This window comes from Pristis pectinata, chromosome 37 (assembly GCF_009764475.1).
Source record: "Pristis pectinata isolate sPriPec2 chromosome 37, sPriPec2.1.pri, whole genome shotgun sequence".
In the NCBI taxonomy this organism is placed as follows: Eukaryota; Metazoa; Chordata; class Chondrichthyes; order Rhinopristiformes; family Pristidae; genus Pristis; species Pristis pectinata.
Genome location: NC_067440.1, coordinates 11622808 through 11685035, shown reverse-complemented (window position 1 = coordinate 11685035; position 62228 = coordinate 11622808). Strand labels below are relative to the sequence as shown.

Here is a 62228-nt window from a genome sequence, read left to right as displayed (position 1 = left end):
CACAGGAACAGGCCCTTCGGCCCACAACGTCTGTGCCGAACACAATGTCAAATTAAGTGAAATCCCTCCTGCCTGCACATGGTCCATATCCCTCTGTAACTGCAGAGACTGCAGAGTTGTGGACACAGCTCAGCACATCACGGACTCTGTCTACACTTCCTACTGCCTCTGTAAAGCAGCCATTATCAAAGGCCCCACCCACCCCATTCTCTCTTCTCCCCCCTCCCATCGGGCAGAAGCAGCAAAATCCTGGAAGCACGTACCACCAGGCTCAAGGACAACTTCTATCCCGCTGTTATGACTATTGAACGGTTCCTTAGTACGATAAGATGGACTCTTGACCTCACAATCTACCTCGTCGTGGCCCTTGCACCTCATCGTCTGCCTGCACTGCACCCTCTCTGTAGCTGTAACACTTCCATTCTGCATTGCTTTACCTCGTACTACCTCAGTGCACTGCGTAATGATCCGTATGAACAGTGCAAGTGACAATAATAAACCAATTCTAATTCAATATTCATCTAAATGCCTCTTCAAAGCCACAAACTTATCTGCTCCCACCACTACCCCTGGCAGCCTGTTCCAAGCACCTGTGTAAAAAAACCTTCCCCCTCTCACCTTAAATGCGTGCCCTCTGCTACTTGATGTTCCTACCCTGGGGAAACGATTCTGTCTAGGAACTTGGATAGGCAAGGACAGGGTTACAGATCTGATGCAGGCGCGTGGGATTGGGTAGCATGCGTGAGGTGAGTGGCGAGGGGCCGTGTCTCTGCTGTACAATCCTATGAATGACACTGTTTCTGTCAGAACAACACCCCACTAATGGGGCTAAAAATTCAACCAGGCTGATTGACAGAAAAAGTACCCAATCACCTTCATCCTGGGTGGCACCAGCGGGGTGAAAAGTTGGCTGGTTCCCTCTGGAAAATATAAAGCAGCAACAGGCCACAAACGCTGCCACTGATTACATACTGCATGTACTTTTATTGGCAACTTACAAAACTGTACAAAAAACGGTTTAACTCGTATGAACATTCCCTGGCAATAAACATCTACCATTAAGATGCTGAGAGTGTTCCTGGGTCAATCAGTCCAGGGAAGAGGCAGGTCAGACGGAGGGTCGAACCCTGCAGCACACTCCCCAGGGCGCACGACTCACCCCCACCACCCTCACCCCACAGCCACACCACCTTCGCTCTGTACCACCCCCACCACTGTCACCTGCACCCCCCTCACTGCACCCTTCTCAGCCACACCCCACCCTCTTCACCCGCACCCCCCCACCCGCACCACCCCCCTCACCCACACAACCCCTGAACCCCCCTCACCCCCACCACCCTCAGCCCCTCACCCTGCAGCCACTGCAGGGGAGAATCCTTTGAGGCTGGTATCACGCAGCCCCTGTGAAGACAAGAGTGCCCCATCTGCAATCAATTAACGCCTCGGCTTTTCTCTGCAGCCGCATTTGCTTTAGGCACGTGGTTGTGGTGGGGGGGCGGGGGGATTGTCGGTTCTCCTCCCGCCCCCAGAAAGAACTAATCTAGAGTCCGGTGAGGAACGGGGGGGTTAAGGAGACCCACCGCTGTCAGAGGGACACCTCACTCCGTGCAGGCGCCAACCCTGCACCACAGAACCCTGCAGCAGCGAACATAAACAGAAGGAAAGTCTGTAAAGTTTACTTAAACTTCTGGCGCCCTGCAATGTTTTGGTGAATAGGCCATTTGTGAAACAAACTACTTTGTGCAGCCGCGTACAAATGAGGGGGTGACGGAGGCCATTCAAAGTTTGGAGGGGTTTTGATCGGGGATTTGCGGGGGGGGGGGGGTAATCTCTCGCTGCAATAAATCCTGATTCACTCAGAGTGGGGAAGGATGTGGAGCTCCCTCAGAGAGGAGTGGAGGGAATAAAGGATACGGCAGATGCTGGAACCTGGAGAAACACGAGATGCTGGAGGGACTCAGCGGGTCGGGCAGCGTCTGTGGGGACAGAGGTCAGATGATGGGTCTTGACACCAAACGTCAACGGCCCACTTCTCTCCACAGACGCTGTCCGACCCGCCGAGTTCCTCCAGTGTTGTGTGTGTCGAAGGGTACGAAGTGGAACAGTGCCGGTATAGACCAGAAACACCAGCGAGGGGGGCACATGGCCCATGACATCCCACTCACTCCAAAGTGAAGTGCTACCCTGTTTAAAAATCCTCAGCCTGATTGTTTTCTGCATGAGCAGGGGAGGCCAGGAAGGAAGATAAAGGGCTGGTTCTGTGCCGCGGGGCAGTGGGGAGAGCTGCTGGCTCCCAGCTCCAGAGGCGCGGGTTCAATCCCCACCTCCGGTGATGTGTGAATGTGTGCAGTTCACACACTGTTCCGTGGGCTGATTGTTTCCTTCGTGTGTGGATGAGGGGTAGGATAGGGGGAGAGAGTTAGGGGTAGGATGGGGGGGAGAGTTAGGGGTAGGATGGGGGGGAGAGAGTTAGGGGTAGGATGGGGGGGAGAGAGTTAGGGGTAGGATGGGGGGAGAGTTAGGGGTAGGATGGGGGGGAGAGTTAGGGGTAGGATGGGAGGAGAGAGTGTTAGGGGTAGGATGGGGGGGAGAGTTAGGGGTAGGATGGAGGGGAGAGTTAGGGGTAGGATGGGGGGAGAGTTAGGGGTAGGATGGGGGGAGAGTTAGGGGTAGGATGGGGGGGAGAGTTAGGGGTAGGATGGGGGGGAGAGTTAGGGGTAGGATGGGGGGGGAGAGTTGGGGTAGGATGGGGGGGAGAGTTAGGGGTAGGATGGGGGGGAGAGTTAGGGGTAGGATGGGGGGGAGAGTTAGGGGTAGGATGGGGGGGAGAGTTAGGGGTAGGATGGGGGGGGAGAGTTAGGGGTAGGATGGGGGGGGAGAGTTAGGGGTAGGATGGGGGGGAGAGTTAGGGGTAGGATGGGGGGGAGAGTTGACGGGCGTGATTGGGGGGGAGAGTTGAGGGGGAGTTGATGGCAGTGTGGGGAGGATGGGTTACAGGGAGAATCAGCAGGGGAATGGGGCCGGATCGATCCAGTGTGCTAAAGTACAAATACAAGATGAAGGAAGTCTCCGAGGGATCCAGATCGTGTAAGAAAACATGAACTAGGTTTCCGGTGGGGAACAAAGTAGGAAGAATTCAGATGGTTTGGAAATATAAAGTAACTGATGGTTTCCAGAGTGGCTGGGATCCAGAAGGCAGCTGACTGACGGAGCTGATCTCAGAGAATGGTACAACACAGGACGAGGCTGGGTCTGCCCACACTGCCGCCCATCAGGGCAGGTCAGTGCATCTCCAACACGGAGCTGTCGGGGTGCAGGCGGCTCCCTGCTGTGGCCGAACACAGCCACAGCTTCACCGAGTTCTCGGCCCGGGTGTTGCGGTGGGTCATCAGGATGCCGGTGCCCTCATCCTCGCTCTCCGCCGGCTCCGGGAACTTGCGCTGGCCTGAGGTCGTGGCCAACACAGGCAGGTAAGGGTGCAGGCTGTGGGGTCAAGGGGGGGTCTGGTCAGCTGAACGGCACAATCATCACGTGCATTTATGTGGTGCCTATATTGTCCCCAAAACACCTGGCAGCAGAGTCGTCGATGTTTGGCATAGTCGGGAGATGCAGGGAGGGGACTCCAGAGCTCGGGGACCCAGACACCAAGAGGGTTGAACTGTGGGAATCAGAAACTGGCGAGAGGGCAGAATTGCAGAGCTGGAGGGGGTTACAGAGAGAGGGATGGGGGGGGGGTGTTAGAGGGGGAGAGGTGCGGGGCCGGAGGGGGTCACAGAGACAGGGAGGGGTGTAGGGGCCGCGGGGGGGGGGGGGGGGGGGTTACAGACAGGGAGGGGTGTAGGGGCTGGAGGGGGTTACACAGGGAGAGGTGTAGGGGCCGGAGGGGGTGGACGTTACAGAGACAGGGAGGGGTGTAGGGGCCGGGGGTGGGGGGGGGGTGGGCGTTACAAGAGACAGGGAGGGGTGTAGGGGCCAGAGGGGTGGGCGTTACAGAGACAGGGAGGGGTGCAGGGGCTGGGGGGGGGGTTACAGAGACAGGGAGGGGTGTAGGGACTGGAGGGGGTTACACAGGGAGGGGTGTAGGGGCCGGGGGGGGGGGCGGGGGATATCACAGAGACAGGGAGGGGTGTAGAGGCCGGAGGGGATTACAGAGATGAGGGGAAATCTGAAAAGCCAGACTTTTTTTTTACATCTACATCCGGTGGTCGGTGATGAGTCAGATGGGGGGGGGGGGGGGGGGGGGGGTGGTGGGCAGAGCCATGCAAACTATCCGAACCTCTGCAGTCAGGAGCCTGAAGCAGCCACACCAGCCTTTCCTTCAGCGTCACTGGACATCCTATCCCCGTCCACTTCCATCACACTGATGGGTCCGCGATACTGTCAGCCCCTCCACCTCCACAACCCCTCTTCCCCCATGATCCACCTCTCCCCCCCACCCACCATTTCCCCATTCCGCCTCACTCCCCCCATTCCCCTAATCTGTCTCCCTCCCTCCCACCCCAAAGTCTCTACCCCACCCCCAATTCTGTCTCCCCCCCCATTCCGCCCATCTGTCTCCCTCCCATCCCCCAGTTCTCACAATCCATTCTCCCCCCACCTTTGGTGATCCCCTCCGCCCTCCCCACCCGCCCTGCCCCCGGGGCTGCACCGCCCTCCCCCTACTCCCAGTGCCAGCGCCCGACTCACCTAACCCCGTTCACACAGTCCTGCTGAGTGTGGAACTGCAGGAGCGGCTCCAGCAGGGAGTCGGGTCCTCCGTCTGGCGGCAGGGTGGTGTCCCACACCGAAACCGTTCCCTCCGTGTTCCCACTGATGACATAGCGGCCGGAACTGCGGAGAGACCAGGACCTGTTCAGGCAGCGGCTGGGACCCCCCTTTTGCTGCAGCAACCACCGCACAGGAGTGAGTGACTTAATGCAGTGACCTACCGCTCCTGGGCAGGGGGTGGCTGCAGTCACACACGGACTCTGAGCTGCTGCCTGGTTACAAACCAGCTGGGAACTCACTGAATCGTGGAACAGACGAGGGGCTGAAAGGCCTCCTGTTCCTAAAATGCAAATTACATTCATAATCTGTATTATATCACTGTCCTCCACTCACTGAGTCTGCTCAAGGAATAGCCTCCCTGTTAACGGTAGGGCCCTGGGGAGTGTCATGGAACAGAGAGACTGAGGGGTACAGGTGCATAGTTCCCTGAAGGTGGAGATGCAGGTAGACAGGATGGTGAAGGCGGTGTTTGGCACGCTGGCCTTTGTCGGTCAGGGCTCTGAGTACAGTTGGGACATCATGTTGCAACTGTGCAAGTCGTTAGCAAGACGGCACTTGGAGTACTGCGTGCAGTTCTGGTCGCCCAGTGTGTTATTAAGCTGGAAAGGGGGCAGGAAAGATTCACGAGGATGTTGCTGGGACTGGAGGGCTTGAGTTGTAAGGAGAGGCTGGACAGGCTTGGAGCACTGTGTACAGTTTTGGTTACTCTGTCTATTGGGAAAGACGGGATTAAACTGGAAAGAGTACAAAGCAGATTTACAAGGATGTTATCAAGACTCGAGGGCCTGACTTACAGGAAGAGTTTGAGCAGGCGAGGACTTTATTCCTTGCAGCGTAGGAGGCTGAGGGGTGACCTTAGGGAGGTTTATAAAATCATGAGGGGCAGAGATAAGGTGAATGGCCACAGTCTTTTCCCCAGAGTAGGGAAGCCTAAAATTAGAGGGCAGGAGGTTTAAGTTGAGAGGGGAAGCATTTAAAGGGGACCTGAGGGGCAAGGTTTTCCACACAGAGGTTGGTGGGTGTATGGAAAGACCAGAGGAAGTGGGTACAATTACAACATTTGAAAGACCTTTAGACAGGGACATGGTTAGGAAAGGTTTAGAGGGATATGCGCCAACACAGGTAAATGGGATTAGCTGGGACAGACATCTTGGTCGGCATGGACGAGTTGGGCCAAAGGGTCTGTTTCCATGCTAGAGAACTCTGTGACTGAGTTGTTGACTGGAGTTATTTGCTGTTCACGAAGATGCTGCTTTACAATACACTGTTTGATCATCATACGTCTAACAGACACAGGTGGAGAGGGGAAATAATAGTCATCACCTGACCTACTGAGCAGGAAAGAGTTAAAAGAATACTCACAGCTCCAGGTCAAAATACATTCGCTGATTGGTGGTTGCTGAGCGTAACATGGAGAACAACACCTTCCCGGGCTGTCGAAGATCCCAGCACAGGACTTCTGGATCCTTGGGGAAACAGGAGGTTAGGCAGAATAAGCTGTGGGAAAAGGTGGACGATGGGCAGCCAAGGTTTTCACTTGGCAAGGCTCTGGGGAGTTAGCAGGCCAGTGGAGGAAGACACAGGAGACCACAGGCTGGAATCTGGAGCAACACATAAAGCGCTGGAGGAACACAACAGGTAAGGCAGCATCTGTGGAGGGTAGTGGACAGTCGATGTTGTACTCTCCAGATGAAGGGTCTCAACCTGTGACATCGACTGTCCACTACCCTCCACAGATGCTGCCTGACCCGCTGAGTTCCTCCAGCTCTGTGTGTTGGGCCAGTAAAGGAATCTGCCTTGGGTTACAGCTGTCCATTAAACTGCTTAATGGAGTACAGTCCATACAGTTAGGAGGAGGCAGTTCTGCCCATTGTCCCAATGGTGGATCTTTGAGAAACGTGTTCATTCTATTCTCCTGATTCTTTTTTCAAGCCTTAATCCAATTCCCCTTTGAAGTTTCCTCATGAGCCTGCTTCACTGTCCTCTCAGGCAGAATAGACACCACAGAGCAGTTCCCATCTCCTCTCCGGTTGTTTTACCAATTAACTTCAATCTGTCCTCTTTGGTCCCCAGCCCTGTGATAATGGGAAAAGTTTTGACCTGTGTATTTAGCCCAAATTCTCCCTGATTTTGAACAGTTCCATTTAATCTCCCTTTAACCTTCTCTGCCCCAAGCATAACAATTCTTTGGCCTCTCTAAGGCTTTGATGTCCTTCCTGAAGTGCGGAAGGCAGAATTGGCCACAATACTTCAGACACCACGGCCAAGAAAGCTCACCAGTGCCTCTACTTCCTCAGGAGGTAGAGAAACTTGGCATGTCCCTCACCAATTTTTACAGATGCACCATAGAAAGCATCCTATCTGGATGCATCACGGTTTGGTAGGGTAACAGCTCTGCCTTTGACCACAAGAAACTGCAGAGAGTTGTGGACACAGCCCGGCACAGAAACCAGCCTCCCTTCCATGGACTCTGTCTACATTTCCCGCTGCCTCAGTAAAGCAGCCAGCATAATCAAAGACCCCACCCATCCTGGACATTCTCTCTTCTCTCCCCTCCCATTGGGCAGAAGATACAAAAGCTTGAGAGCACGTACCACCAGGCTCAAGGACAGCTTCTATCCCGCTGGTGTAAGACTATTGATAAGATGGACTCTTGACCTCACAATCTATCTTGTTATGGCCTTGCACTGTATTGTCTGCCTGCACTGCACTTTCTCTGTAGCTGTTAAAACTTTATTCTGCATTCTGTTATTGTTTTCCCTTCTACTACCTTGATGTACTGATGTGATGAAATGATCTGTATGGATGGCATGCAAAACAAAGTTTTTCACTGTACCTTGGTACGTGACAATAATAAACCAATTACCAATGCAGTTTAACCAGCGACACACAGAAATTCCTGCACGAACTCTGACCAGACACTCGTTCCTTGCTCACCTTCCGACCCCCGCTGTACAGCAGGTTCCCATCGGGTGAAAACACCACGTGCGTCACCCCTCCCTGGTGACCCTGCAGGATGCTCAGCACAGTCCCCTCGTCCCGGGTGTACAGTCCCACTGTCTTTGAGTAGGAGGCACAGGCATACAGATCCTGCTCGGGGCTGAAGGCGATGCACGAGATGATCCCGGTTTGGCCCTGCTTCTTTGCTGCAAGGGAAAGCTGGTGTTGAAGAGCTGCTGCAAGTGGCTGCCATTGAGTTCAGGCAAGCAGTTTACTGAACCGAACTATGCTGCACTCACTGCATCCCACTGGAGAAATAACCCTGCTTTTGTTCGGAGGCTTTGCTGCGGTTACAGTCACGAGCTGAGCATCCCTGCTCATGTCACACAGAGAAGCTGACTCCAACGCACAGGAACGCAAGAGGCTACAGAGAGCAGTGGGACTCAGCCAGTTCCATCACGGGTACAGCTCTCCCCACTGTGGAGGACGTCTACAAGAGGCAAAGTCTCAAGAAGGTGACATCCATTATCAGGGACCACCACCATCCGGGCCGTGCCCTCTTCTCCATGCTGCCATCAGGCAGGAGGTACAGGAGCCTGAAGACCCACACCTCAGGGTTCAACAACAGTTTCTTCCCCAACCAACTTGAAAAACCCGAACACTATCTTGGACCTTATTTTTTCTTTCTCTCAACACTTAGATCCCTCTGAACTTCACTCATTTGCGGTCTCTCTCGTGATTGAGAGTTTATTTAGGCTTTTAGAAATGAGGCCTTTGTTTAACGCGTCATCCAAAAGTCAGCCCCTCCAACAGAGTGCTCCTACAATACAGCACGGGGAACACTGCTTTAGACTTTGTGCTCAAGTTGACTTTATAGAGGTGTATAAAATCACGAGGAGCATAGACAGGGTGAATGCACTCGTCTTTTTCCCAGGGAGAGGGAATCAAGAACTAGAGGGCATAGGTTTAAGGTGAGAGGGGAGAAATTTAGTAGGATCCTGAGTGGTAACTTCTTTACCCAGAGAATGGTCTATACCTGGAACGAGCTGCCAGAGGAAGTGGTTGAGGCAGGTACAATAACAACTTTCAAATACATTTGGATAGTAAAGGTTTAGAGGGATATGGGCCAAACGCGGGCAAATGGGACAAGTTTATATGGGAATCTTGGTCGGCATGGATGAGTTGGGCTGAAGGGCCTGATTCTGTGCTGTATGACTCCAAGTCTCCAGAGACGGACTTGGCCACTAACTTCCAACTGAGAAGTGGACAAACTGGGCCTGAGGGTTAACCCAAGTGTGTTAGATACTGATGGCATCTAAAACAGATCAACAATATAGTTTTATACGGTGCAGGGGTTGAGGAAGATGTTCGCATTCAGAACTGAAGCACAAGCAGCTTTTTATCAAATTGAGCCCCGTTCACACTCCCAAGTGTGGGAATCCCAAGAACGTACCCATCGTTGGCCTCTTCTCACACTCCCGGCCCGGGCGAGAGGTCTCGAACACCCTCACCATCTTGTCGAAGCCGCAGTAGAGCTGGGACCCGTCGGGTGTGAAGCAGAGGGAGTGAGCAGACGTCAGCTCGTCCTGCAAACAGCAAACGCACGCTGAACCGACACCTGGTGACGTGGGTGGGGGGATCAGGTCAATGACCGACACCCTGCAGTGGACAGGTTATCAGGTACACTCCACCGTGGCTGGTCAGCTCCCTGGACAGTGAAGACAGGGCTCACCTGCCCAGCACTGCCACTGCTCTGTGACACAACTGGCTCCCCATCTTTCCAAGCCACGCTTCTAAGATGGTTGTGCTTGTTTTCCCTCCATTGCCTTTGCCCTCCCTACTTCTAAACTCCAGCCCTACAACCCTCCGACCCTTCACTCCCCTGTAACCTCCTCCATCCCTACAACTCTCCAAGCTCTCCGCCCTCCCTCCTCTGTAACCATCCCTACAACCCTCCGAGCCCTCCACCCTCCCTCCCCGTAACCTCCTCCATCCCTACAACCCTCTGAGCCCTCCACCCTCCCTCCCCGTAACCTCCTCCATCCCTACAACCCTCCGAGCCCTCCACCCTCCCTCCCTGTAACGTCCTCCATCCCTACAACCCTCCAAGCTCTCCGCCCTCCCTCCCCTGTAACCTCCTCCATCCCTACAACCCTCCGAGCCCTCCACCCTCCCTCCCCGTAACCTCCTCCGTCCCTACAACCCTCTGAGCCCTCCACCCTCCCTCCCCGTAACCTCCTCCAGCCCTACAACCCTCCGAGCCCTCCACCCTCCCTCCCCTGTAACCTCCTCCAGCCCTACAACCGAGCTCTCCCCCTTCCCTCCCCTGTAACCTCCTCCAGCCCTACAACCCTCCGAGCCCTCCACCCTCCCTCCCCGTAACCTCCTCCAGCCCTACAACCCTCCGAGCCCTCCACCCTCCCTCTCCTGTAACAACCTCCAGCCCTACAACCCTCCGAGCCCTCCGCCCTCCCTCCCCGTAACAACCTCCAGCCCTACAACCCTCCGAGCCCTCCACCTTCCCTCCCCGTAACCTCCTCCAGCCCTACAACCCTCCGAGCCCTCCACCCTCCCTCCCCGTAACCTCCTCCATCCCTACAACCCTCCGAGCCCTCCTTCGATTGCAGCTTACTGGCTGTACACAACTTAATGTCACTCTGTTGTGGGTGACCACTCCAGCAGAGAGCTGGCCGACTTTCCCCTCCTGCGCCCAGACTCCCCCACTCTCCCTTGGAGAGGTCGATGTCATAGAGAGATCCCTTTGGCCCACTCAGTCCATGCCGACCAGTCCATCACCTACACACCAGGGCAAACTTACAGCGGCCAATTAACCCGTGGGAGGAAACCAGAGCACTCGGGGAGGGGAACCCCATTTGGTCACAAGGAGAATGTGCAAACTCCACATACAGACAGCGCTGGAGGTGGGGATCGAGCCCCATCTCTGGTGTGTCTCTGCCACCTGAGCCAAAGGCGCAACTACCTACTATTCCTCTGCAGGGGCTTCACAGCCGAGTGTTGACAGACAACCAGCAACGGTGACCCCAGGCAGCTTGCCTGCACTCCCCAGCCCCAATTCCCGTCCTTGCCCAGAATGGAGGCACTGCCCCAGAGAGGCTGACACCAGCTTGCAGGGAAACGCAGGCTGGCAACTCTGCTGGGTAAACCCACGGGGTGGTGGGGACTTACCAAGTGGTTGTAGGGCCTGAAGGTTGCCCGCAGGTCTCCGTAGAAGGCGTCCCAGATGTGAATGGGATTGTCGCGGCTACTGCTGGCCAGGCTGTGAAGGGAACAGTGACGCGACAGTGTTTAAAGACCAAGCCCTGAGCCTATCAGTGCAGCACACACCTCAGTGGGTCGGGGTTAGTGACCGCGCCGGTTCGGGAGAATAAGCAACATTGAAAACCCACAAGACAAACGGGCAGATGAAGTGCTTAAGGCAAATGTGTGATACTGTCTTTCGCTGCCCAAGGATGTTAGCTTTCATAAGTCATGGGATCAAGTTTAAGAGCTGCGAGGTAATGATGCAGCTCTACAAAACTCTGGTTAGACCACACTTGGAGTACCGTGTCCAGTTCTGGTCACCTCATTATAGGAAGGATGTGGAAGCGTTGGAAAGGGTACAGAGGAGATCTACCAGGATGCTACCTGGTTTAGAGAGTATGCATTATGAGGAGAGACTAAGGGAGCTAGGGCTTTACTCTTTGGAGAGAAGGAGGATGAGAGGAGACATGATAGAGGTGTACAAAATATTAAGAGGAATAAATGGAGTGGACAGCCAGCGCCTCTTTCCCAGGGCACCAATGCTCAATACAAGAGGGCATGGCCTTGAAGTAATAGGTGGGAAGCTCAAGGGAGATATCAGAGGCAGGTTTTTTACCCATGGAATGTGCCGCCTGGGGTGGTGGTGGAGGCAGGTACATTGGTCAAATTCAAGAGATTACTAGATAAGCATATGGAGGAATTTAAAATAGGGGGATATGTGGGAGGAAGGGGTTAAATAGTCTTAGGCGAGGTTTAAAGGTTGGCACAACATTGTGGGCCGAAGGGCCTATATTGTGCTGGACTGTTCTATGATTCTAAGGCATAAAATGCAGAAGCAGGAATTTTCTGCTCAGTTTGTACAACACACCAGCACAGTTCTGGTCACCACAATACAGTAAGGACGTGATAGCAGAGGAGGCTTACGAGGATGTTTAATTATTGGGACGTTATGTTGCGGTTGGTGAGACTGCACATGGAGCACTGTGTACAGTTTTGGTCACACTGCTGTAGAAAAGACGTCATTAAACTGGAAAGAGCGCAGAGAAGATTTATGAGGATCTTGCCGGCCCGAGTTATAGGGAGAGGTTGGGCAGGCTAGAACTTTATTCCTTGGAACGTAGGAGATTGAAGGGTGACGTTATAGAGGTGTATAAAATCATTAGGAGTACAGATAGGGTGAATGCACACAGCAAAGGGGAACTAAGAATTAGAGGGCATGGGTTCAAGGTGAGAGGTGAAAGATTTAAGAGAGATCTGAGGGGCAACTTCTTCACGCAGAGGGTGGTGGGTACACGGAACGAGCTGCCAGAGGAAGTGGTTGAGGCAGGTAGAATAACAATATTTAAAGGACATTTGGATAAGTATATGGATAGGAGGGGTTTAGGGGGCCATGGGTAAATGTGGGCAGATGGGCCCAGCTTGGTGCGCACCACGGTCAGCACGGACAAGTTGGGCTGAAGGGCGTTTCCATGGTGTATTACTGTGACTCTATGAGGAGAGACCATCTAGGCAGGGCTGTTTGGAACAAGGACAAGAGAGGGGAGATTTAACTGAGAGGGATCTGTTTCTATCAGCAGAGAGACTGATAGTTAGGGGATATGGATTTAAGGTAATTGGTTTATTATTGTACCAACATACAGTGAAACATTTTTGTTTGCATGCCATCCAGACAGATCATTCCTTACGCAAGTACAGGGAGGTAGTACGAAGGGAGAACAATAACAAAATGCAGGAATATAGTGTTACAGAGAAAGTGCAGTGCAGGTAGACAATAAGGTGCAAGGGCCACAACGAGGTAGATTGTGAGTTCATCTTTATCGTACAAGAGGTCTGTTCGAGAGTCTGACAACAGCAGGATAGAAGCTGTGTTAGAGGAAAATAATTTTTACCCAGAGGACAATGGTGACGCGGAGCTTTCTCCCCGAAGGGACTCTTGTTAGATATGAGAAATACCTGGAAGAGCCATGACCTGCAGGGTCAGGGACAGATAACAGGGAAGTGGGAGTGACCTAAATAGCTCTCTGTGAGCTGTCGTAGATATGATGGGCCAAATGGCCGCCATGATTCCAAGGTCGTGGGCAACACAGGAAAAACCTTGTAATGTCCCTCGCACATACAGGAAGTACAATGGTAAAGGCAGGGATAAATCCACAAATAAACACAACAGGTTCAACAACATTCAAAACTTACAAGCAAGTTTCGGGAGCCATGGAGGACATAAGTGGGTACCAGCAATAGTCGTATATAGTATCCCCCTCGGACATCCGCAGTACAGGACTCTGCAAAGACAGGTGGTAAGATCAAAGACCATGAACTTGAAGCACAACAGTGATGTTTCCTCCCTGTTCTCAAAGCCTCAAGTTGTTGCTATCTGGAAAGCTGACTGAAATACAGAAGTGCAAAGGGACCCTCGTGCAGGATACCCAAAGGTTAACCACCAGGTCGGATCGACGGTAAAAAAAAAGCGAGTGCTATGTTGGTATTCATTTTGAGAGGTATAACGTATAAAAGTAAGGAAGTGTTGATAAAGTAAGGAAGTCTATGGGGCACTAGTGAGGCCTCATTTGGAATACTGTGTGCAGTTTTGGGCCCCTTATCTTAGGAAGGATGTACTGATGTTGGAGAGGATTCAGAGAAGATTTACGAGGATGATTCCCAGAATGAAAGGGCTTACATACTATGAGCATTTGTCGGCTCTTGGACTGTACTCACTGGAGTACACTCACCTGAGAAGGATGAGAGAGGACCTCATAGAAACATTTCGAATGTTGAAAGGACTGGACGGAGTAGATGTGGCTAAACTGTTTCCCCTGGTGGGTGAGTCCAGGACTAGAGGGCACAATCTTAGAATTAGAGGGTACTCGTTTAAAACAGAAATGAAGAGAAATTTCTTTAGACAGAGGGTAGTGAATTTATGGAATTCTTTGCCACATACAGCTATGGAGGCCCAATCATTGGGGGCGTTTAAGGAGGAAATTGATAGGTATCTAATTAGTCAGGGTATCAAGGGATATGGGGATAAGGCCGGAAATTGGGGCGAGATAGGAATAGTTCTAGTTTAGCTCATGGGCAGACTCGATGGGCTGAATGGCCTACTTCTGCTCCTTTGTCTTGTGATCTAGTGAAATGAGGGTGGGAACAGATAATTTGCAAAAATTAGTTTATTTACTGGGCTCGTGAGTAGGGGTTGGTGGAACCACTCAGATGGCTCTTTCAAAGAGCCATCACAGGCCTGATGGGCTGAACAAGCTGGATTTGCATCTTGCAGCAGTTTTTGCAGAGTGAAATGTCCCAAGGCACGGGAAAGTGATCAGACCAAATTTCCCACTGAGGCCCGTAAGGAGTTATAAGGACGCGCAGTCAAACAGGCAAATCTCGAGGAGGGAGAGGTTTTGGGAGGGAGGTCTGGAGCTCGACCATCGATGGGCTGACTCAGGAGCAAGAGAAAGGGAAACACGCACCATTTCTGGCAGAACGCTCCACCTCATTTCGTATAGCTCAGAGGGGAGGTTAAAGATTCTCAGCATGTTGTCAGCACTGTTGGTCAGAATACAAGAACCATCAGGGGCCCTAGGGCAAGAAAAGACAGTCAGTGACAGAAACCTCCACTTAACCCTATTCAGCATAACAGCCCCACAACACACTGTAGGAATTTAACAAGCGCAGTCACAGGGGTAAAATTGCACCGAGAAATCTGTTTTATCAACAACAGTGACCGTACAGAAAATAAAACAGAAAATGATGGAGATATTCAGGTCAGGCAGCAACTGAGGAAAGAGCATCTATGACATAGCAACATAGAAAAACTACAGCACAATTCAGGCCTTCAGCCCACAAAGCTGTGCTGAACATGTCCCTACCCTAGAAATTAATAGTCTTACCCATAGCCCTCTATTTTTCTCAGCTCCATGTACCTATCCAACAGTCTCTTAAAAGACCCTATTATATCCGCCTCCACCACCGTTTCCGGCAGCCCATTCCCCGCACTCACCACTCTCTGAGTAATAAACTTACCCGACATCTCCTCTATACCTAATCCCCAGCACCTTAAACCTATGTCTTCTTGTGGCCACCATTTCAGCCCTGGGGAAAAGCCTCTGACTATCTACCCGAACAATACCTCTCGTCATCTTATATACCTCTATCGGGTCCCCCCCATCCTCCATTGCTCCAAGGAGAAAAGGCCGAGATCCCCCTGCTTTCATAAGGCACGCTCCGCATTCCAGGCAGCATCCTTGTAAATCTCCTCTGCACCCTTTCTATGGCTTCCACATCCTTCCTGTAGTGAGGCGACCAGAACTGAGCACAGTACTCCAAGTGGGGTACTGTAGACCTTTCATGAAACACAGGGGTGCATTTAATTTAGAAGGTTAAAGGAAAATTTAATCAAAATATTAAAAGGCGGGGGGAATTATATATGATTGGGGAAGGCTAAGGGGTGGAATCCAAAAATTAGAGCCAGGCCTTTTAGGAGTGAAGTTTGGAAACTCTGCTTCATTCAGAGGGTGCTGGAAGTTTGGAACTTTCCATCATTAATGTTGGCTCAGCCCAGGACTGACAGACTTCTGTTATCTAAAGGTATTAAGGGAAAAGGTGAGCTCCATTCCTGATCAGCCACAATCTCACTAGATGGCAGAAGAGGCTCCCTCTTTATCCCATGTTTCTCCTGTCTGTTGGAGTTAAACGACCTACAGTCTACCCAAAGCTGCCCTCACAGATAACGCCCAGACTAATCACCGTTATCAGAGTGAACTCCAAACACTAGAACATTGAAGGGGGTAGGAAGTGGGGCACAGTGATGGGGACAAGAACAACAAATGACTGAAATGAAGTAGACAGGATACTGGAACACGAAAGCTGCACTTTCTCTGTAACAGCAACACTACATTCTGCATTCTGTTTTCTTTTTACTACCTCGATGTAATTCTGTCTGCATGGCACGCAAAGCAAAATTGTTTCACTGTATCTTGGTACACGTGACAATAATAAACCAATACCGAGTGATTCCCAAGCCATTTATAAACCACTGGTTAGACCTTGAATGTCTAATTTTAGGTACCACATTTCAGGAACGATGTGAAGTGTTTAGAGAGGGGGCAGAGCAGATTTATCAGGAACTGTACCAGGGTGGAGGGACTTGCATTACGTGCAGTCATTCTCCAGAAAAGGTTGAAGGGCGAATTAATGGGGAGGGCTGGTAATTACAGACACCAGGAACCAGAGGTGATAGGAGGAGAAATGCTTAACTATGACAAATGATTATTTTCTGGGAAGTTGTGCTTGAAAGTATCGTTGAGTGCAGTAGTGACTTCTACATGGGAGCTGGATAAATAAATGTACTAAGGAAAAAAGAATTGGCAGGGCAGGGAATGCACAGAGGGAATGGGACCAATCTGTTGTAAAGAGACTGCACAGGCACAATGGGATCAGCAGCTTTGCATCTGGGAGGGTGCATGGAATGGAAAGAGGGCAGTAGACAGACAGAGCAAAGCTTCCACCTCCAAGATGAACGTGACTGAGAAGCTTCCAAGCCGATCTCTGGTGCAGAGCTGTGGGCCTTCGAGCAAGGGAAGTCAAGTCAAGTCAAGTCAAAACGGGAGCTAGATTTTTTTGGAAATAACTTGTTTTTGTACAGCTTCTTCAACACAACCAAAGCTCCCCAAGCTACTTAACATGGGGTTCTCACAAAGTATAATTCTGGGACACAATTAGGGTGGGTGTCCAAACACTTAGAGAGATAGGTTTAGGGAAAGGAATTTTAGAGATTAGAGTCCTGGTAGCTGAAAGCATCATTACCCGACCTCCTCCCTGCTTCTGATGAAGGGCTCTGGACCCAAAATATTTACTGTCTCTCCACAGATGCTGCCCGACCTGTTGAGTGTTTCCAGCATCTGCAGTTATTTGATTTTCACCACTCCCCACTTCAGTGGTAGAATGGTTACAATCAGGGACCCACTGGAGGTCAGAACTGGAGATCTTGTGAGGATTACAGAGCTGGAGGAGGTTACAGAGAAAAGACAGGGTGAGGAAAGAGGATGTATGTTTTAAAATTGAGGACAGGGTGATGAGTGGTTGGGATTTGGTGTACATCCTTGAGTCAGACACAAGAAAAATGATGGCTAATTTTGTGAATGATGATAAACCAAGGGTCAAGACACTGGAGGAATGGGGGAGAGGGAATGGGGGGAAACACTGCCCAGGCATAAGGAGACTTGCGCCTCTCTACTGACCGCAGACTGCCAGACAGCTGAGAGCTCACAGGTATAGAGTACTTGCCGACACCGGTAAGGGCCAGGGTACTTGTCAAGGGCCAAAAGTATTGTAGAATTCCGTAATGATTTCTAAATGGGAGTTGGATAAATATTTAATAAGGAAAAAAATAACTCGGCAGGGCAGGGAATGGTGACGAGCAGACTTCCTGAACCGCTGCAGTCCTGATGGAGGTGCTTCACGAGAAGGACAGCAGTGGATCAAGAAGGCTGCTCATCACCTTCCTTAAGGGCAGTTAGGAATGGGCAATAGATGTTGGCTTTGCAAACTACATCTGAATCCTGAGAGATGAATAAGACCATAACATTTCATTTGTACCACCTTACCTGCTCCTGTCCCTCCCAAAACACTTTGCCCCAGTTCTCCAGAATCGACCCCCAATGCTGCTCTCTGTGTGGATATCAAATCGTGGTCAGATCAGGCGTTTTATCTGTGAAACTATGTGACCATTTCATAGTCCCTGACGTCAGTGTACAGTTTAGAGAGCTGGGCTGGATGTGGGGGGGGGGGGGGGGGACATATTGGGTGGGGATTCCTCTCGGCCACTTACCACTTACATCCTTTCAGGAAGTTTTCTGCCATGCCAGTGTACTCCTCCCAGGCACCCACCAGGAACTGGGGCTCTTGGCTGAAGTCGTACTCAACCTGGCTGCGTACAGCAGAAACAACACGCAGTTACACTCTGCTTGGTGAGGTGATCATCAGTGCACCCAGAACAACGCCGTGCACCTTCAGGTAACCCCCAACCTGCTGGATACCAGCTCTGTGGCCACAGGGGTGTCTGTGTGAAGTCCAGCCATTGTATAAATCACCCAGTACTACAGCTCTGCCCTGCCAAACCAGGGACGGTGTCTGAAGAGAACACTGCAGAGAATTATTGACATTGGCAAGACAGGCAGCAGACTCAGCCGAATTAGATGGTGTGGGTTCAACTCCCACTCTAGTGGCTGGAGCGCGCAAATACAGAAAATGCTCATTGGGTCAGGCAGCACCTATGGAGAGAGAAACAAATTTAATGTGTCAGGTTGATGATATCTGGTTCTCTCTCCACAGACACTGCCCGAGCTGCTGAGCATTTTGCACATGTTCTGTTTTCATTTTTGATTTCAAATTACTCCAGGTCAATGTTACGGGTGCCATCGTGGTGGGATGCTGTACCACCGGAGGCGTTTTTTGGTGGGGGAGGTTCGTCTGCTTTCGTGAGCTGATGTAAAAGACCCCACGGTACGTTTTCCAAGGGAAGCGGGAGAAGCTCTCCAACCTGTTATCCTGGGACAACATTCCACCCCTTAACCAACTGAAACACACAACCTGAAAGTGGTGTCTGTGGGAGCTTGCTACGTGGCTGCCACACATATCCAATGTTTCGATAATGACTACGCATCAAAATTTGCTGTACAACACTTTGGAACTCCCATGTTAATTAAGGATGATATAAAGTGGCCAGTCTGCCTCTTCCCATCCAACCAGAAACAAATTAAAGTTCTAGCTTTTCCTTTAGGCCCACAGTGCCAGTTAAACTAAAAATAAAACCAGACATGCTTTGGCAGCTCGACCACTCCTGATCTTGCTACCCTTTTCATTCCCAGCTCACGCACACGGAAGGGAAGCAGACAACAGACAGCATTCTAGAAACAATTACTTGTTGGGTCTCAGCTAGAGCACCACGTCCAATTGTGAGCACTTCAGGAAGGAGGCCAAGGCCGAGGAGAGGATATTCACCCAGAATGGCCCCTAGGATGAGTGACTGGATGAACGGAGAGACAGCAAAAGTGGCAGCTGCTCTCCTTACAGCTGAGGAGAGTTGAAGGGACATGATAATGGGCCAAATTGCCCTTCCTGTGCTTTGTATGTATTGCAACAATCTGCCAATTCAGGGGCGAGTTTCAAGGTCTAACTGGAGAGTTTAGTTGAATAACAACCTCCAGTTGAGGGTCACTGAAATGTCACACCAACAAAGCCTGCATGTCTCTGCAGTGACCTTGGGGTGCCAGCTGGTGGATAAACAGAAGTGTGCTTTCTTTGCAAGGCTCACTGGAGGGACCTGTCAGAGCTTGTCGGGTGGGAAATCGCGTGAACTTTCACCCCAAAGATCAGGATCCACCCTCTGGTCTGAAGGGCTGACAACTTGTGTTAAAGTCGCAGAGCACAGAAACAGGCCCTTTGGCCCATCTAGTCCATGTTGATCATCAAACATCCATTTGCACTAATCCTATTTAATTTCCCCTACACTGCCATCAACTCCCCCTGATCTAACACTCACCTACACACCTGGGGCAATTAACCCACCGACCTGACTGTCTTTGAGATGTAGGAGGAAACTGGAGCACATGTAGCAAGATCCACAAGATCACACAACAAAGGAGCAGAAGTAGGCCATTCAGCCCATCGAGTCTGCTCCACTACCTCACCATGAGCTAAACTATTCCCATCTAGCCCCAATCTCTGGCCTTTTCCCCATATCCCTTGATACCCTGACTAATTAGACACGTATCAATCTCCTCCTTAAACACCCCCAATGATCAGGCCTCCACAGCTGTATGTGGCAACGAATTCCGTAAATCCACGATCCTCTGGCTAAAGAAATTTCTCCTCATTTCTGTCCTAAATTCTAAAACTGTGCCCTCTAGTCCTGGACTCACCCACCAAGGGAGACAGCTTAGCCACATCTACTCTGTCCAATCCTTTCAACATTCGAAATGTTGATCCATAGCATCACGGGGGTGAACATACCAACTCCACACAGACAGCGCCGGAGGTTGGGATCAAATCCGGGTCTCTGGAGCCGTGAGGCAGCGGCTCTCCCCGCTGCACCACTGAGCAACCCACATAGAAATTGGTTAGAGTGTGTTCTGTGTGCGTAATGCTAGTTTTCTTGGAAGCTGCACAACTGAATTTAGACCATAACATATAGGAGAAGAATTAGGCCATTTGGCCCATCGAGTCTGCTCCACTGTTCCATCATGGCTGATTTTTTTCAACCCCATTCTCCCTGTAACCTTTAACCCCATTACCAATCAAGCAGCAATCAATCTCTGCCTTAAATGCACCCAATGTATTTCTAGGACATGTACCAACTGACCACAACACCTTGCACTTCTACATCACTTTTTATATTGCACTGAAGTCTTCCAGAGGAGCATTATCAGACAAGCATTAACACAGGAGAAACGAATTTCATGTTTCCTTACACGATCTGGCTCCCAGCGACTGTTTCCCTTGGAGAAACCTATCGCATTTCATCTTATGTTTTGTATTTCCTTGGGATATAGAGGGCTATTCGGCCCACTGAGTCCATGCTGGTTCCCATTCTGCCCACTAATTCTCTCTGTAACCCATCCTCCCCCCATCCCCATCAACTTTCTGCCAGATTCTACCCCTCACCCACACATTAAGGGGGCAATTAGCCCACTGACCCCGCACGTCATTGGGATTGGGATGTGGGAGGGAACCAGAGCACCCGGGGGGGGGGTGGTGGGGAACCCACGCAGTCACAGGGAGAATGTGCAAACTCCACACACACACACACACACACACAGTGCCGGAGGTAGGGATCGAACCCGGGTCCCTGGGGCTGTGAGGCAGCGGCTCTACCCGCTGCACCACTGCATATTTTGCGACCATTTCCTCATTCTACGAGGGGTGAATTGTCACGGCGAGTTACTCACTAGTAAACGCTCCCCTCCATGCACTGTTCTGCATCACCTGCAGGCATCGTCTCTCCTTCACACTTGCCACTTCCATCCACCCACTGGGACTCCGGAAAGTCGGGAAGATCCTGGACCCCGTCCGCCCCTTCCTCCGTCACAGACATCTGTGCGCCTCCGTCTCCCGAGGGATCGCCCGGCTCGGAGGTCAGCACCGCCTCGGGGTCAGAGGCTGCTGGGAGGTCGGAGGGGGACGGGGCACCCGGAGGCTCCCCGGACTCAGGGGTCAGAGTGGGATTGCCTTCCCCAGCCGGAGACGGGGGTGCGTCGCCGCATCCCAGCCTGGCGACCTTTGCCAGGGGCTCCCCCTCGCCGGTCTGGCTTCCGGCCGCAGCGAGCGGTTCTGGCGGCTCGGAGCCACGGTTGTCCTCGCTGGCGGGCTCGGGGTCAGGCTCCCCGCAGGTGTCGGTGGCCATGCTCCCGCTGCCGTCAGATCCCTTCAGTGCTACAAGGGTAGCGCTTTTTAAAGTTTTTGGATCGCTTTCTGGAGGCCGTATGCTGGTAGACTGTGGAGACCTTGTGCCGGGGCACCGTATTCATCACAACAGGCGATGGGGGCTCAACCGTCACGGCACTGGACTGAGGCAGCAGACAGCTGGGGACGAGAGAACACATTTGGTCAGTGCACGCTTTATGGCCCCGGAATGGTCTTCATCAGACATAGAAAGTGCAGCGCAGGCAGACAAATAAAGTGCAAGGGCTATTGAACAGTTCCCTTATGAGATGGACTATGACCTCACGATCTACCTTGTTGTGACTTTGCACCTTATTGCACTGCACTTTCTCTGTAGCTGTGACACTTTACTCTGTATTGTTATTGTTTTTACCTGCACTACCTCAATGCACTCTGTACTAACTCTATATAACTGCACTGTGTAATGAATTAACCCGTACAAGACAAGTTTTTCCACTGTACCTCAGTACAAGTGACAATAATAAACCAATACCAAGGTAGACTGGGAGATCAAGAGTTCACCTTTTCTCGTGAGAAGTCCGTTCAAGGGTCTGATAACAGTGGGATAATTGAAATGTTATTGTCGCTTATACCGATACAGTGAAAAACATTTGTTTGTGTGCCATTTAGACAGACCATTCCATACACAAGTACATCGAGGTAGTACAAAAAGGAAAAGCAAAACAGAATATAGAATATAGTGTTATAGTTACAGAGAAACGTAAATGCAGGGAGACAAGTGCAAGGGCCACACCAAGGGAGATTGAGAGATCAAGACTTCATTTTTGTTGTATAGGAGGTCCATTCAAGAGTCTTATAACAGTGGGATGGAAGCTGTCCTTGAGCCTGGTGGTACGTGTTTTCAAGTTTTTATATATTCTGCCTGATGGAAGGGGGGAGAAGAAAGAATGACTGGGGTGGGTGGGGGCTTTGATTATGTTGGGTGCTTTACCAAGGCAGTGGCAAGTGTATACAGAGTCCATGGAGGGGAGGCTGGTGTGCGTGATGGACTGGGCTGTGTTCGCAACGCTCTGCAGTTTCTTGCGGTCTTGAGCAGGGCAGTTGCCGTACCAAGCTGTGATGCATCCGGATAGGATGCTTTCTATGGTGCATCTGTAAAAATCCATACCAAAGACATGCAGGTCAGTGGGTTAATTGGCCGCTGTAAATTGCCCCTGGGACGTAGGTGAGTGGTAGAATCCAGAGAGGGAGAGGCGATGGGAAAATGGGATTAGCATAGGATTAATATAAAATGGGTGCTTGACAGCCAGCGTGGATTCAGTGGGGTGAAGGGCCCAATTCCGTGCTGTATCCATGACTCTAATGCTTACAAAAGGATTCAAAAGGTTAATGATTTGGATTCAAACATAGGGGCCACGATTAAGGAATCTGCTGCATGGATCTCCCTACACTGAGGGAGTAGCCTTGACAGAAGATATGCACCACTTTAAGTGGGCAGCTCACCACCAGCACCTTCTTAAGGGCCAATTCAGGACAGGCAACAAATACTGCTCTTGCCCAGATCCAAAGACAAATGACCACAATTAGCAGCAAGGAAGAAAATTTAGACTGCAGGAATCTACGAATTGACTGGTTAGGTGGACACAAATGAAATTCAAACCAGAGGAGAAGGTAACACTGGGGAGATAAAACCAGGGAACACGTGTTAATTAGTAGGATTCTAAGTAGTGAAGGGGAATCCATTAATCCCCAAAGGCAGCAGGACAAGTAGATATGGTGGCTAAGAAAACATAGCAGCAGAGACTCTGAGGAACAGATCAGAAGGCAGATTTTGGAAGGATGCAAAAATAAAAGGGTTGCTGTCATGGATGATTTCAGCTTCCCTAACATTGATTGGCACCTCCTTAGTGCAAAAGGTCTGGATGGGGTGGAATTTGTTAGGTGTGTCCAGGAAGGATTTCTGACAGGCCGACTAGAGAGGCCTTTCTGGATCCGGTACTAGGCAATAAACCTGGTCAGGTGCCAGACCTCTTGGTGGGTGAGCATTTCAGAGACAGTGACCACAGGTCCATGACCTTTACCATAGCCTTGGAGAGGGATAGGAGCAGACAATATGGGAAAGTATTTAGTTGGGGGAGGGGGAACGATGATGCTATTAGGCAGGAACTTGGGAGTATAAATTAAGAGATGTACTCAGGGAAATGCACAATGGAAATGTGGAGGTTGTTTAGAGATTACTTGCAGGGGGTTCTGGATAGGTTTGTCCCATTAAGGCAGGAAAAGGATGATAGGGTGACGGTACCATGGTTGCCAAGAAATGTGGAATATCTAGTGAAGAGGAAGAAAGAAGCTTACTTAAGGTTTAGGAAGCAGGGATCAGACAGGGCTCTGGAGAGTTACAAGGTAGCCAGGAGGGAGCTTAAGAATGGACTTAGGAGAGCTGGAAGGGGGCATGAGAAGGCCTTGGCGAGAAGGATTAAGGAAAACCCCAAAGCATTCTACTCGTATGTGAAGAACAGGAGGATGACCAGAGTGAAGGTAGGGCCGATTAGGGATATAGGAGGAAACATGTGCCTGGAGTCGGAGGAGGTCCTTAATGAATACTTTACTTCAGTATTCACCTGACGTTTGTGAGGATGGTGTAAAACAGCTGATAAGCTGGAACATGTTGATGTTAAGGAGGAAGATGTGTTGGAACTTTTGAAAAACATTACGATAGATAAGTCCTCGGGGCTGGACGGGATATATCCTCAGTCAGACAGGAAAAGAGGTGGAACTGCAAACTGGCCTGCCCTCTGTAACCCAGACAACAACACAAGAACAGGAGTAGGCCACTCGACCCCTCGAGCCTGCTTTGCCATTCAATATGATCATGGCTGATCTACCCCTGGCCTCAGTTCTGCCGATGTGCCAGATCCCCAGAGCCTGCAATCCCTGAACTTTCAAAAATTATTTTTCTCCCCTCCGTGGACTCTGTCTGCACTTCTCGCTGCCTCGGTAAAGCAGCCAGTGTAATCAAAGACCCCTCCCACCCCCAACATTCTCTCTTCTCCCCCCTCCCATCAGGCAGAAGATACAAAAGCCTGAAAGCACATACCAACAGGCTCAAGGACAGCTTCTATCCTGGTGTTATAAGACTATTGAACGGTCCCCTAGTACGATAAGATCGACTCTTGACCTCACAATCTGCCTCATCGTGGCCCTTGCGCGTTATTGTCTGCCTGCACTGCACTCCCTCTGTAACTGTAAAACTTCATTTTGCGTTCCGTTATTGCTTTTCCCTTGTACTACCTCGATGTACTGATGTGATGAAATGATCTGTATGGATGGCACGCAAAACAAAGTTTTTCACTGTACCTTAGTACATGTGACAATAATAAACCAATTACCAATTTTAATATTTCCAGCAAGCCCACTTCCACTACTCCCTGGGATAGAGAACTCCAGAGGTTCACCACTCTGTGGGAAGAAATGTCTGCATACCTTGGTCTTATATGATTAGCCCCTTATTGTGTAACAATGTCCCCTCATTCGAGATTCTCCCTCTAGTGAACACATTGCGACATCTACCCCATCATGCCTCCTTATCTATTTCAGTAAGGTCACCCATCATTCTTCTAAACTCCAAAGAATACAGACCCAACTTGTCGAGCATCTCTTGCAAGAGCAATCCTCTAATCTCAGGAATTAGCCTGGTGAATTTCCTTTGGACTACTTCCAATGTTACTGTATCCTTTCTTTGGTACAGGAACTAAAACTTGCACCATATTCCAGGTGTTGTCATACCAATGCCCAGTACAGTACAAGTGTGACAAAACTTTCCCATTTTTTTAAACTCCAACCCCCTTACAATCAAGGCCAAGACAAGCACTTACCCCGTGTGCTGAGCACAACTGCAACGGCAAGAATGAGGAGAATCAGTCTGAGGGGCCCTTGTCTTCTTCAGGCAGCAAGACAAATGCATAGAGCGCGAGAAATGATGATTCAATGCCAATGATTAGCTGCCACCAGCCATTTACACAGGCAGGATCATCCAGCAAAGCAGTGCATTCATATCCTCTTATCTTGGTGCCTTAAAGAAAAGAAATTGACCTTAAGAAATATATTTTTTTTGGGACAGCAGTGTAAAGGTTTAGAGTAAGATGCAACGTGTCAAATTCTTCAAGGGACAGATGGAGTAGACTGCTTCCTTCGAGAGGGTTGTAAAACTTCTGAATTCTCCACTGGTAACATGCAGGTATTGAGCCTGCCACAAGTCTGAATCACACCACAGCAGCTGGGCAAGGTAAAGTCGAGTAATTAACTGTGGGATAAAATTCTAGTATCCCAATCATATGAAAATACCGGGTCATTGTAAAAGCCTATGAGAAGGAAACCTTCCAACTCACTAATGTGAAGGAGCTCTGATGTGGTCTAGCAGGGAGAAATGATGAACACTGGCCTTCTACACCCCATGAATAGAGCAAAAAAAGAAAACCACCAGCCAGAAGGAGCCAGGAGATAGAAAGGGCATGAAGGGAATCGAAGGATTCAAACTCATTCTGCCCCTCAAAGAATCTGACACAATGTGCTCACTCTTCTAAACGTAATGACCAGGAAAGGGAAGCTGAGACAGATCAGTAATGGTCTCGTGGAAAGGCAGTGTAGGCTCGAGGGGCAATAAGGCATAACCCCAATCTTCCTCATTTTCTCACACTTTTACAATAAAGGGAAGTTTCATAATACTGTAAGCAGACAAGACTCTGTTTAGACTACATAGGTGCAGGCGGGTCCCTCTAATTCCGGACAGTTCTTAGCAACTTAAAACTACTACTGCCCAAAAGCATTACAGGCAGATCAAGCAGAACGTTACCAAAGGATTATGTTATGAGATTACTAAATTAGCCTTCTATCCCGAGAAATGGCACGATTCAGAGGGTTATGAGAGTAACTGGGAGGGTATGGAGAGAGAAATTTAGAAACATAAAAGAAAGCAGGTGCTGCCATTCAATAACCGGGGCCGATCCCTCGCACTCCCCATGCCCCTCAATGTCTTCTGTGTCTAGAAATCTATCCAACTTTTTCTACATCTTCAGTGAGTTGGCCTCCACAACCTTCTACGGTAGAAAATCTCACAGGTTCACTACCCTCTGAACAAAAGAATTTCTCCTCATCTCAGTCTTGAGTGTTTTACCCCTTATTCCAAGACTGTGAAGCCCTCGTTCCAGACCCTACAGGTAGGGAAAGCATCCTCCCTGCCTCCAGCCCTATCTGACTTCGGTACATTTCAATGACATTTCTTCTCATTATTCTATTCCTGAATTCACCAGAATTGCAGAGAGGTTGGGTTGACTTAAACGACAGCCTGCCACTTCAGAAATCAGTCTGATGAATTTTTGTTGGGCTTTCTCTATGGAAATTACGTTCTTTCTTAGGCAAGGAGATCGAAACTACACCTAATACTCCAGCTCCGTCTCACCAAGGCAGTAAGTCATCCGTACTCCTGTAATGAAGGCCAACATACCACTTGCCTTCTGAACAGTTTGCTGTTCCTGGATTTTTTCCCTCCCAGGGACTGGTGTACAAGGACACCAGATCTCTCCTGCACCAACATTCCTCAATATTTCTACTGGGAATGGCCACCTTCTCTGATTCTCAGATAGGGGGTGGCAGGGGGTCCCTCTCCCTCTGACCCTCCAGGTGGTGGAGGGGTCGGGTGGGATGAAGAGGGGAGACTCCATGTCCCTTCCACATTGGGCAGGCCGGCTCCGTGTCCGAGTCACCAGATTGGAGTTTGAGCTCAGTTTACCCCTAATATTAGGGATCCGACTCCTTTTCTCTCTGATTTCGGATTGGGGGCAGGCCCCTCTCCCTCAGATCAAGGACTGACCAGCTCAGCCTCCTATTCCCAGATCTGGTGAGGCTCCCTCTCCTGATCCCTACACTGGATGCAGAATCCTTTCCCTTCTGATCCCTACACTGGAGGCAGGCTCCCTCTCCCTCTGATCCCAGGCTGGGTGAGGGGGAGAGGCAGGCTCCCTCTCTGACCCCACAGATTAGGGAGGGAAGGGGCAGCTTCATCTCCCTCTGACCCCCAGGTTGAGAGGGAGAGGAGCTCCTTCTGACCCCCAGGTTGGGGAAGGGGAGGGGGGTTAGGGAAGGGGGAGGAGGTGGGGGGAGGGAAAGAGGGAGGTGGAGGGAGGGGGAGATAGGAGGGTGGGAAGGTGGGGGGAGATACAGGGAGGGGGAGATGGGGGAGAGGATGAGATGGGGAAATGGGGGAGAGGGAGATGAGATGGGGAAATGGGAGGGCGAGATGGGGGAAATGGGGGAGGGGGAGAAAGGAAGAAGGGGGAGATGAGGGAGGGGGAGATGGGGGAGGGGAGATGGGGGAGGGGACAGGGGGAAGATGAGGGAAGGGAGATGGGGGGAGATGGGGGAGGGGGAGATGGGGGAGGGGACAGGGGGAAGATGAGGGAAGGGAGATGGGGGGGAGATGGGGGAGGGGGAGATGGGGGAGGGGGAGATGGGGAGGGGACAGGGGGAAGATGAGGGAAGGGAGATGGGGGGAGATGGGGGAGGGGGAGATGGGGGAGGGGGAGATGGGGAGGGGACAGGGGGAAGATGAGGGAAGGGAGATGGGGGGAGATGGGGGAGGGGGAGATGGGGAGGGGACAGGGGGAAGATGAGGGAAGGGAGATGGGGGGAGATGGGGGAGGGGAGATGGGGGAGGGGACAGGGGGAAGATGAGGGAAGGGAGATGGGGGGGAGATGGGGGAGGGGGAGATGGGGGAGGGGGAGATGGGGAGGGGACAGGGGGGAGATGGGGAGGGGACAGGGGGAAGATGAGGGAAGGGAGATGGGGGGAGATGGGGGAGGGGGAGATGGGGAGGGGGAGATGGGGAGGGGGAGATGGGGAGGGGGAGATGGGGAGGGGACAGGGGGAAGATGAGGGAAGGGAGATGGGGGGGGGGAGGGCTCCCTCTCTCCCCCTCCCGACCCCAAGGTTGGAGGCCGGCCCCACGCTCTATAATCCTCAGACTGACTCCCAGTCGAGGCGGGGGCTTCCTCCCGCCTCGCTCCCTCCCTCCCCTCCGAGGCCGCCACCTGCCTCTGTCTGTTGGTACTGGGGCCGAAGCGGACTCTCTCCCTCCTCACACTCCCGCCGCCATACCGCAGCGCCAGGCCTGCGAGATCTGAGCGGCCTCGCGAGAACACGCCTTGGCAACCGCTCCGGGCTTCCGCCAATCAGCGCTTCACATCTCCAGCCCGCCCGGCGTCGGTGCTGCAGGTGAAATCTACCCAGCAACAGAGGGGGACAGGTGAAATCTACCCAGCAACAGAGGGAACAGGTAAAATCTACCCAGCAACAGAGGGGGACAGGTGAAATCTACCCAGCAACAGAGGGGGACAGGTGAAATCTACCCAGCAACAGAGGGGGACAGGTAAAATCTACCCAGCAACAGAGGGGGACAGGTGAAATCTACCCAGCAACAGAGGGGGACAGGTGAAATCTACCCAGCAATAGACAGGTGAAATCTACCCAGCAACAGAGGGAACAGGTAAAATCTACCCAGCAATAGACAGGTGAAATCTACCCAGCAACAGAGGGGGACAGGTGAAATCTACCTGGCAACAGAGGGGGACAGGTGAAATCTACCCAGCAATAGACAGGTGAAATCTACCCAGCAACAGAGGGGACAGGTGAAATCTACCCAGCAATAGACAGGTGAAATCTACCCGGCAACAGAGGGGGACAGGTGAAATCTACCCAGCAATAGACAGGTGAAATCTACCCAGCAACAGAGGGGGACAGGTGAAATCTACCCAGCAACAGAGGGAACAGGTAAAATCTACCCAGCAACAGAGGGGGACAGGTGAAATCTACCCAACAACAGAGGGGGACAGGTGAAATCTACCTAGCAATAGACAGGTGAAATCTACCTGGCAACAGGGAGGGACAGGTGAAATTTACTGAGCAACAGAGGGGGACAGGTGAAATCTACCCAGCAACAGAGGGGGACAGGTGAAATCTACCTAGTAATAGACAGGTGAAATCTACCTGGCAACAGGGAGGGACAGGTGAAATCTACCGAGCAACAGAGGGGGACAGGTGAAATCTTACATAATGCCCATAAAATGTTGGGGAAGGAATCAGCGAATGGTGTTTATAAGAGTTGTACAGTATGGAAACATGCCCACCGTGTCCCTGCTGGCCATGGAAAACCCATCTAATCCCATTTACCAGTAATTGGTTCACTGCCTCCTATGCCTTGGTGATACAAGGGCTCCTCTAGATGTTTCTTAAATGTGCATCTCTGCCTCCACCACCCCCTCAGTGTGTTCCAAACTCCAACCGCCCTCTGGATGAAAAAGCTCTTCCTCAAATCCCCTCTGAAGCTCGTACCTCTTATCTCTTGTCGTGGGTACCCCTGATAAAGGGAAAAAATTATTTCTCTCCTACCTGTGCTGCTCATAATTTTTTATACCTCAGTCAGGTCCCCCCTCCAAAGGAAATGAACCCAGCCTGTCCAACCTCTCCTCTACCCCAGGCAATATTCTGGTGGATCTCCTCTGCACTGTCCCTCCTTCCTTTAGGTTGGTAAGCAGAACTCCCACAGTACTCCAACTGTGTTCTAGCTATAGTTGTACCTTAACCTCCTTGCTCATGTTCTGAGCTCTGGCTAATGAAGGGAAATATCCCCAATTATTTCTTTGCCAACTTATCACCCTTCCTGCCACCCTCAGTGATTCTTGGACATGCACACTAATGTCCCTCAGTTCTTCCTGGGGTCCTACCATTCATTGTGTATATTCTGGCATTATTTGTTCTCCAAAAACACATAAGCTCACATTTTTCAAGGTTAAATCCCACCAGCCACTTCTCTGCCCATCTTGCCAACTGATTTATACTAGGGTTAAGTATGACTTGCTACTACTTCAGTTCTTGGATTCTGAGGTAAATGAGGCCATTGTGAGTCCCATAGACTCTGCCATATGGGACAGGAGTGTTTGATGGAGGTTGATCCACTCCTTCCACCATTTATGTTAGGCTTCTCCAAGCTCCATATGAATATCTTCAAGGTTCTCAATGTCAACTGGAATGCTCCCTCTCCACACTGAGTAAGAGTGGTCCAGGATCCATGGGTATGTTCAACGAGGCTTTGATTACATCCTTGAGTTGCTTCATCTTTGCACGCAGCAATCTCTCACCATGACAGAGCTCAGAACAGTACATCTGGTGTCAGACATGTGGAGTGGCCTCCTGTTCTGAGCCAACTGAATGTCATTGGGAACTCAGTACTAGAGATGTTATATATCACTGCACATTTAATTATTGTGTTATATAGCAACATTAATATGGCAAAGAGGTCGCAAAGTTCTCCACAGCTGGCACTAAAAGGGATCAGCCAGTAGAATAGAAGAATGAATAGTCAAAGTTGTTAAAGATATTATATTAGGAATAACTAAACAGAGTTTGTCTCCTGTCTTAGGCGGTAGGAAATGATCACATAGTCATTATTGCAAAACAGAGCAGTTCTCCCTGGAATGTTGATCCCATAATTGTTCCCCAACCAATGTAACTCTGATGTTTTGCTGTCCTCGTACATAGAACATAGAGCAGTACAGCACAGAAACAGGCCCTTCAACCCACGAAGTCTGTGCTGACCATGATGCCAATTTAAACTAATCCCATCTGCCTGCACATGGTCTATATCCCTCCATCGCCTGCCCGTTCATGTGTTGGTGCTATTGTATCTGCTTGCACCACCTCCCCTGGCAGCACTGAAAGAAGACTTGCCTCATAAATCTCCTTTAAAGCTTCCCCTCTCTCTCTGTAAAAGCTAAGCCCTCTAGTGTTTGACATTTCCACCCCGGCAGAAAGAATCTATCTACCCTAACTTTGCTTCTCATAATATATCTTAAGTATAAAACTGCTGGATTGGTTGCTCCGGCGGGCATGAGAAAGGTGCAAAATAGAGGGAGAACTTTATTTCTTAGGTCCTTCAAGCTTTTAGCAGACACTTTTGAAGCACAAATGCTCCTGGAATCCAATTTGCAAGCAGAAAAATCCCACCAGCTTTATAAAGAAGTGATACCGAGCCCTGCTTGTTGTTCGGACAAATTATTAGCTCCAACTCCAAATGCAAGTTTTGTGTGCTTTTTTCGTAAACAATTAGTTTGAAAGGAACAAAAGATTTTGAAACAAAATACACCCTTCTGTGTTGTACGCCCAGGTTATGAGCACAGGACGAAGTCCACAAACTTTTCCCGCCAATTCCCATCCCGTTGCCCGGGAGACGACGGTTGGTTTCCCGCGCCCAGTGACCGTTGGGCACTTGCGCGCGGTGGCAATTCAAAATGGGGCGGGGCCTGGTCTCCACGGCGACCGGGCCGGCAAATTCAAATGACATCACAGCGCAGGGCGGAAAGTGGAGGGGGGGGCTTGGTTTCCATAGCGATACGGACGGCGCCGGGTCAGGTGAAAGGCGGCGGGATGGGATGTTGAGGGGAAAGTCTGAGGGAGAAAAATGAGGAGGGCTGGGGGATTGGGGGCGGGGATTGGGGGCGGGGGCTGGGGGATTGGGGGCGGGGATTGGGGGATTGGGGGCGGGGATTGGGGCGGGGGCTGGGGGATTGGGGGCGGGGATTGGGGGATTGGGGGCGGGGATTGGGGGCGGGGGCTGGGGGATTGGGGGCGGGGATTGGGGGATTGGGGGCGGGGATTGGGGCGGGGGCTGGGGGATTGGGGGCGGGGATTGGGGGATTGGGGGCGGGGATTGGGGGATTGGGGGATTGGGGCGGGGGCTGGGGGATTGGGGATGGGGATTAGGGCAGGGGATGGGAATTGGGGCAGGGGATTGGGATGGGGGCTGGGGCGGGATTGGGGCAGGGGATGGGGATTGGGGATGGGGATTAGGGCAGGGGACGGGGATTGGGACAGGGGATGGGGGCAGGGGATTGGGGCAGGGGATGGGGATTGGGGCAGGGGATTGGGGATTGGGGCAGGGGATGGGGATTGGGGATTGGGGCAGGGGATTGGGGATGGGGATTAGGGCAGGGGACGGGGATTGGGGCAGGGGATGGGGGCAGGGGATTGGGGCAGGGGATGGGGATTGGGGCAGGGGATGGGGATTGGGGATGGGGATTAGGGCAGGGGATGGGGATTGGGGCAGGGGATGGGGATTAGGGCAGGGGATGGGGATTGGGGATGCGAATTGGTGCAGGGAGGCAGTACTACAGGCACATACTCCCGGAGACGAGGCTGCAGTATTACACCCAGGCTTTCCCACCAGCTCTTCAACCCTCTGGCGAGTTTGCGTTTTAGGTCAAACACTCACGATCTGCATCTCCCTGTTGCCAGTCACTTCCCAACTCCCCTCCCACAGACAGTCCTCGGCCTCCTCCACTGCCAGGAGAATTCGAAGCGCAAACTGGAGGAACAGCACCTCATTTTCTGTCTAAAGTGAGGGAGGGACAGAATATTGGGTGTCAGGAAGGGATGGGGAATGTTGGAGGAGGGAGAGAAGGAGGAAGTATTGAGGGTAGGAGGAATATTGGGAGATGAGAAGTGGTGGAGGAATATTTTGGAGTGGGATGGGAGGGGTGAATATTGTGGGCCAGGGAGAGGGAATATTAACTAGGAGAGAGCAGGAGAGAAGGGAGAGTGTTGAGGGTGGGAAAAATGCGAGGGAGTAAACTGGAGGCAAGTTAGGGGGAAGTATTGGCAGCCAGAGTGGCAGGAAACTTTGGGGTGTGGATTGAATGTGTCCGATTTTGAGGTGGGAATATTGGTGCCAGGGAATAAGGGGCAAGTATTGGTGGGGGCAGAGGGGCTGTGGAACAATATGGAAAAAAGGGATGCTGCAATTTTGGGAGCGAAGGGAGGATGGAATATCATGGATGGTCTGGTATAGAGGAGGATATTGTCGGGATATTAGGACAGAAACTAGTGGATTTTGGTGGGAAGGTAAGGGACATGTAGAATGGGGAGGGGTATATCGAGGGACTAAATCGGCCTACATGCTGACCTTTTCACCCATCTACACTAATCCCATTTGGCTGCATTAAGACCATATCCTTCTTTGCCTTGCCTAGTCAAGTGTCCATCTGATTGTCTCTTAAACATAGTGATTGCGTTTGATTCCACCACCTCCTCTGGCAGTGTGTTCCAGAAATCAACAGCTCTCTGTTTGTATATACAGTATAAAAGAAAACTCAGGTCTTCTTTAAAACTCCTACCTCTCACCTTAATGTTATGTCCTCTTGTTCTTGATGGCTGGAGGTTGTGGATCATTGGGCCAAATCCCCTGAGCCTGGATGTACATTTGGTGCATTAACCTGCAGGGCATGGAACTTTAATTGATGGCGTCATTTTGAACTCTGTTATATTGGGAATGTACCTTCTTAAAAAAGAAAGGTAGTTTTATAGCAGAGGGACTATTGGGGACTGCTGCATAATCTGGTAGAGAAGGGAGTTGTTCCATTAGCAGAACCAGGGGAACAAATTTAGAATTTTGGTTAGAACTTTGATTAGTCATTGAGTATAGGAGTTGGGAAGTTATGCCCACCTATCATTGCTCTGCTTTTCCCTCCTATATATTGGGCTCCTCCTTTTCCTATCTTCAGTCCTGAAGAAGGGCCCTGACCCGAAACGTTGACCACCTGCTTTTCTCCACGGATGCTCCCTGGCCTGCTGAGTTCCTCCAGCATCATCGTGTTTTTCAGTTGGGAAGTTATGTTGCAGTTATATAAGATGTTGGTGAGGCCACACTTAGGAGTATTGTAAACAGTTTTGGTCACCCCGTTATTAAACTAGAAAGAGCGCAGAAAAGATTTCCCAGGATGTTGCCTGAACTCGGGGGCCTGAGTTACAAGGAGAGGTTGTGTAGACTAGGACTTCATTCCCTGGAACGTAGGAGGGGTGACCTGATGGTGGGGCATGGACAGGATGAAAGCACATTGTCTTTTTCACAGGAAGTGGGTGCTAAAAACGAGAGAACATAGGTTTAAGATCAGAGGTGTGAGATTTAAAAGGGACATCAGGGGCAACTTCTGCACACACATGGTCCATATTTGGAATGAGCTGCCAGAAATAGTGGTTGAGATGGGCACATTAGCAACATTTAAAAGCCATCTAGATAAGTACATGGATGGGAGAGGTTTGGAGGGCCATGGACCAAACACAGGCAGATGGGACTAGCTCGCTGGGCAACACAGTTGGCATTGATGAGTTGGGCCGAAGGGCCTGTTTCCATGCTCTATGACTCTATAATCACAAGGGGGAGGGGGTTGATGTGCAACTTGCTGCATACAGTGGTAGCTTAAAATGAATCAGCGCCTGAAAAAGAAAGCTGGACAGACACTTATGAGGGAACAATTTGCAGGCTATTTGGGAAATGGGGAACAGAACCAATGGGATTGCTGTACCAGGAACCAGCATAGGCTTGATGGGCTGAATCACCTACTTTCATTCAGCATCTATGTTTTTGATCACTTTAAGGACCTCTATCTATTCAGAAGAGACGGTTCTGTCTTTGGTGCTCCCACAAAGAGCACAGTCCTTCTTGATAGCCAACCCAAGCATGCCCATAGATAGAATACTACCTGATCGTTTTTTATCGCATTCCAATTACTTTAACATTAGGCAGTTTTGATGCTTTTCAAAAAGGGTTACAAAGTTTGGGTTAAGTTATACTTGCTCCAAATTAGGTGAAGCCTGGGGAAGAGCAGCTATGTGTGATTCCAACATTCATTGTAAAATCTGTTGCAATGACCTATTTGCCATACTTCCCATTCGACCTGGCTTCAGAAGAAGCCTCTTCTTGGACGGCTGAAGAACACCTGGAAAGCAAAATGATGAACATTTGCAGAGCTTGGACCATATTAAAAAACTGTTGGGTGGTAACATTTGTGGATTGAGTGCTAAAGAGGGAACATTTGTGGCTGGACTGTTCACGTTGACTACATTAATCTTGCATATGATCTTTGAAGTAGCCATGTTTGTTATTACAAGTTGTGGACAAACTGCACCGATTCCGAGGTTGAAAAGAAAGCTGATTTGTAACTATGTCGTATCAACAGGCCTTATTAGTGCGGGCATCATTGCTGTTTTTAACCTGTTTCTGTCTGTCTGGAAGGAGATACTCTGGGGAGTAGGAGGCTACATCATTTGGATCTTCTTGTACGAGATTGGACAGATTTGCCTCCTCACGAGTATTCTAAATTTCCAGAAGCCATGCATGCTATGAAATGGTTTGGTTTATCCTTGCACATAATGATGCAGAACTACTGGCTATTTTTCTTGATCAGGCATACGATAGAGCTGTATAAAATCAGCAAAAGGGCAGAGGACCCATCAAATCTCAAGCAGCAAGTCCCACCAAAGCTCAAGTTTGGAAAGGGGATGTGATGGGGATGAGCCAGCAGGTGACAAAGAACTCTGCATTTCTGCCAATCAGCATGGGTTCTTATAGCAGCTGCCCCAAAGACACTGACAACACCAGGACAGCTTTATTCAGCTGACACACTATGAGCAGCTCATCAAATGTACAGGAATTTAATTCACGCTGGATTACTGGGATGGCGTTACCCATGCTGGTGTTCGCCCTCAACCCTGAATGACTGTAGAAAATTTATTTCTATTTGCGCCTAGGGTACTGCTTTTTCTATGTTTTTAGGAATGCGTTCCTGGCAGGATTATCCCCAAACTTCACCCTGCAAAGGGATCATTAACACTGTATGCAGGCAATTGAAAGAGAGAATGCTGGAGATATTTAGCAGCTTGGGCAGCATGTGTGGGGAAAGAATCTGAGGTAACTTCTGATTTCAGGTTATTGACTTAAAATGTTTCTCCACATACCTGACCTGCTGGGCATCTTAAGCATTTTGAAGGCTAGGGAGTGGGTTCAATATTGTGGATTGACAGGGAGAATGGGAGCATTGGGAGCAAGGGAGAGGGGAATGGGGACTTTTGGGTGTAGGAGGAAGGGTATTTGGGGCACAGGGAATGGGGTTAATATTAGAGGATGGAGTATTGGGTGGAAGAGATTCAGAATTGGAGGATAGGAGGGAACTGATATTGCAGTTGTTGAGGGAATGGGCTATGAGTGTTAAGGGAAATTTGAATACGTTAGTGTGGGAGAAAGGAAATTGGGGGCAAAGGGAGGAATTGTGGAGGTAGTGGGGTTGTTCAATGACGGGGTAGGAAGGGAGGGGGCAACATTAGAGGGGAAAGAGGGTGCTGGGTAAATGCAAGGAGTTGCCAGAGGAAGGTGTACAGGTGGGTACAATCCCCACGTTCAAAAGGCATTTAGACAGGCACATGGATAGGAAAGGTTTGGAGGGATATGGGCCAAACGCAGGCAAATAGGACTAGCTCAGAGAGACATCTGAGTCAGGCCGAGGGGCCTGTTTCTGTGCTGTATTGCTGTATGACTCTAGGGAATATTGGTGCGGTGGGAGGGAGTGGGGAAAATTGGGGGCATGGAATGAGGAAGTGGGGAACATTGGAGGGGCAGGGAGGTGGTAATATTGGGTGTAAGAAAAGAAGGGAAAATGTTGGATGGCAGGAGTGGAAATATACAAAGGGGTGGGGTGGGGAAAGGGAATAGTAGGGAGCAAAGTGTGAGGGAGGACTATTGCAACGGAGAACATTGTAGGCAGACAGGTGAATATTATGGCATGATGGTAAATTATGGGACGGGAATATTGTATGGAGGAGAGGAAGGGTCTAAGAGTGGGGGAATATTGGGCAGGGATTGTGTGGAATATTGGGCACAAAAAGGGAGGATATTATAAAAGGAGAGGGAAATATTGGGTGGTAGAGATTGGGAACAGTGTGGGTGTGGATAATGGAGGGGATTGTTGGTCAGAGAGAAGGAAATATTGTAGAGAAAGGAGAAAACATTGAGTAGGGGTGAGAATGGGAAAATATTGGTGGCAAGGAGGGTCTCAATGAAGGGCATGTTGGAGTGGGGAATATTAGGAGAGGGGAGAGGGATATTGAGCAGATAGGGAGGGAGGGCAGAATATTGTGCACAGGGAGGAGGGAATATTGGGAAGCAGGGAGGGATGAGGAGTATTGTGGCTGTGGAGGGAATGGGGTCTGCGGCAGCGGGGAATATTGAGAGCCACTGAGAGTGAGATGGAGGAAACTGGGGGCTAAGGAAGAAGACTGTATGGAATTATTGGATGTGGAGGAACAGACAATGTTGGGAGAAGGTACATAGAGCATAGAACAGTACAGCACAGGAACAGGCCCCACGAGGTTGTGCCAAACTAACTAAGCTAAAGATGCCTAATTACACTAATCGCCCCCTGCCTGCACATAGTCCATCTCCCTCCATTCTCTGCACATTCACGTGCCTATCTAAGAGCCTCTTAAACACCTCTATCGTATCTGTCTCCACCGGCAACCCTGGCAGCACATTCCAGGCACCCATCACTCTGTAAAACAACTTGCCCCGCACATCTCCTTTGAACTTACCCCCCTCACCTTAAATGCATGTCCTCTGGTATTTTGACCCTGGGAAAAAGATACCAGCTGTCTATTTCTGCCTCTCATAATTTTATAAACTTCATATAAGGGAGTGGTTAATAAGAGGTGGTAAACTGGTCAGAATATTGGTGTGGAGGGAGGCGATGAATAAAATAGTGTGCAAGGAAGGATGGAGTGGGGTACATTGAGGCAGAGAAGGATTGAGGAATAACGGAGGGCAGGAGGAAGTGAGAGGGAAAGGAGGGAGACAGGGTACAATTATAACTTTTGAAAGACACTTGGACAGGCACATGGAGAGGAATGGTTTAGAACGATAATGACCAAACGCAGGCAAATGGGTAGGCAACTTGGTCAGCATGGAGGAGTTGGGCCAAAGGGCCTGTTTCCATGCAGTATAACTCTATGTAAAAGGGGGTCAGGGGGATGGAGGAATTTATGTTGGAAGAAATATTCAGTGACTGAGAGAATAGGGGTATGAAAGGGGTTGTATTGGGGCAGAGATGTTCGGGGAAATATTAGGGATGGAGGGCATAATATTAAGGCCTAATGGGGACAGGGAGGGATGTGGGAATATTGGGGATGGGGTGGGAATATTGGGGATGGGGAAGGAATGGACTGCGAAGCAGCAGGGAATATTGAGGGCCACTGAGGCTAAAGGAGGAGGCTGCATGAAGGCTCATTAAATATTGGGTGTGGAGGAGGTTCAGGCAATATTGGGGGGGTGGGGGTAGGTGGGTAATGGATAACAGGCAAGCTGGTGGGAATATTGGGAGTGAAATGGGGAAAATTGTAGGCATTAAAAGATGGAGTGGGGGCTATTGGGATGAGGGAGGGATGGAGAATATGGAGACAGGAAGAGCGAGTTGGAAAATGTTTTTTGAGGGATGGAGTGGGGAATAAGGAGGGTGGGTGATGAATTTTGGGTGTAGGGAGTGTGGGAATGATATTGGGAGGTGAGGATGGGATAGAGGAAAATGAGGGAGTTGGGTGAGGCAAATGTTGGGGTCAGGGGTAGGGAATATTAGGGGGCAGGAGGGAAGGGGGAATATTGAGGGTGGGAAGGGTATGAGGGAGGAAAATGGAGCAAAGGTGGGGAATATTGGTGGCAGAAGGGGGGTATGGACAGGAGGCAATTTGGGAGGTGGGAATATTGGGGGCCAGGGAAGGGCAAATATTTGGCACACTGGAGCATTCAGGACTGGAGGCACCTTGGGAGATCAAATGTAAGGAGACAGTACACTGTTAGTGGCAAGACCCTTAACAGTGTTGATGAGCAGAGGGATCTTGGGGACCAAGTTCATAGCCCCCTGAACGTGGCTACACAGGTTGATAGGGTGGTAAAGGTGGCTTATGGTTATAAAGCTGCAGCATAACTTCCTGACTCTTGAACTCAATGCCTTCATTAGTCGAGGCACTGAGTTCAAGAGTCAGGAAGTTATGCTGCAGCTTTATAAAACTCTAGTTAGGCCGCATCTGGAGTATTGCATTCAGTTCTGTTCTCCCCATTATAGGAAGGATGTTGAGGCTTTGGAGAGGGTGCAGAAGAGGTTTACCAAGATGCTGCCTGGACTAGAGGGCATGTGCTATGAGGATAGATTGGACAAACTTGGGTTGTTCTCCCTGGAGCGGCAGAGGCTGAGAGGAGACCTGATAGATTATGAGAGGCCTAGATAGAGTCATAGACAGCCAGTGTCTTTTCCTCAGCATTGAAGTGTTTAATACCGGAGGGCATGCATTTAAGGTGAGAGGGGGCAAGTTCAAAGGAGATGTGTGGGGCAAGTTTTTTACACAGAGTGGTGGGTGCCTGGAATGCACTGCCTGGGGTGGTGGTGGAGGCAAATATGATAGGGGCGTTCAAGAAGCTCTTAGGTAGGCACATGAATGTGCAGGAAATGGTAGGATATGGACATTGTGTAGGCAAAGGGATTAGTTGGGCATTTTATTACTAATGTAATTGGTTCGGCACAACATTGTGGGCCCAAGCGCCTATTCCTGTGCTGTACTGTTACGTGTTCTATGTTGACTCTAAGATCCTGATGTACACTAGGTGCATTAACCTGTAGGGCTTGGAGCTGGAGGATTTCTTTTAAGCAACCATCGCATTTATGGATCAAAATTTTGGAACTTGTTATTAGTGGGAACATACCTTGTACAGAAAGAGGCAGTTTTATAAGTGGGAATAAAATTGGTCAGCATGGGTGAGTTGGGCCAAAGGGCTTGTTTTCGTGCAGTGTATCTCTATGAGGAAGAGAGTCAGGATGGATGAAGTGTGGAACTTGTACATACAGAAAGAGACAATTTTACAACAGTGGGAATATTGGGGACTCTGACATGACAGCTTTAGATGGAGAGAGGGGAGCCATTTCTATTGGCTAAACCAACAGGAAACAAATGAAAGACATTAGTCCAAACTGAAAGGGGTGATATAAAACTTGCAGAATGTAGGGGTGGTTTTAAATGAATCAGTGCCTTCATGTATTAAATGAATGTTGTTAGTGTACCTGTCTCAACCACTTCCTCTGGCAGCTCATTCCATATACGGACCACTCTCTGGATGAAAAAGTTGCCCCTCGGGTTCCCATTAAATCTCTCCCCTCTCACCCTAAACCTATGTCCTCTAGTTCTTGATTTCCCCAAGCCTTGGGGAAAGACTGTGTGCATTCACCCTATCTATGCTCCTCATGATTTTATACACTGCTATAAGATTACCCCACAGTCTCCTACGCTCCAATGAATAAAGTCCCAGACTGCTCAACCTCTCTTCATAACTCAGTCCCTCGAGTCCTGGCAACATCCTTATAAATCTCCTCTGCACTCTTTCCAGCTTAATGCCATCTTTCCTATAGCAGGGTGACCAAAACTGAACATAATGTCCCAAATGCAACCTCACTGACATCCTGTACAACTGCAACATAACCTCCCAATTTCTATACTCAGTACCCTGACTGATGAAGGCCAATGTGCCAAGAGCCTTCTTCACCACCCTGTCTACCTGTGATGCCGTGTTCAGAGAACCTCTTCCGTCTACTGTGCTTCCTCAAAGAGCATAATCTTCCTGGTATCCATTCAATTAGCCATCCATGGAAGCTGTCCTTGCCATCAAATTACCTGATTATTTTGCATCACACAAAGTAGCAGGTCAGGCAGCATCTGTGGAGGGAAATGCACAGTCGACGCTTCAGGTAGAGACCCTTCACCAGGACTGGAAAGAGAGAAGTTTGATAGGCAATATAAAAAAGGTTGGGGGTGGGGGGGAAGGGGTGGATCAAGAGCTGATGGGTGATAGGTGGATCCAGGTGAGGGGGGTGTGGAGTGGAATGATGGAAGAAGCTGAGAGGGTGGAAGTAACAAAGGATTGAAGAAGATGGAACCTGATAGGAGAGGACAGTGGGACATGGAAGGGGGTGAGGAGGGGAACTGGTGGGAGGAATGTGTGGGTGATGGACGGATTGAGAGGGCAGGGGAAGGGAAAGTGATGGGGGCCGGTGGGATAAGGGGGGAAAAGAAGGGACGGAGATAAGATATGGTTATTAGACACGTGTACATCGAAACACACAGTGAAATGCATCTTTTGCGTAGAGTGTTCTGGGGCAGCCCGCAGGTGTCGCCACGCTTCCAGCGCCAACATAGCACGCCCAAAGAGGGGAGTGGTTACCGGAAATTAGAGAAATCGATGTTCGTGCCGTCAGGTTGTAGACCACCAAGCTGATTAGAGGTGCTGTTCCTCTAATCTGCGTCTGGCCTCAACTTGGCAGTAGAGGAAGCCGAGTTGGTGTGGGAATGGGAAGTGGAATTAAAATGGCTGGCCACTGGGAGATTCTGGTTGTTGTTCTAATTCCAATAACTTCAACATCCCTTTAAAGTAACTTGATATTGTTGCCTTCCGTGAAGGGTTGGGGTTAAATTAGACTTGCTCCAAATTAGACGAAGCCTGGGATGGAACGGATCTCAACGATACCAACATTTGTTGTATAATCTGTTGCAGTGACCTATTTGTCATGCTCCTCGTTGCACCTGGCCTCAGAAGAAGCCTCTTAATCCTCGGAAGGTTGTAGAGCACCAGAAGAGCAAAATGATAAACATTCGCACCTTTTGGACCGGAATCAAAAGACTGTTGGGTGGTACGATTTGTGGACTGAGTGCTAAAGAGGGAACAATTGTGGCCGGAATGTTCACGCTGATTACATCAACCTTGCACATCATCTTTGAATCCGGCAATTTACGCTTTTACAACACGGTGGTGAACCTCACAAGTTCAGAGGCTGTAAACAGTGCATTTTTTAAGACTCTTGATTTGTACTGTTACATGTCAATAGGCCTCATTAGTGCAGGCATCATTGCAGTTTTTGTCCTGTTCTTGTCTGTCTGGAAGGAGCTTTTCTGGGGAGTAGGAGGCTACATCATATGGATCTTCTTGTACGAGATTGCACATATTTCCCTCCTTGTTCTCTCTTTGCCTAACAGCGCATATTTTCCAAAAAGCATGTATGCCCTGGAATGTACTGGGCTGGTCTTGCGTATATTAATGCAGACCTACTGGCTTTTTTTCTTGACCAGGCACATGATGGAGCTGTACAGATTCAACAGAAGGGCCGAGGACCCATCAAAAAGTAAGAAGAAAGTCCCACCAAAACTCAAGTTTGGAACAGTTGTGGAGATGGGGGTGTGAAGGGGATGAGCTGGCAGGTGACAAGATGCCCTTTGCATTTCTGCCAACCAGCACAAACTTTTTGTTAACAGTCGTTTCATCCCGGGACTATCTCATTCAGTTGACATGCTATGGGCAGTTTATCAAATATACAGGGATTTAATCTGTGCTGGTACAGTACATTGGGATGCCTGTTACCTGTGGTGTCTGCCCTCAACTCTGACAGCTATAGAAAAAAATAAACGTTTTTTTCTCTGCAGGTCCCACTTTTCCGATGTTATTAGGGCATTCCCAAACTTCACCCTGCAGGGAACTCCTTAATACAAAACACAGGCATTAGGAGCAGAGGATGCTGGAAATATTTAGCAGCTCAGGCAGCATGTGTGGAAAAATGAATGGAGCTATCTGTTTCCAGGTAAAGTCGTTGACCTGAAATGTTTCTCCAAGTTGCTACTTGACCTGCTGAGCATTTTGGAGGCTAGACCGGCTCATCAAATGTGTGAAAGGATGGAGAAGGGGAATATTTTGGGCAGAGAGGGGGAAACATCGGGCACGGGTAGGGAGTGGAAGGGGAAGTATGGGATGGAAGACGTGGGAATGTGGGTGATAAATGGAGAGCAATGGGGACTGGGGAGGACATGGGTTGTGAAGGAACAGGGAGTACTCAGTGCCAGGGAGAGTGGGACGGTCAAAATTGGGAACAAAGTCAGGAATTTTGGGGCTAGAGGGGGGTATCAATTGTGGGTATGGAGTTACAGGCAATATTGGAGGTAGGCAGCCAGGGCAACATAAAGGGGGCAAGGTGGTGGGAATATTGATGTGTTTGGTGGGAGTGGGGCAAGTTATGGGATGATGGGTGGTGTGAGGAATATGGGGGGAGGGATGATTATGGCATAGGGACACATTGGAGGGCAGAGTGGGGGGGGGAGATATTGGGGACAGGAATGGAATGCATTGGGTAGGGAGGGGAAATTATATGGACAGGGAGGTAGGATGGGGGCAGGAAAAAGGGAATATTTGGGCAGTTATTGGGAATAATGGGCAAAGGAAGTGGGAATATTGGGGGCAGGGAAATTCTGAGCGAGGGGGAATATTGGAGTGGGTGATGTGATTATTGGATCATAGAGGGATGGAACTGGGAATACTGGGAGGAGGGAGAGCGATGTTGGGTGATGTGGAAGAAAATTGGACAGGGAGGGGCAGGAGGAATATTGGAGGAAAGGGATGTAGGGATATTGAGGCTGGGTAGGGAATCGGCAGTGAGGCAGCAGTGAATATTGAGGGCTAGTGACAGTCGGATGGAGGAAGGGATAAGGAAGGAGAATGGGCAGGGGCTCACGGGGGGGGTTAAATATTGTCTGTGGAGATGTAGATAATATTGGGGGTAGGCGGGGTGGGGGGCCAATGTTAGGGGAGCAAGTCACTGGAAGAACTCGGCTAATCAAGCAGCATCTGTGGAAGGAGACATCAGTCAACGTTTTGGGTTAGCGACCTTTCCTCAGATCTGGGGGGAGATTATTCCTAACTGTAAATGCTCCGCTCCCCCAAGTTGAGGAAGGGTCACTGACTGGTTCCTCTTTCCACAGATGCTGCCTCACTGGCTGAGTTCTTCCAGTGTTGCTGTTTTTCTGTCCGATTCCAGCATCGGCCATTTTATTTATTTTTCAGGGCGGTAGAATATTGGGAGATGGGGAGGAACTGAGGAATATTGGGGAGTGTCGTGATAGGGGCAAACATTGGGTCCAGGAAGAGGGATTATTAATTAGGAGGGAAGGGTGAATATTGGGATGGGGGGAGAAGGGAGAATGTTGAGGGTTGTGAGGGAGGAAATTGGAGGAAAGTTAGGGAAGTATTGGAGACAATCAAATGTTAGGGGTATGGAGTGAAGTGGGAAGGGAGGGGACTGGAAAGGAGGTGAGGCCAGGGAGGGAGGGGCATATATTAGGAGGCAACAAGAAAGACTGCAGATGCTGGAAATCTGGAGCAACTCACAAAAAGTGCTGAAGGAACTCATTGGGTCGGGCAGCATCTATGGAGGGAAGTGAACAGTCAACGTTTCAGACTGAGATCCTTCATCAGGACTGGAAAGAAAGAGGGCAGAAACCAGAATGAAAGGCTGCCCCCACCTACCTACCTTCCCCCCCTCACCTGGATTTGCCTCTCACCTGCCATCTCATGCTCCTCCCCCTACCCCCACCCTTTCATTCTGGTTTCTGCCCTCTTCCTTTCCAGTCCTGATGAAGGGTCTCAGTCTGAAACGTCGACTGTTCATTTCCCTCCATAGATGCTGCCCGACCTGAGTTCCTCCATTTTATTTTGTGTGTTGCTCCAAATATTAGGGGGCTTGTTCAACAATGAATATTGGAGGTGGGTGGAATGGGGAGGAATATTGGGGGCAATATTCAGACAGAGAGGGGCTGGGTTTTGGTCAGAGGGCAGGGAAATATTGTGGGGGAGCATTGGGGGATGGAATGGTGGGGAGGGTTAGTGACTGGGAGGATATTGGGGCAAAAACCCTGAACACGCTTAAGATGGGCCTGAATGTACACTTGGTGCATGAAACACGTGGAAATGAGAGCAGGACTGGGCAACCTGACCCCTTGAGCCTGCTCCAGATATTCAACATGATGATGTTGGATCCGCTCCAGGGTTCAACCCCTAATTCTATGCCAGTTCCCCACCGCCCTGAATTCCCCAACTGCTCGTGATAGGACAACGCTTTCCTCCCACAAATTAAGGAATCTCTTTTGGACTGCCTCCAACATTAGTATATCCCTTAATAAGTTATTAGTATATCCCAAATAAGTCACCTATAATCTCTCAAGGGGACCAAAACTGTACACAGTACTCTGGGTGTAGCCTCACCAGTTCCTGGTACAATTGTAACAATGCCTTTCTATTTCGAAAATCCAACTCGCTTGAAATAAAGGCCGACTTGCCTTCCTAACTACTTGCTGCACTTGCCTGCTAATGTTTTGTGATTTGTGGTCAAAAGCATTCAGATCTTTCTGTACCGTTGGTAATAGTTGCCTCTTGATTCCCCACCAACATACACAAGCTCACACTTTCCCACATTAAATTCCATTTGCCAAGTTTTCACCCACCTACTCAGTCTATCGGTATCCTGTTGCAGAGTCCAAATACCCTCATTGCGACATGCACTCCCACCTATTTTAGTGGCATTGGCAAACTTGGATTCCTTAAACTGTGCTTCCTCCTCCAGGTTAATAATATAAATAGTGGGTGATTGAGAGCCAAGAAATCCTCCTGGGACACTCCACGAGTGACATCCTTACAGCCTGACGAAGACTCATTTATACCGGCTCTCTGTCTTCCATGTCTTCAGTTCATGCTCACACACATCCCCCCAATGCCATGAGCTCAGAACCTTCTGTGGCATCTTGTCAAATGTGTTCTGGAAATCCAAAACCACTAAGCCCTTGGGTTCCCCTCTATCGACTCTGCTTGTTACATCCTTGAAGAACTCTAGCAAATCTGTCAAACGTGATATACCTTTCAAACCGCGTTGACTTAGTTTGCTTGCATTGAGCTCTTCTAAATGACCAACTATTTCTTCCTTGATTATACACTCCAGCATCTTGCCAACAACAGCTATTAAGCTATCAGGCCTAGTTTTCTGCAGTCCTTTGTTTCTCCAGGCCTAGTTTTCTAAACTAGGCTAAAAGTTAAAAGTCTAAGCTAAAAGTTTTCCGTTTTTTGTCTCTCTTTGAATAACAAGCAATGTTTGTGGTTTTCCAACCTGTGGTAGCCTCCTGGAATTCAGTGAGTTTTGAAAAAAACTTCAGCTGATGTCTCCTCCATCTCTGCAGCTGCTTCCTTTAAATCCTTTGAAAGCAGGTCATCTGATCTTTGTGACTTACCTGCCCTCAGTCCCATTAACTGATCCAATACTTTTGTCCCTCATAATGGGGATTGCTACAAGTTCTAACATGCTATTTTGAACTAGCCCATCTGTTATCTTTGGGATATTTGGGGTATTCTTCACTGTGAACACTGACACAAAGTATTGGTTTGCCTCATCTGTTGTTTCTTTCTTTGTCATTATCCACTCCACTTTTTCATGTTCCAAGGCTCCCACACCTACCCTAGCTATCTACTTCATTTTAATTTATCCACAGAAGCTCTTTTTATTTTGATATTACCTGCCAATGTTCTGTCATGATCAACTTTCTTCCTCCTAATTAGCCTTTTATTATCCTGCTGCTGGTTCCTGGTCTATAACTAGCCCCTGCCACATTCTAAACTCAAGTCTTTGATGTGATATTTTCCCTGATCTCCATTGTTAACCATGGATGGTTCATCTTTCTCATTGAATCCTTCTTTCTAATTGGGATAAATTTCTGCTGCGCATTATAAACAGGCTACTGAAACATCTGCCCCTGTTAATCCACTGACCTATCCCTTGGCCCGTTTACAAATTTCACTCCAAACAACTTCCGCCTTTGTATTGGCCCTTATTGAAGTCAGGAACACTGGTTTTGGATCTGGGGTGTTCACCCTCAAACTGTATCTGGAACTTTGCCATGCTATGATCCCTATTTCCTCAGGTATCCTTAACCCCAAGATATCTTATTAATCCTCCCTCATTATATATGATCAAATCTAATTACCTGTTCCCAATTAGGTTCTGTAACGTAGTGCTCTAAGAATCAATCCCTAAGAAACACTCCACAAATTCCCCTTTTATGGTACCCTTGCAGTTTGATCAGTCCAATCAATATGCAGACTAAAATTCCACGATAATTCCAGTTCCCTTCTTACATGCCTTTGATATTTCCCCATTCATGCTTTGTATCTACATGAGGCTCTGACTCAAGAAGGCAACATCCATCATCAAAGATCCCCACCATCCAGACCGTGCCATCTTCTCGCAGCTACCGTCGGGCAGGAGGTACAGAAGCCTGAAGTCCCACACCACCAGCTACTTCCCTTCACTCATTTGGTTCTTGAACCAACCTGCACAACCCTAATCACTACCTTAGTATTGCAACACATTGACCACTTTGCACTACAATGGACTTTGTTTTTGTAATTTTGTATAGTTTATGTTTAATTTATGTTTTTCTTGTGAAGGTCGTGTATCTGATGCTGTGTGTGTGTGATGCTGCTGCAAGTAAGATTTTCATTGCAACCTGTGCACACATGCACTTATGCATATGACAATAGATTTGACTTTGACTTTGTCCAATCAGGAAGAAATGTTTTGGGAGTCTATAGATTACTCCCACCTATGTCTTTCCCTCGCATTTAAACATTTTTGAACATAGAAAAATGGAGGGGTATGTGGGAGGGAAGAGTTAGATTGAACTTAGAGTAGGTTAAAAGGTCGGCACAACATTGTGGGCCGAAGGGCCTGTACTGTGCTGTAATGTGTGTTTTATTTCTACCCAAACTGATTTCATATCTAACCTCTGCATCTACATCACAGTTTAACACAGCATCGATTCCTTCCTTGTTCAACCTCGGGGCTTGGAGCCGACGGTTTTTTTAATGATTGCTATTTGTTTATGGCTACCAACTTTGAATTTTGAACACACTTTAAACAGAATGAGAAGATTTTCATAGCAGTGCTTGTACGGGGATGAGAGAAAGAAGGGTGTTCTTAATTCATTCATGAAATGCCAACGTTACAGGCAATGCCAGCATTTATTGCCTGTCCCTAATTGCCCTTAAACTTGAGGGGGTGGTTAAGAGTCAACTGCATGGGTTCAGAATCTCATACTGGCCAGGCTAGGGGTAAATTTCCTTTCCTGAAGAATGCTAGTGAATTCGATGGGTTTTTGTTGACAATCCAGTAGTTTTACAGTTACCGTTAGTAGTATCAATAGCTTTTATTTCATTAAAAAAAATTACCCAAATTTTCAGTTGTACAAGACATTGGTGAGACTGCATTCGGAGTATTGTGTTAGTTTTGGTCACCTTGCTATAGGAAAGATGCTATTAAGCTGGAAAGAGGGCAGAGGAGATTTATGAGGACGTTGCTTGACTGAGCTGTAGGGAGAGGATGAGCAGGTTGGGACAGTTGGAGTGTAGGAGAATGAGGGGTGATCTTAGAGATGTATATTGTAAAATGAGAGGCACAGTTAAGCTGATTGCACTCGGTCTTTTACCCAGAGCTGGGGAATCAAGAAGTAGAGGCCGTAGGTTTAGGGTGAGAGGGGAGAGAGTTAATGGGAACCTGGTGAGTTTTCCTCCCAGAGGGCGGTCCGTATATAGAACAGGCTGCCAGGGGAAGTGGTTGAGGCAGGTACATTAACAGCATTTAAAAGGCACTCGGAGAAGTACATATATAGGAAAGGTTTAGAAGGACATGGGTGAAATGCAGGCAAATGGGAATAGCTTAGATAGGCATCTTGGTCAGCATGGATGAATTGGGCTGAAGGGCCTGTTTCTGTGCTGTATGGCTAAATTTAAATTCCCTCTTCTGCCATGGTGGGGTTTGAACTTGTGCCTCTGGATCAATGGTCTTAGATACCCGGCCTGTAACCACTATGTTCTTGTAGGCCATCCAATTCGATAACAGAGGTTGGTCACTTTTCAAATGGGCTCTGACAACTCAGAAAGAGGAGGTGAGGAGGGGGAGATGGGCCAGGAGGGCATGTGGTCCCCCTCTAGGGAACCATCCAACCAGAGCTGGCAGCCCTGACAGGAAGGGTAGGAGGTGGTAGGGTTTACTTGCTCACTACTGGTCCCAGGGTCACAGTCACTATCCAAACACCACTTCCATTGATCCGATGCCAATGATGCCCCTTGCACTACTTCCTGTCATTTATATTGGCAGCAGAGGTGAGAAGGGCTGGGCTTTCTAAGGTGGTCTTTGGTGCTGGGGGCTGGGTGAAGGAGGATAAATGCCATAGCTCAGTGATTTGGAACGGAATTCCTCAGACTCCCAAGATTCCAGGGAACAGGAAAGAGCAGCATCCCAGAACAAGAGCAGCGGATTTGTCTTGGGACAACTTTGGATCAGTTCATTCACAGAATCAGACTGGAGTAGTTTTCCTTGGAGCATAGGGGACTGAGGGCTGTATAAAATCGTGAGGGGCGTAGATAAGGGGAATGGTCACAGCCTTTTTCCCAGGGGAGGCTAAAAGTAGAGGGCACAGGTTTAAGGTGAGAGGGGAACAATTTAAAGGGATCACATGAAGGGCAACTTTTCCACACAAGGGTGGTGGGTGTGTGGAACGGGCTGCCAGGGAAGTGGGAGAGGCGGGTACAGTTACAATGTTTAAAAGGCATTTGGACAGCTCCATGGATAGGAAAGGTTGAGAGGGATATGGGCCAAATGCAGGCAGTTGGAACTAGCTCAGGTAGGCAAGTTGGTCAGCATGGATGAGTTGGGCCAAAGGGCCTGTTTCTGTGCTGTATAACTGTATGATCTGGCCATTTCAGAGAGGGGTTATGAGCTTGAGGGACCTGGGGTGACACAAAGGTAAAGGATGGTAGGGTTCCTTACCTGAGGACATCAGTGAAGCAGATGGGTTCTTGCACTGGACTTTCAGCCCAGTGACAGAGACTCGCGCCTTTGCTATCTGTAATCTAACTGAAAAGGCTGAAAACAATCTTGTTTCCACATTCCTTCCTAACTCGGTTACAGAGGGTTGGGAAGATAAGGATGAAAATCCCAAGATGAATTCAGGAGTGTTGGAGGAGCCAGCGGAATTCTGATTGGAAGGAGCTGCCAGGGAAGGTGTTGCATTAAGGAGAACTCCATTAGGTAGGTCCTAGCTTCAACAGTCCCATGTACGTCGAGTCCTTCTCCTTAGCAATTCTCGCAGAGCTGCGCGGGATGACCAGTTCTATGATGTCGCCTTTCTCTAGTCGATAGATACCTTCAAAAAGAGAACAGAAGAAATATATTGGGCTAGATCCAATCCAATCCACTCTGGTGCACCCTCTTGTGGGTGAACTAACCCAACCGCATTGAGGCCTCAGTTCTGGGCTGTCCTGTCAGCAGGAGGGGCCGTGAGTCAAGGTGTCACGTACAGAACCTTCACCCAGCGCTGGCCCAGCTGGGCAGCCCAGTGGCGCAGCTGGTAGAGCTGCTGGCTCATAGTGCCTGTGACCTGGGTTCAATCCTGACCTCTGGTTCTGTCTGTGTGGAGTTTGCACGTTCTCCCTGTGATCACATGGTGCTCCCGTTTCCTCCCACATCCCAAAGATATGTCGGTTGGTAAGTTAATTGGCCAGTGTAATTTGCTCCTTGTGTGTATTTGAGGGGAATGTGGAGACAATAAAATGGGATTAGTGTAGAATGGCAGCTTGTTGGTCAGCACAGATTCAGTGGGCCGAAGGGCCTGTTTCCGTGCTGTATGATACAATGACTAAGTTTTTAAGACTTTTGTTTCCTAGTCCTAACCAACATAGGTTGTAGGTTGATTTAGGAAGCATGTGGTTTTGTATCCCTCCATTAACCATGGCATAAGTTGCAATAATAGGGTCAAGCTGGAACTGTATAAATCATGAGTGAAGCCGCAGCAAGAGTCCTGTCTACAGTTCTGGTCACAGAAGCAGTGGAGAGTGGGCAGAGAGGGTTTACGAGGATGTTGCCAGGACTGGTGAGTTATAGTTACGAGGAGAGACTGACCATGCTGGGGCTGTTTGATCTGGAACACTCAGGAGATTGAATCAAGATGTATAAAGTTATGAGAGGCTTAGTCAGGGTGAACAGGACGGATCTATTTCCCTTGGCAGAGAGGACAATAACCAGAGAGGCCTGGAAGTCACTGGTAAAAGAGGAAATAGTTCTTTTCATTCAGAGGGTGGTGGGAGTTTGGAACTCGGTGCCTGAAAGGAAGGAGGAGGCACAAACCCTTGGCACGTTTAAAAATACCTGGATGAACTCTGATAGATCTGTGACCAGAAGTGAGGAAGCACGATATAGCAGAGGCACGATGGGACGAATAGCCTTTATAGTGCCGAAAATTCCTCTTGATTCTATGAAAGTTCGAAGGCAGCAACAAAATCTTTTGAATCACCAAAGGTTGAATCAAAACATTAACACCAAACAAAAACTTCACTGGATGTACTTGCATTTGATTAACCCTTTGCTAACATAGGGACAGCAAATCTGCTCCACCACTCAGCAAGGTAACGGTGATCCTGTGCCTTGGGTCCCTCTCCCATCTGGTCCCCAGATCATGAATCTATCAACCTCTTCCTTGCATTAGATTGAAACTCCACTTTCTGTAGGGTCCGCCGGGATCTTAGCAGTGCATTGGCACAAGAAGCAATTGAGATAACAAAACAGAGTGGAAATGTGAAGGAGAAGTGCTTCTCTAACAACCTCACACTCAACATCAGCAAGACCAAGGAAATGATTGTGCACTTAAGGAAGGGGAAGTCGGGAGAACACGCACCAGTCCTCAGCGGTGGAAAGGGTGAGCAGCTTCAAGTTCCTGGGGGTCAGCAGCTCGGAGGATCTATCCTGGGCCCAACACGTTGATGCAATCATGAAGAAGGCACGCCAGCGGCTCTACTTCATTAGGAGTTTGAGGAGATTTAGTATGTCACCAAAGACCTTTACAAATCTCTATAGCTGCACTGTGGAGAGCATTCTGACTGGTTGCATCACTGCCTGGGATGGAGGCTCCAATGCACAGGATCGCAAGAGGCTGCAGAGTGTTGTAGACTCAGCCAGCTCCATCACGGGCACAACCCTCCCTGCCATCGAGGACATCTTCAAGAGGCGGTGCCTCAAGAAGGCAGCATCCATCACTAAGAACCTTCACCATCCGGGATGCGCCCTCTTCTCGTTACTACCATCAGGGAGGAGGTACAGGAGTCTGAAGAGCCAGACTCAGTGATTCAGGAACAGCTTCTTCCCCTCCGCCATCAGATTTCTGAACGGTCCATGAACCCGTGAACACTACCTCGTTACACCTTTTTTTGCACTATTTATTTACCTTTATAATTTATAGTAAAATTATATCTTTGCACAGTACTGCTGCCGCAAAACAACACATTTCACATCATCTAAGTCAGTGATAGTAAATCCGATTCTGAACACTAGCACAAAAGAAAAACTTCACTGGATGTACTTGCATTTGATTAACCCTTTGCTAACATAGGGAGCAAGCATGGACTGCAAATCTGCTCCACCACTCAGTAAGGTAACGGTGATCCTGTGCCCTGGGTCCCTCTCCCACCTGGTCCCCAGATCCAAAGTCTATCAACTTCTTCCTTGCATTAGGTTGAAACTCTATTTTCTGTAGGGACCGCCAGGATCTTAGCAGTGCATTGGCACCAGTAGGGAGAAGTGGACAGTCTTGGAACCAGGGGAAACAGGAGGCTGCAGATGCTGGAATCTGGAGCAACAAACAAATGGCTGGGGGAACTCAGCGGGTCGAGCAGCATCAGTGGGGGGAGAGGAATTGTCGATGTTTCAGGTCAGAACCCTGCATCAGGACAAAAGCAGTCCTGAAGCTTGGTACCAGCATCTATTACTTGTCCACACTTCTGAAGATGCAAAATTATTTTGAAAAATCAAAAACAAAAATTGCAGATGCTGGAAATCTGAAACAAATGCTAGAAACAACAGGTCAGGTAGCATCTGTGGAAGAAAAATAGAATTAACATTTTAGATCTGAGACCCTTTGTCAGAACTGGGAACCCTATACCCAGCACGTCCTGTTTTTATTCTGAAATTACCCTTTGAGGTGCATTATGTGATCTCTCCGCTGGGCGATACCACAGGGTTGGCAGACTGAACATGTGGGAGGTTGGTTAAAGGACAGAAAACAGAGGAGCAGACAGCAGACTAGTGGAGTGCCACATCACTACCACCAATACTGGGCTTTCAGTATGTCACAGCACCCGTCAGTCATGTGCATGAAATAATGATGGTTCAGGAAAGGGAGAAGATATTCCACCAACTACACCAAGCAATCAAAAAGACAAATGGTGCGACGGCCTTCAACGCAAGGTCTGGAGGACCAGGGTAACCAAGTCTTGCTGAGATCATAGTTGTAGCGCTGCCTGCAGTTGGGTCTTTGTGTTTGAGGGCAGGTACGCTTGGAATAAGCAGGAACAAGCTGTATGTGTTGGGATTGGATCAGGATGGATGTACATTCTGTTAAATGATTCCGGTTTGCATCACGGTGTACATTGGCAGGTACAATATTCTCAGTCCTACAGTGTGTGACTAGTGAGGCACAGCCTCAGAATAAAGGGACGTCCCTTTAGAACTGAGGAGGAGGAATTTCTTCAGCCAGAAGGCGGTGAATCTGTGGAATTCGTTGCCACAGACGGCTGTGGAGGCCAAGTGTATTTAAGGCAGAGGTTGATAGGTTGTTGATTGGTAAGGGGGTTAAGGGTTATGAGGGAGAAGGCGGGAGAATGGGGTTAAAAAAAACAGCTGTGATTGAATGGTGTGGCAGACTCAATGGGCCGAATGGCCTAATTCTGTTCCTATATCTTATGATATAGGGAAAGTCCTTGGGTTGGCTCAGTTTTTAATGTTATACCTGAACAGGCCTCATGTGTAACTAATCCGAGATTTTGCTGATGATACAACGTGGGCTTGGGGCAGTGAGCTGGGAAGGAGTAGGAAGAGGCTGCAAAAGGATATACACAGGGTAAGCAAATGGGCAGGCAAGGTGGAGTTTACTGTGAGATAAAGTGAGGTCGTCCACCTTGGTAGGAGGAATAGAAAAACAGAAACGTTTTAAAATGATATCAATTGTTCAGTGTTTGTGTATGGGGGAGCCTTGTTCTCTAGCAGAAGATGTTCCTCCAAGTAATCTAAATGGTGCTATGGCCTTCAATGCAAGGTCTGGAGGACCCGGATAATCAAGTCTTGCTGAGATCGCAGTTTTACAGCTGCCTGCGGCTGGGTCTCTGTGTTCGAGGGCAGGTACACTCGGAGTAAGCAGTAGGGTGCATCAACGAAGTGTCCCATGCAGTCAGTGAGAGTTGGCAGTATTGGCAACCCAACCGTACATTGGGGGAGATTTAAGTTTCTTTCACCAGTGGGTATTCTGGCTTGGAATCAAGATAGGGTAGATTCACCTCAGTGACTACGTGTGTGATGGGCTTGTCGTACACAGGGAAAACTGACAAAGCAGGAAAATGAGAGGTGATTGTGTTGAGACAAACAACACTGTTGGGGGGATTGACAAGGGATGATACTGGGGTCTGGTGACCCTGGTTGGAGAGTCTACCACTGGGCCACAGGACAAGGAGAAAACTCTTTCAATGGAGGGGTGTGAGCCTTTGGACTTCTGTAGCCCAGCTCACTGTATTCGAGACTGAGGTCGATGGAGTTGTTTCCAAGGGTCGGGAAGAGGCTTGGGTGAGGCATTGGTCTCACTGAATGGTGGGGCAGGGTTGGGAGGTTGACCAGCCTGCTCCAGCAGCAGACCATAGCCATGTTGGTCAGACACTTGCAGTAGGCTAGGAGTAAAGCAGACTTACCTGCGCTGTAGCAGCTACTAAAGGGGTGTTCCTCCGGCATGTTACAAGTGCACCTGAGCAGGTTCTCTCCCCCCTTCTGGCTCCCTGGTGCTTTCCTCTTGATGATGTGTCCCATGACAAAGGTCTGATCCTGATACAGGACCTGGTTGGAGAGGTCATAACAGTCAGTTACAGAGCCCCCACCTCCCTCCCCTCTTCCTCCCCCCCTCCCCGCCCCCATGTAACCTCAATGGGCACCTGGTCAGAGGAACCTCCCCTGGAGCCCCCTCACACTCTCCACCACACAGCTCGAGAATGGATCTCACCAGCCTGCCCTGAGAAAGGGATCTCCAACTCTGGGCTGCGTCTGGGAGGAGGAGGCATTTCCAGGCTCGGAACAATATAGTACTGAAGGAGGTCATTCGGCCCATTGTGTTTGTACTAGCTCTTTGAGAGAGCTCTTCAGGCAGACCCACTCCAATGTATGCCAACACCCCTCCGTAGGTTCCTCTGCCCCCATCGCCTGTTTCCCAATCACAACAACACGCTCTGTCTGATCCTCTGGTTCCTCCATCTGTGACCTCCAGTTAGTGCCGTCCAACAGTGCGGCACCCCCTCAGCACTGCCCCTCCCACAGTGTAACACTCCCTCAGCAGTGCCCTTCCAACATCAGAGTGCTCCCTCGGCACTGCCCCTTCCAGAGCAGTGCTCCCTTTGCATTGATCCTGACAGTGTGACCCTCCCTCAGCACCACCCCTCCCAGTGACACTCCCTCAGCACCACCCCTCCCACAGTGTGACCCTCCCTCAGCACTGTATTGGCGTTGCCCTTGGAAAATGTACTTGTCTCTGGAGTGGGACTTAGACATGAACTGAGCTAAGCCGACATAATAAGACAGCATATTAATTTACTCATTTGTTCCCCAATCCTTTCCTTTTTTTTTCTTTTTCTTTCTCTTTGTCCCTCCCTCTTATCCCTCTTTCATTCTCTCTCTCTCATACCCTTTCCTCCCCAGGGTCTTTCCCCCATCTCTGACACGTCCCTCCTACCCCACTGTACATCTGGGCCCTCTGACTGGGAGTGCACCCTCTCGCACACACCATACCTGAGTATATATGAAATAATAGCCGCTCCCTTTAATGGAGATCATGCTGTTGTTCTGCTCAATGGATTTGCCGGTGTGTAGGATCTTCTGCCAGTGAATTATCGTGGTGTCACCTGTGGCAAGGAGCGAGGAATGTAGGACAGTGCATATTACCATTCCAGGAAACAAACTCTGCTAACTTTCCTCATCTTATTAACGGGCTCTTCTCCTCTCCAATAGATCTCCTTACCCAAGTAGCCAACTCAAACCCCCACAGCAGATGGTACCAGCAACATGACTAGGACAAGCGCCACAGGCAAGGCTAATCCTTCCCCTCACTGCCCTCCATCCACACTCTTCTCCCAACAGGGAGATCATTCTGTGCTCAGTGGTGTCTCCTTATCCCCATTTAACCACTGCACCACCACTAAATTCCTCCCCCCACCCCAACAAAACAAAAGAGCTGGTCATTGACTTCAGGAAAGGGGGTGGTGTACATGCACCCATCTACATCAACAGTGCTGAGGTCGAGAAGGTTCAGAGCTTCAAGTTCCTGGGTATGAACATCACCAACAGCCTGTCCTGGTCAAATCATGTAGGTGCCACGGCCAAGAAAGCTCACCAGCACCTCTACTTCCTCAGGAGGCTAAAGAAGTTCGGTATGTCCCCTTTGACACTCACCAACTTTTATCGATGCACCATAGAAAGCATCCTATCTGGATGTATTATGGCTTGGTATGGCAACTGCTCTGCCCGGGACCTCAAGAAACTACAGAGAGTTGTGGACACAGCCCAGCGCGTCACGGAAACCAACCTCCCCTCCTCAGACTCTGTCTTTACCTCTCGCTGCCTCGGTGAAGCAGCCAGCATAATCAATGACCCCACCCACCCGGGTCATTCTCTCTTCTCTCCTCTCCCATCAGGTAGAAGATACAGGAGCCTGAGGGCATGTACCACCAGGCTTAAGGACAGCTTCTATCCCACTGTGATAAGACTATTGAACGGTTCCCTTATACGATCAGATGGACTCTGACCTCACAATCTACCTTGTTGTGACCTTGCATCTTATTACACTGCACTTTCTCTGTAGCTGTGACACTTTACTCAGTACTGTTACTGTTTTTACCTGTACTACCTCAATGCACTCTGTACTAACTCAATGTAACTGCACTGTGTAATGAATTGACCTGTACGATCGGTATGCAAGACATGTTTTTCACTGTACCCCTGTACAAGTGACAATAATAAACCAATAGCAATACCAAAATGGGCGTCCTGATTACATTTTGGGTCTTATGATTCTCACTGTGTGCACGGGCCCATTCCCAAACTCAGTACCCCTGGGACACTCAACCCCTCACACCTGAAAGCCTGATCCATTTAATCCCACCCTCCACCCCTTGCTCTTTCTCCTCAGCCCTGGAACATTCCTCCAAACGTTTAACCCATTCCCCTGTTGGAAACTGCCTCTCCTTCAACACGGTACATAAGGAACAGGAGATGGCTAATCAGCCTCTCGAACCTGTTCGGCCATTCAGTTAGATTAGTACCTTAAATTCTGTCTCCCACATGATGTCCTAATCCCCTTGACCACTGAAAATCTACCACCCTCAGTTCTGAAGTTTCTAATTGACCCCCACCCCCCGCCATCCTTGAGAATACTTTGGGACAGGGACAGAGTTCCTTCCTGACCAGGCCCTGTGTCCCTATTCTGGACCCCTGCCAGAGAGGACAGTTCCTTTGCAGCAATGTGCCAGATGCTTGGGGAACTCAGCGGGTCAGGCAGCATCTGTGGAGGGAAATGGGCAGTCTCACTTCTAGCTTGGGAAACGGACTGAAACCACTGGCTCAGTGTTGTGAAACCAGAGGCTCAGGAAAGATTGTGGGTCTTCCTGTCTGTCAAAACCATGCATAAAGTTTACCCAACCACTTCTTCTACCCCTCCTCTCCTGGGATCCTTCCCCTCCTAAATAACCCACCCCCGCCCCTCCCACCTAAGCTCCCTCCTCCCCAACTTACCTTGTTCCGTCCCATCTAACACATCATTAACGCTACCTCCCAACGTACCCCCCCTTCTCACCTACACCTTCCAACTGGTTTCCCCTCCCCCGCCCCCAACCCTCAAATGCCTCTCCGCTACTGCGCTCCCTCCCCTCCGCCAGTCATCTCACCTCCCCTTCCCCATTATCCTTTCTCACCCACCCCTCTCCTCATGACTAAAGCCCTCTGCCCTTCCTAACCACCCCTCCCAGCTTACTAACCTCTCCCCCATCCAGCTACCCAACTATTTACACCTTCCCCCTCCACATTATCCTTTCCCTCCCTTACCCATTATAACCCCAGTCCGCTCTCCTCTACCACCTTTTGCCCTCTCCACCCATCCCTGCATGATCACCCCTCTGAAGAAGCTTGAGGAGATTGAATATGTCACCAAAGACTCCTGCAAATTTCTACAGATGTGCGGTGGAGAGCATTCTGACTGGTTGCATCACCGCCTGGTATGGAGGCTCCAACGGACAGGATCGCAAGAGGCTGCGGAGGGTTGTAGACTCAGCCAGCTCCGTCGTGGCAACAACCCTCCCCACCACCAAGGACGTCTTCAAGAGGCGGCGCCTCAAGAAAGCAGCACCCATCACTGAGGACCCTCACCACCTGGGACATGCCCTCTTCTCGTTACTACCATCAGGGAGGAGGTACAGGAGCCTGAAGACCCACAATCAGCGATTCAAGAACAGCTTCTTCCCCTCGGCCATCAGATTTCTGAACAGTCCATGAACACTACCTTGTTATTCCTCTTTTGCACTATTTATTTATTTTTGTAACTTATAGTAGTTCTTATGTCTTATGTCTTGCACTGTACGGCTGCCACAAAACAACAAATTTCACAACATACGTCAGTGATAATAAACCTGATTCTGATTCTCCTGAGGGGAGTCTCCGTAGAGGGTCGGCGAGACCAGGGGTAGTTGGGACCTCTTCTCCACCCGTCCAAGCCACCATGACTTACCTTGTGATGTGATAGCCAAGGGTACCAGGTGCATTAGTGAGCGCCTCCCTGGACACAATGAGAACAGGGAACAGTTAATGGAGCAACATTTCAATGCTGGCACCATCACTCGGAACATTATTCCACAAGACCATAAGATATAGGAGCAGAATTAGGCCATTCAGCCCATCGAATTTGCTCTGCCATTCTCTCACCTTCTCCCTGCAACCCTTAACCCCCCTTACCAATCCAGAACTGATCAATCTCTGCCTTAAATACACCCAATGACGTGGCCTCCACAGCCCTTTGTGGCAACGAATTCCATAGATTCACCGCACACTGGCTGAAGAAATTCCTCCTCATCAGGGTTCTAAAGGGATGTCCCTTTATTCTGAGGCTGTGCCCTCGGATCCTGGACTCTCCCACTGATGGAAACATCCTCTCCACGTCCACTCTATCCAGGCCTTTCAGTATCCAGTAGCTTTTAATGAGATCTCCCCGTCATCCTTCTGAACTCCGTAGAGTACAGGCCTGGAGACATCAAACGCTCCTCATAGTTCCGGGATTATTCTTGTGAACTTCCTCTGGACCCTCTCCAGGGCCAGCACATCTTTCCTTACACACCCGAAACTGCTCACAATATTCCAAATTCGGTCTGACCAATGCCTTATAAAGCCTCAGCAGTACATCCTTGCTTTGATGTTCTAGTCCTCTCGAGATGAATACTTACATTGTATTTGCCTTCTTTTCCGGTCAGTTAGACCAGAACAAAAGCAACCCAATGCAACAGTATATAACAGACCCTATCCCTCCCTTCCTCTGCAATGTCCTCCAATCCTCTATGACCTCTGCATTCGGCTGACTCAGTGCTTTTGTACATTTTCCCCTCTCCGCTATCTGTCATCAGCGTCCATGCCTTCAGCTACCGTGGCTCCAGGCTCTGGCATTTCCTCGCTAAACCCTGCTGCTTCTCCAGCTGATCAGAACCTCTCTCCCTCCAACTGTGGGGAGGTGTTAAACTTTGTCCTGTGAGGAGCTTTTCGCCGCAACATCAGGGCAGAGTAAACCTCAGTAACTTTGGACGACAGCCCTTTAGATCGAATCATACAGCAAGGAAACAGGCCCTTCGGTCCAACTTGTCTGTGCTGTCCAAGATGCCTACCAGAGCTGGTCCCACGTGCCTGCGTATTGGCCCATATCCCTCTAAACCTTTCCTATATACCTGTCTAACCGTCTTTTAAATGTAATTGTACCACTTCCTCTGGCAGCTCGTTCCATATACGCACCACCTTCTGTGTGAAAAAGTTTCTTCTAAAAGTTTCCTTTTAAATCTTTCCCCTCTCACCTTAAATCTATGTCCTCTAAATTTTAGACTCCCCTAACCTTGGGGATAAAAGATCGTGACTGTCCAACTCATCTAACTTTTTCACCCAGAGGGTTGTCCGTATATCGAACGAGCTGCCAGAGGAAGTGGTTGAGGCAGGTACATTAACAACATTTAAAAGATACTTGGACAGGTACATGGATAGGAGAGGTTTAGAGGGACACGGGCTAAACGTGGCCAATTGTTCTGGGAATCTTGGTCGTCGTTGGGCTATGCTGTATGACTCTATGACTGTGCCCCTCATGATTTTATAAACCTCTGTAAGGTCACTCCTCAGCCTCCTTTGCTCCAGGGAGAAAAGCCCAGCCTATCCAGTCTCTCCTCAAACCCTCCAGTCCCAGTTACATCCCTGCAAATCTCTTCTGCACCGGTTCCAGCTTAATGACATTCTTCCTATGGAAGGCACAAGACCCTGAGGGGCCTTGACAGGGAAGATGTGGAGAGGATGTTTCTTCTTGTGAGAGAATCTAGAACTGTTTAAAAATAAGGGGTCTTCCATTTAATACAGAGATGAGACCATTTTTTTCCCCTCTCAAAGTCTTTGGAACTTCTTCCTTAAAGGGCAGTGGAAATAGAATATTTTTAAGGCAGAGGTAGATCAATTCTTTATAGATATTGGGGGTGGGGTGTGCATCGTAGGTAGACAGGAATGTGGAGCTGAGGATCCATTTAATCCATGATCTTATTGAAAGGTGGAGAAGCTCTGAGGAGCCAGCACGTGGGAGATCACTTAGCCGACATAAAATAGAAGCTCCCTGTGTCACAATGTCAAGTGAAGAGTGAGCTCACGGGAAATCCAAATGCAGCGCACTGGTACGAGACTGGAGTCGGGATGCTTTCTCAGAACCAAATGCAGGCGGCAACCAGAAGAAATCTTGCCTCGGGGCTCTGGGGTGGGGTCATAACATGAAAACTGGATATCCTAAGAGGAACAGTGAAACCAGGACTGCTCTACAATTGAGAGCTCTAAGCAGCCAGGAGACAACATATACCCAAAGGTTGACTAATACTTTGGCAACTAGTGCGAGTGAAACCAGGGCTCTTATGCTAGTCTCCTGATGGGGCTCAGGTGTGTGTCATTATGCGACTAGTAGCACATGGACTCCATGTGCTGCACAACGACGATCCATCGATGGAGCCGAATCGGGGGCTAGCACTCGGAACCATGACACCCTGCTCTGCCAGGCAACGATTGTGGCTGATCTCTTACCTTAACACCACTTTCCTGCACTAATCCCAAATCCCTTAACATCTAAAAATCTATTCTCTCTCTTTAATATACTCCACAGGGCCCTTGGAAGAGAATTACTACCCCTGGTGAAGTGGTGTTTTCTCATCTCAGCCCTCGCTGGCTGACTCCTTCCCTGGCTCCAGATACCCCATCCAGGGGAAACATAAACCCTGCACCTCCCTGGTCAAGAACATTAAGAATTTTGTACATTTCAATGAATGCTCTTCTAAACTCTAGAATACAGAGAGTTAGCCTGCCAAATCTCTCCCTGTATGACAAACCCACCCATTCAGGAATCAGACTGGTAAACCTTCTACTGCAAGTCGGGAGACCGGACCTGTACGTAATATTCCAGATGCAGTTGCATCAGGGCCCAAAGTAAGTGCCTGCTCTTGCACTCAAACTCCTCCTGCTGTGAAGGCCAACATATCAGTTGGATGCTGTAACCTGCAGGTTAACTTTCAGTGGTTTGTGCACAGGGACATTAATGTCCCTCTGAACACCAGCGGTTTTCAATCTCTTATCATTTAAACAAATATACTTTTCCCCCATTTTTTCTACCAAACTGGGTGACGCTACACTTTTCCATATAGTTCCATATGCTACATCCTTGCCCTTTCACTTAGCTGGTCAATATCCCCTTA

General features: G+C 49.4%; 4 protein-coding genes across 5 annotated transcripts in view; 2 read left to right on the top strand and 2 right to left on the bottom strand.

The window, feature by feature from the left end:
- Window positions 1–2734: 2734 nt before the first annotated feature.
- On the bottom strand, window positions 2735–25428 carry wrap53 (WD repeat containing, antisense to TP53). The gene is made up of 11 exons (XM_052044871.1): window positions 25236–25428; window positions 20907–21540; window positions 17789–17887; window positions 14430–14538; window positions 13159–13247; window positions 10894–10984; window positions 9161–9293; window positions 7705–7913; window positions 6130–6233; window positions 4687–4830; window positions 2735–3483 (listed from the first exon to the last, which is right to left on the bottom strand). The coding sequence occupies exons 2-11, from the start codon at window positions 21359–21361 to the stop codon at window positions 3282–3284; spliced, it is 1635 nt and encodes a 544-aa protein (XP_051900831.1). The 5' UTR covers window positions 21362–21540; window positions 25236–25428; the 3' UTR covers window positions 2735–3281.
- Window positions 25429–33229: 7801 nt separating this feature from the next.
- On the top strand, window positions 33230–35591 carry LOC127586639 (transmembrane protein 217-like). Its single transcript, XM_052044754.1, has 2 exons — window positions 33230–33310; window positions 35214–35591. The coding sequence occupies exons 1-2, from the start codon at window positions 33230–33232 to the stop codon at window positions 35589–35591; spliced, it is 459 nt and encodes a 152-aa protein (XP_051900714.1).
- A 6321-nt stretch (window positions 35592–41912) lies between these two features.
- LOC127586638 (transmembrane protein 217-like) lies at window positions 41913–42509 on the top strand. Its single transcript, XM_052044753.1, has one exon. It carries the CDS (start codon window positions 41913–41915, stop codon window positions 42507–42509), a length of 597 nt encoding a protein of 198 aa, XP_051900713.1.
- A 5871-nt stretch (window positions 42510–48380) lies between these two features.
- Window positions 48381–62228, bottom strand: part of LOC127586714 (tumor necrosis factor ligand superfamily member 13-like) — a 23289-nt gene continuing 9441 nt past the window's right edge. The window contains exons 3-6 of one of the 2 annotated variants that reach the window (XM_052044872.1): window positions 58991–59038; window positions 56005–56117; window positions 54921–55062; window positions 48381–50338 (exon numbers count right to left, since the gene is read on the bottom strand). In XM_052044872.1, the coding sequence (XP_051900832.1) occupies window positions 50220–50338; window positions 54921–55062; window positions 56005–56117; window positions 58991–59038 (422 nt within the window). In that variant the 3' untranslated portion in view covers window positions 48381–50219. The remainder of the gene's footprint in view (window positions 50339–54920; window positions 55063–56004; window positions 56118–58990; window positions 59039–62228) is intronic. The other variant, XM_052044873.1, reaches the window with a different exon arrangement.

Coding starts and splice junctions, on each gene's coding strand:
- wrap53 (XM_052044871.1), bottom strand. CDS start 21,361: ATGGCCACCGACACCTGCGGGGAGCCTGACCCCGAGCCCGCCAGCGAG. Junction 14,539..17,788: donor TTCCTGAAAGGATGTAAGTG/GTAAGTGGCCGA, acceptor TTCTTGCCCTAG/GGCCCCTGATGGTTCTTGTA. Junction 4,831..6,129: donor ATGTATTTTGACCTGGAGCT/GTGAGTATTCTT, acceptor GTCTCTCCGCAG/TTCCGGCCGCTATGTCATCA.
- LOC127586639 (XM_052044754.1), top strand. CDS start 33,230: ATGGAATATCATGGATGGTCTGGTATAGAGGAGGATATTGTCGGGATA. Junction 33,311..35,213: donor TAGTGGATTTTGGTGGGAAG/GTAAGGGACATG, acceptor GAACATTTGCAG/AGCTTGGACCATATTAAAAA.
- LOC127586638 (XM_052044753.1), top strand. CDS start 41,913: ATGATAAACATTCGCACCTTTTGGACCGGAATCAAAAGACTGTTGGGT.